This window comes from Rhodamnia argentea, chromosome 4 (genome assembly GCF_020921035.1).
Source record: "Rhodamnia argentea isolate NSW1041297 chromosome 4, ASM2092103v1, whole genome shotgun sequence".
Lineage (NCBI taxonomy): Eukaryota > Viridiplantae > Streptophyta > Magnoliopsida > Myrtales > Myrtaceae > Rhodamnia > Rhodamnia argentea.
In genome coordinates, this window is record NC_063153.1 from 1,641,405 (window position 1) to 1,702,352 (window position 60,948).

Here is a 60,948-nt window from a genome sequence, read left to right on the forward strand (position 1 = left end):
GGGTTTCTAATCTGGAGACGCATATACGTCATTTGTCGACTATGGTAGCAGAGTTATCTCAATTGGTGGTTAAGAATAACGCCACGGCGGTAGAAGAGAACATGCAGATTCCGGAGATACGGCGGGCCATGTAGACACAAAATCGAATGATCGCTCTACTGCAAGAGCAAGGTGATGACATGTCAAGAAAGATGGATGAGCTGAAAGAGCTGATTACTCCACTCACTCAAGCAAGAAATGTTCCGCCCCAAGGCGTGAACCCGAGAGTGACCTTCCGCACGAAGTATAATGGCGCTGGGTGCCCTCCGGCACATATTTCATATTATCTCCGCCAAATGGTTGGCCATCATGAAGATGACGAAACGCCGATCCGGAATTTTGGACATAGTCTGGCGGGCCCCGTACTAGTGTGGTTCCAATCGATCGACCTAGACCGGGTCTTGAGCCGGGAGGATATATCAGAGCACTTTATACGGCACTTTGAAGTTGGGATCAGAGAGTACTTTATCAAGGCCAATTTGATGAACATTAGAAAAGGAGAAGACGAGAGTTTTGAGCTCTTTGCTAGAAGATGGAAGAAACATGCTGTGATGGTGCAACCGCCACTGTCAGAAAGGGAAATGTTGGAGTTCGTGCTCAAGTCGCTTCCCGCAGAATATTTTGACCGCATGTATGCATACACGTATTCTTCATTCCAACATATGGTGGAGATTGGTATGAGGATTGAAGGAATTATCCCGAGAGTTAGAAGGGAAAGGCAAAGGCGTCCGGATGAAGAAAACGCCACGCCGGTAAGGCCATGTCCGGAACATAAACCCGATGATGTCCATGAAGACGAGATGATCGGAATGGTAGATACTCCGATTCGTTTTGTTATTGATTTGAATAAGGTGGATAATTGGGAAGCATCCGCTTCGAAAAAACCGTCAACGTCCGAGTCATCACCTTAGGATGAGATCGGACCGGTGAAGATTAAATTGCTGCCTGTGGAAGAATATAACTCGAAGGCGGTTCATTGGGACTATGTAACGGGTGAGATTGACGACATAATGAGATCGGGAAGATGTTATCCACCAAGAGAGGCGGATTCTGAAAAGAAAGTCCCGACTCCGGAAGAAGTTGAGAAATTACAATCGGTCGTGAGAACTAGTGAATATGAGATCGTTGACCAACTGCGGAAGATGCCGGCCCAGATCTCTTTGCTAGATCTCTTTAAGAATTCTGAAAAGCACAAGAATGCCCTCCCGAAAGTGCTGGATGAGGTGCATGTTCCGGAGACCATTAACGAAGTTCAACTAGGGGACTTCGTAGGTGCCATCCTTTTGAAAGACCAGATATCCTTCTCAAATGAAGATTTCCCAAAGGAAGGGCGTGTGCATAATAGAGCCTTTTATATTGCCGTGAGGTGCCACGGGAAAGAGGTTTCTCACGTTCTAATCGACAACGGCTCGGCCTTTAATCTCTGTCCTCCGAGCACTTTAAGAAGCTTGAGGATAAACGAAGATTTTGTGAAGACATCCAAGGCCACTATCCGGTTATTTGATGGAGTCTCCAAGAATGTAGTGGGAGAAATTGAACTAGATATCTCCATTGGACCGGTGACCTTCTCTGCACCGTTTCAAGTGCGGATATCCCTAGCGCCTTCACCTTGCTTCTGGGAAGACCGTGGATTCATGTGTTTGGGGCGGTTCCTTCCTCCTTGCATCAAAAAGTGAAATTCGTGGTCGTGGGTCAGCTGATCACCGCCCATGGCGAAACGGGGCATCGAGCTTCTTTAAAAGGGATGGTCCCATACATCGAACCCTCAAAGGAGGAAGAACTGAGTTATCATACTTTTTGATATCGTATACGTCATGCATGTATCACCGGATACAAAGATAGCTACACCGGAGCTTTCAAAACCTGCGACTATGGCGGGAAGAGTGCTACTCTCGAACGGTTTTATTCCGGGTGCTGGATTAAGGAAGCATGGTCAAGGAATCCTTAACCCTTTGAATTTGAGCTTGAATGACCATAAGGTAGGTCCGGGCTATAAAGAGACAAGAAAGCGCAACACGGGTCGAGGCCGAGGTCGAAACAATCGTTATGGAGACCAAGGAGGCCGTGGACACCAAGGTGGCCGTTTTGTAGGCACCGACGCATGGAAAGCTAGAGGGAAGATGTTCCTAAACCCCTTATTTGAGGTGCCTCCAAAGGGGGCAAATGGCTGGAAGATGAAGATATCTCGGAAGATGCAGAGCTTGACTTGTTCAACCCGTTCCTAGATAATCGGGTGCACGTGATTATCGAGTGGCTGGAGGATGATTTCCCCACCCCCGAGTAAAAGGCTCTTTCTGAACTTTATCTTTTAATGCATTTTGATTACTGCATTTATTTTCAAAGCTTTTTGCTGTTTTAGCACCCTTTGGGTCGCATATCGCGATCCGAGAAGTGCAATCTTGTATTGCTCTTAGTTGCATCTATTAATGAAAATCATCTCAAGTTTTATTACGGACTTGTGGAACAACGGATTGGTCTAATGATGACAATTGCTTATCTTGTGAAACTTGAGGCCCGATCCGCCATATGATCTTGAAATTAAAAAAAAATGGCTTTTTGAGAACAAGGATGTCTGGAAGATTGTGGACTAGTTCTCTTTCCTTTTTCTTCAAAAATTGAATTCAAAAATGTTTTCATGTTAAATAAGATCATGCATTCTTTAATTTTGTTGTCTTTGAGTACTAACCTTTCATGATACATTTCGGGCATGTCATCCCACCCATGCATAACAGGTTAATATGTGACTCGGATCAGCTCGACGATTATGCATATGAAATTGATATAGAAGAGGCCGATGTGAGCGATATCAAAAGGGAATGGGATTGTTTTGAAGAGTCCAAGCCTCCCATCTCCGAAGAACCCATCACTATCAATCTAGGAGACTCTACTTGCGCCAAAGAAGTGAAAGTGGGAGGACACTTATCTGCAGCAGATGTTTTAAGAATGGCGGCGTTACTCAAGGAATATCAATATATTTTTGCCTGGTCATATGTTGACATGCCGGGTTTAGACCGTGAAATAGTGGAACATGCTATGCCTACAGATCCCGCTTGCACACCCGTTAACCAGCCATCTAGAAGGATGAACCCCGAATTAGCAGATAAGATAAAAGAGGAGGTGATGAAGCTCCTCAAAGTTGGATTTATTGAGGCTGTCCCATATGCTGATTGGGTCGCCAACATCGTACCGATTAATAAGAAGGATGGAAGAATCAGAATATGTGTGGATTATCGGGACTTGAACAAAACCCGGTCAAAAGACGATTTTCCTCTACCGCACATTGATGTGCTTGTCGATAGCACTGTGGGCTTTGAATTATTCTCCTTCATGGATGGATTCTCGGGATACAACCAGATCATGTTGAAAGAAGAAGATAAGATTAAGACCTCATTCACTACACAATTGGGGATCTTTTGTTATAAGGTCATGCCCTTCTGACCGAAAAACGCAGGGGCAACATATCAGAGGGTTATGGTAACCCTTTTTTATGACATGATACATAAAGAGATGGAGGTCTATGTGGATGACATGATTGCCAAATCCAGACCTGGAGAAGATCATGTTCAAGGTCTGAGAAAATTATTTGATCGATTGAGGAAATATAAGCTCAAGCCGAACCCCGCGAAATGCGTATTTGGCGCAAGATCCGGAAAACCGCTTGGATTTGTCGTAAGCGGTCGTGGAATCGAAATCGACCCCTCCAAGATCAAAGCCATATGAGAAATAGGGACTCCCTCCACTGTTAAGGAGGTGAGGGGTCTGCTTGGAAGATTAAATTATATATCCAGATTCATATCGCGGTTGACAGAAACGGCAAAACCCTTTTTCAAGCTTCTGAAAAAAGGCGCAAAAGTGAAATGGGATTCAGAGTGTCAACAAGCGTTTGAGAAGATCAAGGAATACTTGGTACAACCCCCGGTCTTGGTACCTCCTATCATTAAGGTTCCTTTAACTCTATATCCGACAGTTCATGATGAGTCATTGGGAGCTTTATTAGCTCAAACTAACCCCAAGGATCGAAAGGAACGGGCTATCTATTATCTGAGCAAAAAGTCCACAACATCCGAAGCCAAGTATTCATCGGTGGAAAGGACTTGCGTGGCATTGGTTTAGGTCCTCCATAGATTGAGGCGGTATACCTTGCACTATCATATCCAATTGGTCACCGAGAATGACCCCATCAAGTACCTCTTGGAGAAACCAGCTTTATTGGGAAAGATGGCCAAATGGCAAGTGCTTCTTTCGGAATTTGACATTAGAACATCTCCTCAAAAATCTGTCAAAGGGAGAGCAATTGCTAATATGCTAGCCGAGAACCCTCCTAAAGATGTTTCGGAACGGAACAAGGGAGGTCAAATTTTGAACATATCTGAAGATAAATGGACAATGTACTTCGATGGCGCAGTGAATCTCACTGGATCAGGTGCACGGGCAGTTTTAATATCCCTTGAAGATCAACATTATCCAGTTTCAGCAAAGTTGGTATTCCCATGCACCAACAACATTTCTGAATATGAGGCCTGCATATTGGGATTACAATTGGCCATCTCATTAAAGGTGAAGAAGCTATTGGTATATGGAGATTCTATGCTAATCATCTTACAAACTCAAGGAGAGTGGAAGACAAAAGATCCCAAACTTATTCCTTATCATAAATACCTGGAAGAGCTGATCCAACATTTTGAGGAGATCACTTTCGAGTATCTACCAAGAACTCGGAATCACTTTGCTGATGCTTTGGCCACATTATCAGCCATGTTACAAGTACAAGATGGCCTTGAAATAGAGCCCTTAAGGATTGACATCCTGGAGCAACCTGCATACCGCATGATCATCGAAGAAAAACCCGATGAAGAACCATGGTATCATGATATCAAGAATTATCTCTTGAAGGGCGAGTTCCCGCAAAATAGTCAATCAGAAGATAAGAAATATATCAGCAAGATAGCTTCTAAATTTTTCCTCAACAGACAGATCCTATACAAGAGATCCTTTGATTCAGTCCTACCGAGGTGCGTAAACGTAAAAGAAGCAAATCTCATTATGAAGGAGATTCATGAAGGAGAATGTGGGCCGCATATGAATGGTTACTTCCTCGCTAAGAAGATCATGAAACTCGGATATTCTTGGATGACTATCGAGTCCGATCGTAATCAGCATGTTAGATCCCGTCATCAATCCCAAGTATACGGCGACAAGATAAATGCGCCTCCAAATGAGCTACATCAAATGTTAGAGCCGTGGCCATTCTCTATGTGGGGAATTGATATGATTGGCCCTATCAATCCGAAGGCCTCCAACGGACATCGCTTTATTCTGGTGGCTATTGACTACTTCACCAAGTGGATTGAAGCCAGCTCATATGCCAACGTTATCGCAAACGGCGTGGCTAAATTCATCAAGCGTGATGTCATATCAAGATACGGAGTGCCAAGAGCCATCATTACCGACAATGGCTCCAATTTGAACAACACGGTAGTCGATCACCTATTGGAACAATTTAAGGTACGACACCTTAATTCCTCACCTTACCGCCCACAAATGAATGGAGTCGTGGAAGTGGCAAACAAGAACATCAAGAAGATATTGGCCAAAACCGCTGAGAAATATCGAGACCGGCACGAAAGATTGCCATATGCTCTTATGGCCTATCGAACTTCGATTCATACTTCGACTAGGGCAACTCCCTACTCTTTGGTATACGGTATGGAAGCAGTCCTACCGGTAGAGGTGGAAATCCCTTCTTTAAGGATCTTGTCTCGGGTGAAACTCTCGGAAGATGAGTGGAACCGGCAAAGACATGAACAGTTAAATTTGATTGATGAAATCGATTGAAGGCTATCTGCCATGGTCAAAGTTGCCGGAAGAAAGTAGCCAGAGCTTTTAACAAGAAGGTCGGGCCCGGAAATTTTGAAACGGGGATGCTGGTTGTGAAGAAAATGCTCCCAAATGCTCAACACCTAGGAGGCAAATTCATGCCAAATTATGAAGGCCCCTACGTGATTCGGAAGGTCTTATCCGGGAGAGCTCTTATACTTGTAAACGTTGATGGAGAGGAATTGGCAAGTCCAAGAAATGCGAGACCTGTGAAAAGATATTACCCTTGAAATGAAATCAAGCTTCAAAGCAATTGATGAGCAGATCTGAGTCACATAAAAATTTTGCATTCGCATGACAATTGCATACATGCATTTGCATACGTTTGTATTTTGCAGGTGGATCGAGAGTCACAAAGAATCCTGCAGAGCAATGAATCAAACAAGGAAGCCATTTTGGGATTTAAAACTTTGAACATCTTTAATCGATTGTTTCCTTTTGTTTATGCAGGAAACAAGAATCAACGTTCGAAGGAGATGAGAAGAAGTCGCTTCGGGATTTAAAACTTTGAAACATTTTTAATCGATTGTTTCCTTTTGTTTTTGCGGGAAACAGGGATCAATGTCCGAAAGAGATAGAAGAAAGTAGCTTCGGGATTTAAAATTTTGGATATCCTTAATCGATTGTTTCCTTTTGTTTGTGTAGGGAACAAGAATCGATGTCCAAAGGAGATGAGAAGAAGTCGCTTCGGGATTTGAAATTTTGAACATCTTTAATCGATTGATTCCTTTTGTTTATGCGGGAAACGGGAGTCAACATCCGAAGGAGACAGGAGGAAGTCGCTTCGGGATTTGAAATTTTGAACGTCTTTGAACCGATTGTTTCCTTTTATTTTTACAGGAGACAGAAGTTAACATTTGAAGAAAATAGGTTTGAGGTTCTCCTCCTTTATGAAGTATTTTTCGTACATAGTCGTGCTTAAAAAGTGAAAATTTTGGATTTGCAAAGCCACAAGGCGCTTTTAAAGAAACATTCCTTTAAAGTTTCATAAACATCTTTTGAATACATCTTTTGATGAAAACTTTTGCAAATGATGAATTTTGATGAAATGCCCCGAGTTTTTATTAAAGGGTATATTTTGAAAGCTTTTCAAAAGAATGATCCTTCATGTGAAAAGAGGCAAGCATTATCCTTAAACACGTCCCCGATACACTTGAGCGATGAGTGAGAGTGATAGAGCGAAAGAGCTTAATCTCGGGACGTAGGGATCATTCGCGGTGATTACATGGATTGAAATGATGAAAGGCATTTCCATTTCAAAATTATCCATACACATTTATATCCTTTGATAATCATTCTCGAGCCGAAGGGAGAATTTTTTGAATATAGCCCTATCAAGAACCACACCACGTTGGGGCATATTTGGAGGTTCATTGGATGATTCCTTGGAGAAAAGATCGGGTAATACTTTATTGTGCTAACCTGCATCAATCTTTTTGTGATAGCTTCGGGTGATTTACGGCGGAGACTCGAAACACCTCAAAGTGAAGAAAAACACTTATTTCTATATCCCCAAACACTTTACCTTTGAAGAGCCAATTTGAGCCTTTAAGTATTCATTTCTAAACCCTTGTTGGTGATCACCTCCCTACACTAGGGCAAAGCAAAAGGAATTACCCGCAATAAGTCAAAATGCATGATTTGAAAAATTCTTGATACGGGTCTCAAAAAGAGCCGGTCAATGCAAAAAATGACAAGAAGCAAAAGTGCTAGAAAAAGCAAAGCGCCTGGTAAAAGCAAGGCCAAAGCCCTTGAAAAAGCGTCCCGAAAAGGGCAAAGTTTAAAAAATTCAGATGAAAAGAGGAAAATCCTCAAAACAAGCTAAAGAAAGCCGATCATGAAAAATTCCTCAAAAGCAAATGAATGCTGGTAAAATATCAAGGTGATCACCTAAGTTCACCCCTCTTTTGAAAAAATGGCCTTTCTCAAAAAGCCCACCTTAAACCAAGTTACAACCTGTCACCCAAAGCCTTTCTGATCTAAGAAGTGTCTCAGGTTGATGCAAGAGATCACACGAGAAGCTACCGCTTAAAAGGTTAAGTACAATCCTGTCTTATCATGACTTTAAGGTTCTTGACTTGTAGACCCGAAGAAGCAATTTTTGATCAAGGTTCATTTCTAAGCCTCAAAATGAATATCCTTTGATAAGCTTTTGACCTGGCCTGAATTACGGTCCCTTTTGAAATGCCTTCTCCGATTAATCAGATTGTATGCATCTCGAATGATCCCAAAACCTCGAGGTTAGGTTTCCTGTGAGCGGATTTGAATTTTAAGAAAAGCCTTCCCAAAATGGTGAGAAGCCCCCTTAGATGAAGGAAAATCCTTTTGAAGAACTTTTAAAAACAACCTTTTTGTAGAACACTCGGGATGTGTCATTCAAAATCCATCCCCAGTGGAGATCCGAACTTGTGATTGGACGCATTTCCTTCACAATTATACTTTGAAAATTTGTCCGGAATTCTTAAGTTTCTCCCCGTAATTCAAAATTGTCATTCTAATGATGTTTGATTGAACTGTCCGTGGGTTCCTTGGTGATCCCAAATCCTCGGAAAAGTTACATTTTAAAGATTTGATTAACTTGGATTTTCTGCGGGTCTTACGGCGTCCCTAGGTCCTCGGACCCTCTCCTTTGAAATTTGAAAATAGGGTTTGAGCTTACGTAAGTACACTAGTAAACCTAGGTCCTCGGATGGCACCCTCTCCTTTGAAAATTTGAAATAGGGTTTGATCTTCTATAGGTACACTAGCGAACCTAGGTCCTCGGATGGCACCCTCTCCTTTGAAATTTGAAAATAGGGTTTGAGCTTCTGTAGGTATACTAACGAACCTAGGTCCTCGGATGGCACCCTCTCCTTTGAAATTTGAAAATAGGGTTTGAGCTTCTATAGGTACACTAGTAAACCTAGGTCCTCATATGGCACCCTCTCCTTTGAAATTTGAAAATAGGGTTTGAGCTTCTGTAGGTACACTAGTAAACCTAGGTCCTCAGATGGCACCCTCTCCTTTGAAATTTGAAAATAGGGTTTGAGCTTCTGTAGGTACACTAGTAAACCTAGGTCCTCGGATGGCACCCTCTCCTTTGAAAATTTGAAAATAGGGTTTGAGCTTCTGTAGGTACACTAGTAAACCTAGGTTCTCGGATGGCACCCTCTCCTTTGAAAATTTGAAAATAGGGTTTGAGCTTTCGTAGGTACACTAGTAAACCTAGGTCCTCGGATGGCACCCTCCTTTTTAAACAGGAGAATCCCCAGTGGATAGCCAACCCATTTTCATCGGCGAGTCTCTTCCTAGAGGATAGCCAATCTCATTTTAATAGGTGAAACCCCTTTGTTACAAGGGTGAACCTCCCTTCCAGACAGTGAGTCCCTTCCTAGAGGATAGCCGATCTGAATTTTAGATGGTGAGTCCATTCCTAGAGGATAGCCAATCTCATTTTAAATAGGTGAAACCCCTTTGTTACAAGGGTGAACCTCCCTTCCAGACAGTGAGTCCCTTCCTAGAGGATAGTTGATCTGCATTTTAGATGGTGAGTCCCTTCCTAGAGGATAGCTAATCTCATTTTAAACAGGTGAAACCCTTTTGTTACAAGGGTGAACCTCCCTTCCGCACGGTGAGTCCCTTCCTAGAGGATAACCGATATGCATTTTAGATGGTGAGTCCATTCCTAGAGGATAGCCAATCTCATTTTTAAATAGGTGAAACCCCTTTGTTACAAGAGTGAACCTCCCTTCCGGACGGTAAGTCCCTTCCTAGAGGATAACCGATATGCATTTTAGATGGTGAGTTCCTTCCTAGAGGATAGCCAATCTCATTTTAAATAGATGAAACCCCTTTGTTACAAGGGTGAACCTCTCTTCTAAATCTTTAAACCACAACTCGACACCAGACAGATCTCGACTATCACAAAACCTCGCGAATCATTCAAAGGTAATTCCATGCAATCATTTTCTCAATCTCGGATCAACAAATCTCAGAACACGGATAGGTGAGCTATAGGTAAGTCTCTCTCTCTCCTCATTTGCTTTTCACAAAAAATGGGCATGAACCGAAATAATTCCCCACGGAGTCAAAGCTTTAACGGCGAAGGTAAGGCAATTGAATGTCAAGACTAGTTTTTTAGATTTCTCCCTAGCATAGTCGATTAAGAACTCAGGTGTTACCTTGTCTTTGAAAGCAACCTCTAACCGAGATTACTTTCAAAGAGGGGCAATTGTTGACACCCGATTTTTAATCAATTTTTCTTTAGTTTTATTTTTCAAAATTCACCAAAAATTCACAAAAAATTAAAAAATTAAAAAATCAACATTGGAAGCCTTGGCCAAGCTTAAGGAACCAATTTTGAACAAAAAATAATTTTTTATATTTTTCACATTTTTTTAATATTTTCGGAAAATAGGAAAATATTAGAAAATTCATAAAAAATACTTTTCGAGGTCATAAAAATACACAAAAATGTCCAATATGTTTCATTTAATTCCCTTTTTATATTGACCTCAAGAAAAATCTAAAATTGAGTTCAATTTTAGGTGTTTCTTCACAACACCTAGAATTGAATTTGCGCAAAAAATACCAATTGAGTCTTTTTATTTGCAATTTTTGCACATTCAGAGTCTAGACAGTCAATTGCAGTCCCTTTGAACTTCAATTTGATCAATTACACCCTCAATTGCACGAATTACGCGAATTAGACAAGAATCCCCAAAAGTTTTGCAATTTAGTCCCTAGAATTTTTAATTTCTGAAATTACTTTTATTCTAGGGACTTTCTCTGCAAAATTGGACTACCCCTAGGGTTTTAACACATTCTGAATCGATTGGCATGGGTCTCATAGTCCAATTTGGTCGAATTGACATCCAATTGAGCTTTTCCCCAAATTGGCAATTTTGGAAAATTTGGGGCTTTTGTGCAAATTGATAAGAAATTTTGGGAAAAATCACATTTTTAGATAATATCCAGGCCCCTAAGTCCAATTTTGAGGTTTAATTGAAAAAATTCCCCATCAATTGTGGTTATTTTGAAAATTGTACCAAGAACACTGTCCGAACCGGTTCAGACCGGTCCAAACAATGTCATCTTCTTCCTCAAGGCATTTGCGCGCATGAACAGTGCTTGGCTAAGATTCAAAGATCAAATTGACAGGCCAGTTGGTGATAATCGGAGCAATTAACTTAGGCGTTTTGTTCCCAGTGTCAATATGCATCGATTGAGCCCAACATCAAGATCAATGGCCGTCGGAGAAGCTCCGGCGAGCTAGTCAAACTCACGGTTGCTTGGAAAAGTCAACGTGTGCAAACCAGAGCTCAATTCGTGTGCATTTTGGTTCGACGGCAGGCCAAACGGACGTGGACGGAGTTCTAACTAACTCCCTCACCGTCCGGCGACCTAAAATCACGTGGGCGCACGTGATTACCTCGCCGACTCAAGCTCCCGTGCGCGCGCCAATTAAAAAAAAAATGAGTATAAAAGGCCCGAGGAAGGTTCCGGATAGAGGGGGGGCTCATTCGTGCTCACGAGATCAAACGGAATAGAGAGAGAGTGAGTTAGGGAGGGAGGAGAGCTCTCGTCGTCCGCCATTGACGAGAGTTTGAGCGAACACTGTAGGTTCTTCGTTCGGTCAATCCAGAGCAGATCAAGACCTCCAATCGAGTCGGGAAGTTCGCCCGAGCCGAGAAGAAGTGATCGCAACCGCCGGATCAGCTCGACACCTTCAAAATCGGTGAGTTGTTCTCCAAAGCTTCATTCCGTGCATCCATGGCATCGCGAGTTCACGAACATGATTAATGCAATTGGCGTGTGCGTTTTGATCTCCGAGTGTCGCCGATCACCTCTGCATATCTGCTCCGCTTTGATTTTGCATAAAACCCGTCAATCGAGTCCGCGAACCTCAACCTCCATGGCCGATTGCTTGCGGAGTTCGTCTAGACAAATCTAGACCAAACCAGGTCAATCGGACCTGCGGGTAAGGTTTCTAAACTCTTATTGAGTGTTTCCTATGGATTAATTAGCTTATTATGCTGGATATGGTGCGATCGAACTCTGCAACTATGTGACCGTGCGAGCTCGAGTAGTGATGTTTCTGTGGGTGGAATTGTGTGATTTTCGATTATGTTGATCTGCGAGGTGATGCGAGTAGATTAGGTTTGGTTTGGTGTCATTCCGGTGAGATCTCGCCATTAGATCTCGCCGGAACGTTCTCGGCCGTTCGTTACGGTGTCGTCGCAGTGAAGAAGACGAAGGTGACGTGGCGAGTCAACCGGTCAACCGGCCTAGGTGTCGTCGAGTGATAGGGCTAGCTTGGATCCGAGTCAGCTCGGCTGTTGGCGAGAGCGAGCCGACTCAGATTTGATCCAACGGCCGAGATAAATCCGTGAATTTGATTCTCAGCCGTTGGATCGTTGTTGTATATTCAATATATAGGTTAGAAAATAAAAATAAAAAAATCAAAACGGTAGCGTCTCGTGTAAGTCGTGCGGTGTCGTTTTAGTCTTAGGGGGAGTGAACGGCCCAGATTGAATCTAGGATTAGATCGTAGCCGTCCGTGCTTTTAATTGATGCGGCGTCGTTCGGAAGACGAGGGTAAAAGCGTCGTCATTTAGGCTTTAAATAGAATGGACGGCCCAGATCGAGTTTTATTTAAATCGTGGCCGTCCGTGTATTTTAGTGAAGCGGTATCGTTTTGTCTAAGGTAGCTCGACGGTTCCGATTAGATCTTGGTTTAGATCGCGACCGTCCGTTCGAATAGCAAATGCGGCGTCGTTTTATGTACAGAACTAGAAACGTTGCCATTTTGGTTGAGACGGTATCGACGGTTGAGATTAATTCCGAGAACGATCTTGGCCGTCCGTTTATTTCTTTTATATTAGAATATTAGAAAACAATTTTGGAAAATCAAAAATAAATTTGATAAATACATATACGGTACCGTATTGGCGCTGAGTAGGTCTACGGACGGTCGGACCGGGTTGACCGGCCGTTGACCGGTTTGACCCGGTCCGGATATATCAATAAAAAATAATAAAAAATAAATAGAAATTTCCAAAAATCCAAAAAAAATTGCAAAAATACTTAGAAAATTCACAAAAATTCCCAGATTTTCCCAAAAAATTTCTAAAAATTTCTAGATCGATTTGGGACTCTTATAGTCTGGATCGAAAATTTTGAGACTTCAAGGGTCGATCTATGTCGATCCGGAAAATTTCCCAACATTTTTTAAAAAATAAATAAATAAATAAAAATTCAAAAAAATTAGAAAAATTAGAAAAATTTCATAAAATCACAAAAAAATGGGAAATGACCACATTCAACTAGCCCGATCTCGATTTTATGATTTTCGGGTCCCGAACCCCAAAAAATGATTATTCTACCTTTCTTGGCATTCCCAAATTTTCCCGAACCATCCCTGGAACCCAAATTTGACATCTCTGTGGGCCGATAGGGCCATTTTTGGATATATCGAGCCTTGATTGATTGATTATATTCTGTGCGATTATATTGATTGCGCGCTTAATTTCTGATTGTGATTGTTAGAATAGTAGAATTCCCATTTGCATGAATACTTAGAACTGTTAGGACCTACCTTACTCGAAAGTCCGTCTGCATTAATTCATAGGTTAAAAAATCACTCGACATCGGTAACCGAAAGGGCGTCGATGAAAATCTCGGCGTAACTAAGTCCCCGGACCCAAAAATCTCTGGTTCTTGTAGAACCGAACGGTTTCTCCCGACCGCTTGGTAGGGTTTTCCGATCATACCCTCCAATAAATTGATCGGTGGCGACTCCAAATTGCATGTACACATTGCACATGCCACCCGACCACACTAAGGTCGATCTTGATATTTGATAAATTTTCTCCGACATCGCGATTCGAGTAATGGATCTTAGGAGAGACCCACGATCCTAAAAAATCCCGCCGACAACCGGGGTCAACAATATAAAAGGATCGGCTCGTTAACCCTACTCACCACCTGAATTTTACATCAAAAATATTTCCGGAGGGTCGCGACAAGGACCTATATTCAGTTGGGGCATGATGATAGCTTACTACTTACACGGCAAGCCCGACATAGATCACAAGCCATATGGGACGCTCGAGTAACCGAGGAATTCAGCGATTGATCTGTCATTTGTAATGGCAATATCAAAGTTGCCATTAATAGTTCATGTCATATTTCACAGATAAATTAGAATGAAGTCCTTAGATGTTAGCGAGGGACGCTCTACGTAGGTGAACTTGATCAGCATATAGTCTCGTATATTCAAGTTTCGGGATTTTACGGAGTTTATATGATGAGATTTATCTAGCTTGATTGGCATTTGATTAATGCATTGGTCGAGAGGTGGAGGCTCGAGACCTACACCTTCCATATGCCGGAAGGTAAATACATGATCACGCTGCAGGATATTTCGGTACTCACTGGGCTTCCCATCGATGGATATGTAGTTACTGGCCCTACTAATATGAATTGGGGCATTTTCTGTGATAATCTACTTGGTGCTCACCCACCCCAGTTGCGTGTCATGCGGGTAAAGGTGACCTGGTTAAGAGAACGCTTTAGTGAGTTTCTGGAGGATGCCGATGAGGTCACCATAGTGCAGCATGCTAGGGCATTCATTCTCCAATTGCTTGGATGATCTATTTTTGCAGACAAATCAAGGGCTAGGGTTAGTTTGCTATTTCTTCCACTACCGGTAAACCTTGATGGCTCTACGCAGTATAGTTGGAGTTCAGTAGCACTTACGTGGATGTATCGGGAGCTATACAGTGCAACCGATCCAAAAGAACAATAAATCAACGGTGCCCTACATGTATTGCAGATTTGGGTGTGGGAGCGCTTTAGATGTATGTCTCCATCGCCGACGAACCCCGATTCTTTACCATATGCACCTCTCGGTAGTTGGTATGTGTTCTATTGCCTTTTTAATTCGTGCGTCATTAATTTTTTTCAATGCGTATAACATATGAAATCTCATGTTTTTTGTTTATACAGCTAGAGTGGAGGCCGACGAACAACGGAGGTCCCCAAACACACTTTGCCACATCTGCGCTACCAACTTGATAGAATTGCATCTACGGATGTAAATAATGATAGCAATCAACGAGTTTAATATAATGTTAGCTTTTAAATTAATTCTTTGTTTAATTTGATATGTTTTATTACGATAACAGATTACTTGAGAGCTTTACAACGAAGACATTCTGGAGACTCTACCATATTATCGCTTAGAGGGACGAGACATTTGGAGGGCTCGTGTCCCACTCATCCGTTATTGGATAGTTGAGTGGTATTATCCAGACCGAGTACTTCGGCAGTTTGGTATGCAGCAGACAATACTTATTCCTCCCCGCAATCATAGAGCCTTGCATAATATTGACTTAAGGCCGCTTGGGAAGGATTGGATAGATAAGCACAGATGGTGGATTGATATGTAGGATAGTCGTGTAAATTATATTGTCCATGGTGGTCCCGCAACGAAGTCACTTCACTATCATTCAAGATATATGGAGTAGTACCGTAGACATATATAGAGGTGTATTTCTATTAGGAGAGCCGCAATGAGTGCAACGGTTCGGACAAACACTTTCAATTTCATTCATTAATTATTTTTTTAGTAAATGAAGTTATTACCATTTGATAACTTTTGTTAATTTTGATATCATTACCAAGGTGATAACATGGAACAAATCTTACATATGATAGATTCCGCTTGTCTATCTCCTCGCTCCTGGGCAGTTAAGGGGAGGATAGTTAAGGCAATGCTATATGCCAATAATAAGGAGATGCGGCTAACATTGACGCCACCACCCCAATCACCAATTACAGCAACACCCGTTGGGCTACACGAGAATGACCCACCCGAGACTGTTTAGCCTACCCGGAGGACCAGTCGAGCTCATCCAGTTGGTGATGTCATCCCCCATCTCTTGGAATATCATACGACAAATTTCACGCCGAGGTTTACTCTAGGGTTCGGCCAGGCAAATTTCACTCTAGGGTTCACCCATTTTGTTGGCCCATTTCACGGGGGATTCACTTTTCAACAGCCGCAGACTCCAGCTACTTCTCCGGCTTCATACAGATCCGATTTTTCTCCTCCTTTCCCATGCCCTCATATAGTAGGATATGTACCGTCCGAGCATGGCATGTTTTCTCACTTTGATGATGCATCTACATCGCAAGATATGCCTTCGTCATCTATACACCCTATTCATCCGGATCCTCATCCTCATCAGTACAATACTAGACTTGCCGAACGACGGAGATAACCCGATTGTGAAACATGAAGTCATATAGGAAGACAACATCATTAGTAGATGTAATTGCGGTTAACGATTGTTATCTATTATGAAAATCCTATATTTTTCATATATCTTACCACTTTTATTTTATGAATATTTTAATTAATTACATAAATACAAAATTATTTATTAATTATATATCTTAATTAATTAATTATTGATAATTATGTTATAAAAATAAGCTTCAAAAGAAAAAAATTATAAATAAAATAAATGTTATAAAAAACATAAAAAAATGCGAAGTTAAAAAAAAATAAAAAAAGGCTTGGCTCGGAGACTGGTCGCCGCGCGAGCCTTGCTCGGTAGTTGGGCTACCGCGCGAGGCTCACTTGGCAGCAAGACTACCCAACCACTACCGTGCAGAAACCGTACGGAACTTGTGCTCTTTAGCGGGGCACATAGATATTTGTAGTGCTCTAAAAGTGTCATAATAGAGCCTAGATAGAAATTCGGATCAATGGTCATTATGATAAGTTGTAGAGTAGTAAAGCTCTGAAATAGGGAATGCGCACTCAATCCTAAACCTATTGTAAGGAAATTAATTGAGTCATAAACTTTTTATTGAATTAATGTAGTCCTAAACTTTTGATGGAATGCTTCCCCGATTTAATTGACATGATAGAGCTATATGGAGAAGACCGAGTATATGAGGAAGGTGAGGGTATCGTAGCCGAGGAAGATGGTGTGGATGAACAACCTGAGTATGTATATTGATCATGAGACTCGAGGGATTAGTGGATGAGGGGCGATGACACGTAAGGGATTAGTGCGTAAGAGGATGTCGGGGTGATAGTTGTTGAGGCTAGTTTAGGTAATGAGGGATCAGCTTAGCATGAGGGTGGTTTGGAAAGGACCCAATTGTATGCATATGTAAAATACATTATTTTTATCCTAGCAAGAAAGGGAAGGAAATGGGTATAATGATGATGTAGTTGATGATCATAAGGAGATGGTAGATGGAGGCTAGCTGTGATGACCCTATATCTCGACCCTCTCAAAGATCCCTTGTGGGGGGTTCGAAGGGGTTAATGGGTTGTCCAACTCGCGGTGATGGATTTTGGACGCGGGCTCTTCCCAAGGCCCATTACCGAAATCGCGACGGTAGGATGGTTTTGTCAAAATGAAGGTCGACCTTTTAATAACGTGAGAGGTCGGACCCATGGTCATGACATGTGCTTAGTGTGCATGCCAATGGAGTTGCCCCTAATTATAAAGTATGATCGAAAACCCTATCGAGCGGTTGGGAGAGTCCGTTCGATTCTATGAAAATCAAATAAATGGATTCATGGACTTAGTTACATCGAGATTGTCATCGATGCCCTTTCGGCTCCTACGTTGAGTGATTTCCTAAACTAAGAATTCATGCGGATGCATCGGTAGGTGAGGCAAGTTCTAACTATCTAAAAGGTGTCATGCAGATGAGAATTTTTTAACCTATCAATCACAATTAGTAAATGAAAGTGTGCAGATCAATGAATCAAAAAATGCGGACAAAACACATCAAATTATCAATCAATTGGCCACATATTATGCCTAGTAGAGCCTTAAAGGCTTAGAGAATGATCCATTTAAGTTTAGGGGTGGTTTTGGAAAAATTTGGGACGAAATGTCCAGATGGGTAAAACAGTCATTTGGGAAGGCTCGGAAATATAAAATCAACAAAATTGGGTTGGGCCAGTTGAATGTGACATTTTCCCATTTTTGTATTTTTAGGAATTTTTTTGAGTTTTTCCTATTTTTTTCTAATTTTTTGGAATTTTTTTATGAATTTTTTATGATTTTTCGATTTTTGTTAAACTTTTATGAATTTTTTTATTAATTTTTGGACTGGGTTGACTCGACCCACGGAGATTGGATGCCCGACTCGGACTTTACAGGTCCCGAGTTGGCCTAAAACAATGCCGCATTTGCAATTTTTTTTATTATATTTTCCAATTTTTATTGAATTTTTGAGAATTTTTAATCTAATTACTAATCCTACGGTTCGGACTTGCCCACGTAGCTAAACCATCACCCTTGGATCCGATTACTAATACTAACGGCTCAGATTAAACAACGACTAATTCATATCCGTCCGATCCGATTACTAAAACTAACGGTCGAGATCGAATAGGGAGACTAACTCTCAGCCGTTTGATTTACATACTAAATCCTACGACCACAATCGCATGGTGACCCTAATTCTCGACCGTCCGATCAAATTTTTATTTTTTATTTCTAAAAATGGTTTATAGTATGAAAATTATTTTTTTTTTTAATTTTGAAAAATTTCCAAATCGCGACATGTGGCCTAATACCAACCGTCCGATCTGGGTTTATTTTTATTCTTAAAAAATATATTCAAAAATTGAGCCTAGCCGATGTGGCTGGCATGTGTCAAACCACATGGCGTCACGTCAGCCCTACGTTGACGTTAACCAAGTCAATAGAGTTGATTGGTCTTCGTCTTCCTCGCGTAGTCGTCGAACGGACGGTTGAGACTTCTCCGATGCTAATCGACGGCCAAACGTGGGCCAAATCAATCCCGTTCGATTCGTCTCAACATCCTCTACAACATATCTGAAATCTAGCCTAAGTTATCAACTGGAACCGCACTAATCCAACTCGAACTAGTGCGGCCATGGCAACTTCAAACTCACAAACTAAAGCATAACTATGCAATTCAATTATAGAATAGCACCACCAGAGGTTCGGAAGACTTACTTGAGGTTCTGATCGACCCGGTGATTGCCAGATTTGGCTGGCCAAGTCATGATGAATTCGCGATCGAGAGGTGGTTTGACTCGAGGAAATTATGCAAGATCAAAGAAAAAATGGTGCGAGACCATGCTCAGTGAAGTTTAAGGAATAAAAAGCCTAAAAAAATTGTAAGAATAATGGCCGGAGTCGAGCTCCGCCACCGATGGACAGAGGAGAAGTTCGAAGCTCAACTCACCTTTTTCGGGGATGTCGAGTTGCCGGAGTTGGTCCCATCACTTCCTGGAGTTGCGATGGAGCTTCCCGAAGTGGTACGAGGCTTTGATTTGGCCTGGATCACTCTAGCTGAAGTTCCATAGCTTGAGGTCAAAGCTTCGGCGATGGCGTCACCGAGAGCTTCTCTCTCCTATCTCTACTTCTCTTTCTAGTCTGTTAAGTCTGTGGAACCGAATGAGCCTCTCTCTTGTCCAAAACACGTGGAATTGGCTATATGCAATTTGAATCCATTTGGCGCGCACGAGAGGTGTCCACCGTCTCTCCTTCGCACGTAATCACATGTGCGAAGAGGTTATAACGTCGCTGGAATAGTTTGGGATTCCATCCAGTCCCGTTAGAGTCTCCATCAAGCGCCAATGAGATGTGAATTGGCTTGGTCTTACTTGAGGTTCACTTTCTCATTTCCACCAAATTGACCAGGCTGCTCAGCCCTATTTCGGCGACCATCGGTTGTGAAATTGGTCTTGATTGACGCGGGGTGAGGCGGTGGACAAAATTCCTCTCCAAGCTCCTTCGATTATGGCCGGGAAGGTTGTCAATTTGGATGCCAAAATTCACTCTGTAAACTATTTAAAATGCATGGGAAATGGTTGGGGAAGAAGAAGTTGGTCGTCGGGATCATTGGGTTGAATTCGGTTGACCCGGCGGACTCGGTAGACCTAAAATATCTAAATTGACCCACGGGATTTCAAAATTTCCAATTTAAAATAAAAAATTGAGCTTAGGGATGTGGATTCCATCTAAAAATGCTAAAGTTGACTAGAATTAGCTCAATTCAATACAAAATCCCCAAATTTGAAATTTGACCCGAAAATGTGAATTAGCTAATTGAAACCACAAATGATTGAATCGGTCCGGACACCTCTACCGGTCGATTCAGGAGGTTAAAAAATATAGGGTAATGGTCCTATTTTCGCATGATCATCCCTAGGATTTGATTAATTTTGATTTAAGTGAAATACAAGGACTAAATTGAAAATATTTGTGCATTGAAATTTTAGTCCAAATTGGCCAACTTGCTAAATTTTTGGGCCAAAAAATGAATGTGAGGGACTTGAGGCAAATGTCACAACTTGCACAAAATAAAAAAGGAAATTTAAATGACTCAAAATGTATTTTTTGGTTCAATTCGGAATTATGTTCAAATGAAGCAGCCCATAGCCCTGAATTGAATTTTTTCAAATTTTAATAGGCCAAAATGAAAAGGAAATTAAAATAAAAATATTGGCTATTTTTGTGTATTTTGTGGCCTCAAAATGCTATTTTTTTCCGATTTTTCAAGTATTTTCCTATTTTCGGAAAGTATTAAAAAATGCGAAAAATATGAAAAATTATTTTTGGTTCCAAAATGGTTCCTTAGGCTTGGTCAAGGTTCCCAAAATTGATTTTGTAATTTTTTCAATTTGTGCAAGTTGACAACAAGAGGACAGGGCGACACATTGTGATAAAATTGATTCCGATAGGGCTATGTACATGAGAAATTGAGATCGGACGAGTACAAGGAGTGCACTAGAGACCACATGTTAGCACCACGGCTAAGACATGGCACGCGATGGCCACATGGAGGGCCACGTGGCCGAACGTGGCCAAGCGGTAGGCTACGTGTCCCATGGCCGACACATGGTGGCTATGCACGCCGCGAGTGACACGTGTATGACACATGTCATCACACGGCTCATCGGCCGATACTTGCCCAAGCAGAATGTCTTCACTTAGCTTCCCCTATATAAACCTCTAACGTCCGTTCATTTCAAGATACAATCGTCAGAATGCCATTACTCTGCCCTCGTATACCTTTGCCATCCACGTTTGCCGCCATATCGTCTGATTCTTGTCCCCGCCCCCTCACCACCGTATGCCCTTGTCTCGTTGCTAATTGCCTAGCCATCCATCTATCGTCTTCGGATATCAGAGTTTCTATTAAAAGGCGAGTGGATTTCTAACTTTTATAGTTTGCTTGGATTGATGTTAGAATTGTATGTGAATTGTATGAAATCTTGATTGCATTCTTGAAATCTCACATGTATACATGATTTCTACATTGAATTTATGAAAAGGCATGATCATGAGAATGATGTGATTCATTCATTTGCATTGGATTTTCTGAACGCCGACGAGGGTAAGATTGCATTGTGTTATGCATTGCATGGCATTTCATGGTGAAACAAGATATTATCCCGTCGTGTTGCGACAATGCCCCATGGAGCCGGATGGAATTCTGGATGCCTTTGATGTTGTTTAATCGGAGATATCTCCGCCCTTATGAGCTTGAGAGGCCTCTGGAGTGTGATGCCGCGTGAGGTTTATCCACGAGGACGGCACACCCGTGTAAGTTTTATCCGTGAAGAGCCAGAGTGTATTACATACAAATTCATGAGTTTACAAGAAATCTCATACATGAATTGCTTTACACGTCTATTCCGGGACTCATGAATTATTGATGTGGTATTCTGATTTCAATGTTTGCATTCTATTGAGTTAGACATTTGTTCGTGGGGAGTTAGCTCACTGTTGTTGCATTGTGATTTTTAGATAGTAAAAATGCCTCGAGTTAACCCCGCTACTCCAACCCTATGTTTTGGAGTCCCCAGGGAATGCATCAGCTCCCGGGAGGACCATGTGGATACGGATCACCCCGACGTTAAGTTCAAGAAACTAGTTAGTACTCTGTCGATTGAAGTAGGACTGATATTTGCCCCGGTTCCGTACCATTTTGTGGCTTTGTATATGGTTGGGAGGATGACGTATTTCCGGGTCCTCTTCTGATGAGTCCCGCTTATGATGTTGGGGATGGATAATCTTTGGATGTAGTAGTGTGTGAGAAATAGGATAGTTTGCTTGTGTACAACGGAGTTGTGGTTGTGAGTCATTGATAATTTTTGGGATGTACATAATAGTTGACTGGCAGTTGTAGTTGTCTTTTGATCCCGCTTCCCAGTTATGAAAATCGTGGTTGTGAACTAAAGTAAACCCATGTAAATATTGTGTGATGAAATAAGGGTTGAATTTTGACTGATGTCCATGATCTTGTTAATGTTTGAATGTTATATATGTTATCTGGTTTGTTCAATCCATGAAAGGCCATACCCTTTGTTTATAAGCATGCTTGCCATTGCCATTGGTGTTTGGGTGTTTTATCTTGGACTTGTGATGTATGGCGGTCTTATTTAGCTCAGCTTCCGCACGTGCCATTGTATAACGAAATATTAAAGCAGAGTGAGGGTTTGGTAAGCCTTAAGGTGTGGCGTGACTGGGACGTCACACTAGCTTAGATGGTCCTCTAGTTATAGTAGATGATTTGGATTTAGGGGTAAGTAATGTGGAAATTGAATCGGAAACTAAAGACACTGAGTTTCTAGTTGATGCAAGGTTTTTTTAGTAATGATGGTGATGATGAGGAACTCATGAAAGCAAGGAAGAAGATTAAAGGGTTCTATAAGATATTCACACAGGATAGACTTACACGGGAACCATCTTGGAAGAACCATCTAATCCCCCCTAATATGAGGCGAACTAATCTAATCCTCAATATCTAACGCGAATAACGATGTTGATCTTTAGGGTGGTTACCTGATAACTATGAAACAAATGGAGACGAGAGTTTGTGGTCTGTGGCCGGGGGAAAAGATGTCACCATAATGGAAAGCAGGTTTACAAGGTGTGGTGCAAATACTGCAGTCCGAGCGTTTATTGTCTCTTTGCTGTTTGATAATAAACGACAATTCAAATATGGAACTCGAAAGTATTTAATGTCTGAGCGTAGAAAGATCAAATTTACAAAGAACGAAAAGAACTTTGTTAGAGCAAAATCGGACAATCAAAATTATCCTTGGAGGATTCTAGAGGTAGTAATTCTAGGGAAAGATCATTTCATGTGAAGACCAAGGAAGGACATACGTGTAGCATTAGTTTCAATATTTCGTGTAGCGTTAGCTTCAATATTAAGAGGGTCATTGATTCTTAGTTGGCAAATCACTATCCTAATACCATCAGAGATTCAATTGGTTTCCACACAATATGGTTCGAACTGATTGTGGAATTTAATCATTCGAAATGATAACGTTTGTCCAACCACTAAAATGTGGGTGGAAATCTTAATTAATTTATCCATATAAAATGCTCAATTGCAAACACATTACCTTTTTTTGTTGCCAAATTACAATCACATCACCTAATATATATACCAATCTTAATACGTGTGGCAATACCGTTGAGATATTGTGTACTTCGATAGCAATTTCATAAAAGTGAAAGTGCCTTCTCCCTTTATAGGCGAGCCTCTTTGCTTGCTGAAGTGGGAACTCTTTATGGGCTATTTAAACAGAATAAAACCCAATGGTCTTTGCAGCAAAGGTCAACTTGAACAGGAGAAGATATGAAGTCGGTAAATTATGATTCCATACTTTTCCACTGCCTTATTTTTATTCAACCAGCATTTTAGCACAAATTTTGCTGGTTATGATTTTTAGTTCGAAATCATATTGTTCAAGTATAATCTGATTGGTAAACTCGTAGGGTTATATGATTTCACTTGCAACATGGTACGATAGATTGACTCATTTTTTTATTTCAAGCTTAGTTAAGTAAGCATCTAGAGTCGTGAAACAAACAACAAGTTACATGACATGCCTCTGAAAACATAAACCACCTATCCATATGATGGAGTAAAACCACCAATCCATAAATAAGACAAGTGGCAAGAAACGAGTATGCATATTTAAACCTGCATGTTCATACACGTCATACCGTTTATTGGATAAAAAAAATTAATGCAAAAAGGCGATTGAGAAACACAAAATAAGGAGAAGGAATCGAGAAGAATGTCTTAGACAAATAAACCCTTTAAATTGACCTGGTTAATGAAGGTGTAGGGAAATTTTCAGTTTAGGAACTTGAAGTCCCTTATTTAAGTCACACTAACAAACTAGCCACACAAGTCGGAGGTTTGTCCTTAATCTAGTTCATGACCCTTGTAGGGTGTTTAATTGACCTCCATATAGTAAGTTTTCTTCGCTTGTAACCACGGCTTATAAAGAAAAAGAAAGAAAGTAAGAAGAACGCTACCGTGCTCTTTCAATATTCAATGTCTTCGAAGAAGATGCATTATTCTTCACGTAATTCTTAAAGTGAGTCCAAAAGCACCTGCTAACGAGATAGACACACAGAGCACACTCCCCGAATAGCTGAACTCTACGGTAAAACTTTTGAGGACACCGAACTTTCCGACATGCCGGCAACCATGTTTGAACCGGTTCTTGTACCGTCCATGATGACTTTTTGACGGTCTTTCTAACTCTTCGTCCACGTTGGTGCTGCGGTGCAGGGATTTGCGGCTGCGGCTGCGGCTGCCAGCATGTGCTGCGTTGTATAATGCAACCCCCCACGAGAGAGGCCTATCTCGTGGTCAGAACTCAGGGCCCCCTTTGACATGCTGTCTCTCTCACATTCGCATTAAATCTGTGGGAGAAAAAACAAAGGAGAATAAGGGTCCACTTGTTTGGGAAAAAAAAAAAAACTCCACCAAAAAGAAACATTATTTTCGAAAAATCATTTTTTAGGAAAACAATTTACATTCCTTTATTTAGTATGTGATCGAAAAAGTTTTATGGTGTTTGAATTTAATCATTTGATAATGATTTCAATCTCCTACCTTTATATGAGGCAAAAAAAGAGATCGAAAAAGGAAAAATACAATAAAAACATACAAAAGTATATTATATAATAAAATATCAAAATATTTGAGATGAGTAATTTCGAAAAGTGTTCTAATCTCTTTAGATTTGAGAATTCACTTTCCTAATATTATGCATGAATGTTTTTCGTTGATTAAATCATTTTCAATTAACCAAATGGGTGAAAATCTGAAAAATCAATTCTCGAAAAAGCACTTTCAGTCAAACAAACAAATGCACCCTAAGACTATGTTTGTTTTTCGAAAAATGAATGATTTGAAAAATATTTTTTTAAGAATGATTACTAGTATCTCTTATAAAAATGAATGAACGAAAAATATTTTCGTCGTCTAAGAAAATATTCGGACATAAATTGTAGTCAATAATAAAAATATTTCCTATTAACTAGTTATTCCAAGCGAAACAGGTAATCATTTAAAAAAATATTTTAGGTTATTCAGTTTTCATGAAACAAATGGTGTCTAACTGAAAATAAATAAACAAATAAGAGAAGTTCACGTGTAAGCTTGTTTGCCAAAGAAAAAGATTGGGATCCTGAATTGACTAAAATGTCCTCGGATTTTAGAAAGATTAACACATGAATCTAGAACTTAAGGTTGTGTATGGTAACGTTTATATCCCCGGGAACATATTTGAAACTGAAATATTTTTTTATGTTTTTGTTCCCGGCTACGATTTTCGAGAACAGAAACACATTTAGCAAATACAAAAAAAATACTTTTTTTTTTATCAAAAGGAAGGATCCGCAACCGGCGGCTAGTGGCGGGTTGGCGGCGGCCGGTGGGAGAGGTGGCGACCGACAAGGGTGGAGGCCGGTGGCAGGGGCCGGTAATCGGCGGCCGCCGTTTCAACTCCTCGACGACAATGGTGGGCGATGGCGGCTTGGACAAGCTCGCCCTCGAGTTGTTTCTAAAAAGTGTTTCAAAACCCGGAAATAAGTTTTTTTTGTTTCTCATTTTTGCTCCAAAAGTTTTGGAACAATTTTTTACCATACATGTTTCTGTTCCCAAAGTGTTCCCAAAACACTTTTGGAATAGAAACACTTTTTCCGAAGTGTTACCATACAAATCCTAATTCTCTCTCCCTCCTCCACTTTTGTCTCAGCCTCCGCTTGCGGGCTTTGCCTCCGTCCCCGGCAGAATCTTAAGGCAAATCTTGATGCGCAGGTGACGGGGGAAATTGTCCAAAAAGTGATAAATGTATTGTGCGGTGATCAATTTAGTTTTAAATTTTTAATGTGCCAATTTAGTCGTAAATTTTTTGACGATTTACCAATTAAGTCCTAAAATTTTCAATTGTGTCAATTTAGTTTTAAAACTTTTGACGATTTGCTAATATAGTTTCCGACCAATTATCCAAATAATATGTTTAGGATTGATTTGGTAAGTTGTCAAAATATTCGGGACGGAATTAGCACAATTGAAATATTTATGACTAAATAAGCCGTTGTACAATAGATTTAGGATTTTTTAAACAATTATCTTCACATGTGAAGGTGCGGGGGTGAATAGGGGTGAGCGGTTCCGGGTTCCTTACGGGTTCCACCTAGAACCTAGAACCTACCCGTCGGAACAAGTTCCTCATTTTTTGAAACCTACCCGTCATACCTTGGAACTTGTAATCTACTCGGTCACGGGTTCTAGAGTTAGTTCCAAGATACTCGAGAACCTATCAATTTCTTTTATTTTATTTTATTTTATTTTTTCATTTTTAGTTAAGCAAAATGAAAGTGAACACTATAACATCTAAGAAAAAGTAGAGGTGAATGGTTTTAGGTTTCGTACATGTTACATTTAGAACCCGAAACCAATCTATTAGAACACATTTATCATTTTTTTGAACTTGAAACCTAAAAATTTGTTTAGCTCCAGATTATACACTTATTATTGGATGCCATAGAACATTGTAGGATCGTGCAAAAACATATATCAATAAAAATATAAAAAATTATTTCAGGATATAGGGTCTAGGTTCCGGGTTCCAGGTAGTGGAACTTGGAACTTACCCATTGGAACATGTTGCTCAATTTTTGGAACCTGGAACCTACCATACATACTTTGGAACCTGGAACCAGATCGGATCTTATAGGTTCCGGTCCTGAGTTCTCGGTTCTACCCTGCAACCATGCTCACCCCTAGGGGTGAAGGACCATTACTTGGTTAAATTTTGGAGGGGTTACCAAAAGAAAAAAAAAAGAAAATTGTGCTAATAACGTACTCGGCGCATCCCGTTGGTATAAGACACTAGAACACTTCCAAATTCTAGTTCTAGAACTAATGGGTTGGCCCAAATCTCGGGTAACATTTGCAATTTGGTCATGTGACACGTTAATGTCGAGGTTTTTTTTTTTTTTTTTTTTGGTCAGATGTTAATGTTGAGTTAGCTAGCTAGAATTTTGATAGGAGATCCCCATAATAGTAAGCATTTGCGATTAGAAGACTAGCGCTCGAGGAATATCAAGTATCTGCGGTGATTTTTTTTTTAATTGGATCGGTAATATCCTTTACTTTCAAATTTTAAAAAAGTTTTGATCTCTGTAATTGTTCGGTCATGAGAAAGGGATCCTGCAATTTCTGAAGTAATTGGCAATCACCTCACAGCTGAATCTTCGAAGCTAGATGGCCTTTCAAAAAAAGGCCGCATTGCCCAGTTTTAAGGTGCTGCAGCTTTAAAGTGTGGTGTAAGTCTGGATCACCGAACATGTACTTTCAATTCGTCATATTCCTGTCCCAAAGGCAACATAGCTACAGCCTACAGCTCAACCACTCCTACACCAAATAGGCTCGAAGCCGGAAATAACCGATAGCAAGGCAAATAAACTCACTTTTTTTCCTCGGTAAGCATTCGATGACGAGATAATATTGCAGAGTTTGACCTGTAAAATTGATTTATCCAAATGTCTCGAACTCTGAACTGAATATTTAAATGGCCATACAATGTTAAAGGCTTTAGCTCAATCTAGCAAATTAGCAATGGTGTTTTCTAGGATTGATATGTTCTTCGGGGTATTGATTTCACCTAGGGGATGTCCTAAACTCAGTGGCCCAATGGAATGCTGGTGGTTTTGCGTTTTCTACTCATGGGACTAGCACCGGACGACAGAATTAAACTTAGGGATAATGAAACGAATGTTCATGAATTTTGACATAATATACAATGTGGTCCATAAATTTTATATTTGTTCAATTTAGTCTAGAAATTTTAGTCCAATGTGCAATATCATTCTGTAACTTTTAACTTGTTCAATATGGTTCCTAAATTTAAATACATGTTCAATTTAATTCCCAGACTATATGAAAATGTTCAATGTTATCTTTCTATTAATTTCAATTTAGGGACAACAGTAAACATTTTTATACATTTAGGGACTAAACTGAACATATACAAAAAAATTCAAGGATCACATTAAACAAATTTAAAGTTTAGGGACCATATTGTGCATTGGGCCAAAATTCAAAGACTATTTTTGCCATTTACCCTTAAGCTTAGTATATGCCCTTACCAAAGTAGGAAAAAACTTACCACATGCAGATATTCTAGAGTTCTTTGATGAACATTGATCAGTCAATCAATTCTGTTACTGGGTATAGTAACAAAAACCAGTATGATATAAGATTACTCATATTTAACCCTCAAGTTAGAAATAAATCTTGGGTTAAACAATTTATTTCGACACTAATCAAGTGAAGAAGCCTCGATCTAACCAACAGATAATCTTGATATCCACAAACCACTAAAAAAACAAAATTCATTATGCGTAACAGATGGTCATTTTACTTCATGTTTCATCATATGATATTCTGATTTAACTGTGTCGGGAAAAGCCTCAGATATCTTAGGGCATAAGCAATTCTCCAACAAGCTACGCAACAAAAGAACAGACTGAAAATTGCAGCCGATTGTTGAGTATTTGACAATTGTGGACGAGGGATATTTAACTTCAAATTTTACAGATTTGGTGAATCAACATGACGATGAATTAATCAATTGAATCTGTGAAGAGCACAATTCAACTTCATGTTATGAAGCAACAAAGGCTGACAAAAAGACATTCTTTCACTTCTCTATCCGAATGTTGCATTCCAGGAGCCATGTGTTAGCTTGTGCTGAGACATTGCCCCGGCATCCCTCTACAGCAACAAATGGCCGACACAAAAAAAGCACGCGGGAAAAAGAAGAAGAAACGCCTAAAGGGTCTGAAATGTGGTGTTAAATCTTTTTAGAAGCAATAAATGAAAAAACTGGGAAACAAAGAGGGGGAATCCGTTGGTTGAAAAGATTGCTCGGCAGAGTTCATGCACCGATTTGTCAGTTCCAAACTGTTGCTAATTGCTTTTCCTTGATGATCACTCCCAAGCCAGCAACTGGAGGATTGAATCAAGCAAAGCAATTCAAGAATGTCAATGAAGAAGGAAGGCTCACACACAATAACGATAAGTGTCGTATGTTTTAGCAGTTTCGCTTTCCCTTGTGATCTTCACAACTTGTCCACGCTTTAGCCCAAAGTATCTAGCAACTGGGTCAGTAACTAAGATACGAGGAAGCTGCCACATGAAAAGCGATATCAGACGACATTATAGTTGGAAACTTTTAATTTCAAATGCTAGTCGACCCAGCCTTCAAGAAGTTCTTGAACAGAAGAAATTGAAAGCAATGCAGCAGAATAAAATTGGCTACTGATTGGAAAAAGGGTGCTTCAAATGTTGGAACATGGATTTCCCAAGGATAAACTGATGAAGAAAGTCTTGAAAAATTTCTAGGTACAACAAATGACTGCAAATCGCAACATAAATGCAAATTCAGATGTAGTAGCACAAAAGCTTATGGCCAAAACATGTGTAGTAGCATAAAAGCTGAACAATCCCGTGAAAACCTTGCCAAAGGTCCTCATTATGAAGGAAAGAGCTCCCAATTGCTAGCTTAACTGCATGATTTCAGGAATTGAGTCACTTTTGCAAAGGGCTATCTGAAAACTTCACTACTTACAGAATCAACTAGCAAAAGCCAATCTTCCCGACCCAAAAAGAGGAAAAGAGGAACACTCTGTTTTTTTTTGGGTCAGAGAGGCACACTCATTTGAAATCACCAAACTCAGATACATTTGTTTACTACATGCAATTGATTATGCATTCTTTCAGCTGCAAAACCAAGGTTGAATCATGCTTGCCCATTGAGAAACTTAAACTACAAAAGAACATTATCCAGGCTAATGAGTTGTGAAGTTGTGGTAGTTGTTTGTTCAGTACATAGTTGTCTTTTTTAGAGTGCATTTTACTTAGGTTTAAGGGCTAATAAAATAAGAAAATGTTCAAGCATATTAAATACCTGAGAATGAGACTCTAAGATTGTTTCAAGTAAATAGCTTCAACCCTATTGCACGTCATCTTTTCTCTCATTAAGTATTTGCAACGATACATTCACCTATTTTGGCTTTCTCAATTACTATTCTTTCTCTCCCATCTTTCATTATGTTGCTGTGAGAATGGCGATTCCACTATCTCAAAGGGTACCAGAGCCGAAGAACTTAGACAAAGATAATTCACCGTGGCAGAGATTGTGACCCAATAAAATGACAGTGAAGGAAAACAGAGAGCTAAAATCTGGCAGACAATTAACATTTGTTGTGATCTATCAAATATCACGATGACAAGCATGTGCAGAAGCTGGAGGCTCCAGAAGGCAACCACAGGCCCTTGGACTTACTGAAAGATAATAGGAAGAAAAGTTTGACAAATTCCTTTCATGAGGCAAGATTCTCTCCACATATAAATAGAGGAGGTGAAGAAATCAAGATTGGAGCTATTGATTTCTGTTGCAAGATACAGGTGGCAGACTATATAGACTGGGAATCAACTGTTGAGACTTATTTCAAGTAAAAATTAATGACTAAAGATAGGAAGGCCAATGCTGTTTCCCCTTCCCAACAATAAGAGTTATTCACAAAGCTTATATACAAAGAACAGAAAAATTACAAGTGACCAGGTTCTTACCTTTATGTCCACTGAAAAGAAAAGGTGGACAAGGCATTTTACAGTCTGTTAGACGTTACTGCCTTTAATGTACTAGAGAAAAGGATAATAGTTGGAGATATCAGCTTTCCAGTTCACGTTAAAGTGAGAAAAATTGCGCATTATATGTTCAATAGAAATAAGATTTCATTGGTTCCAGTTTGACAATCAGTAGAATGCAAATGCTAGTTTTCAGCAAGTCGGAAAAATCATAACCTTGCCACATGTCAGAATAAGCACATCCCACTCTCCCACAGAAACCAATGATGGGTCTGCCGGCATGATAAGAGAACATGAGGGGAAGAAGAAAAAAAGGAAAAGAACTTCTTTCTTCAGTCAACTGCTGCAACTTTTGTTGAGGCAGCACAATTAAGTCAGTTTCTAGAATTAAAAATAATAATGTGAATTAAAACAATATTATCACGCCACTGGGGGAATCACCCAAGTACACTATGTATTCTGATAAGGGCGATAAAAAACAAAATTCTAAGCTCATTTCTGTTATCTAAAAGATCTAATTGACTAACCTGTGTTTCCTTTACCCCATACTTTGCCAGTATTTCCTTTTTTTCCTCACTGCTAAGCACCTTATGCTGAGGAACAAAGGCATGCTCTGTGATATTGACCAGCAACTCTGCTTCCTGAACCATTCCAGCATTCAGATATTAAGGAGAATCACTACAAAAATTTCAACTTGCTTCTAACACAATACTGGGTATTACTTTGACAGAAGTTCATTGTGCATAAATATGACAAATTAATCCACAAGAATGTTTTAATGTGTCAAAAAATTCACCAGAATAGTAGGGAATAGCAGGTCAAAAAGACATGCTATGTTTTTCTGAAGAATTTAATAAAAAACACAATTTCTGGCACAAGAAAAACACAATAACATATCTAGCAAGAACTCCAACAAGCCATCATATCTGGTATTTCAAAATCTCCTACATTTTGCAGAATTCTATAAAAAAAAAGTTTTGAAAAATCACTATAGTGGTACATAAACAATCGAAACAAGACAAATGCAAAAGTAAGGTTGAATGATGCAATAACTCATGTATTAGAATGTAGACTGGAGAGCCTTTCCAGGATATTTCCACACTATTTACTTAGGCATCTTCCTTTTTTCGTTTCAATCGAAAATTGGCTCAAAAGTTCACATGTTTGGTATAGCGGAAATACATGTGTGGATGCAATGCATTGATCGACATTGTACTTTGTCTTGTAATTGAGTCCTTTTTTGGTGTCTTGTGCTTTTTTTTTTTTTTTTTTGGCTTTCTTTTCTATGAGTTGCAGCCCCAAAGAAACGATACATAATTATCACTGCAATACCAATTACAAAAACTCAACGACAATTTACAAGTGACGACATAACAAAAGCTAGTTTTACCTAAGAGACTAACACTTGGCAATAAAACCACTCAAGGATGATAAAGAGAATTATTAAACAAGTCCAGAACAATTTGTCTCACATTTTCTATTCAACATTGCCTAAGACGTTGATGCATTGATCATAGCTTTCTTATTCCTCTCACATGGGTATACTATGTTCGAGTCAAAGTTCAAAAAGATAAATCGAAAGGAACAAACATAGCCAAGGATGTCGTTCTAGGTGACCTACTGATAGTCCATGTTCTATTTATCTATCGGAAGCTGCCTATAAGACCAAAGTCTGACATTATGACAATCTAAAGAAGCAAATTGAAAGCAGCATTGGTGCACTATAATATGAACTAGAAACTGACAGAATGGAACAATGACTTCCTAATGCCATTCAATCGTTTACCTCAAAAACCTCCATCCGGAAGCATGCATTAATTTCGGTTACAGCCGCTTTGGCAGGGGGAGTCAGACCCTTCTGGACAACCAAGATTGCACAGAGGACATTATCTGTTTTCATGCGATTGAGAAAAGCCCTTACCACAGGCACGCCAGACTTTGCTCCCTCAGGAAAAAAGACGTAGATCTAGTCCAGTAATAACCAGCAATAAGAGAAACATTCAAAAGTATCTCAATATTCATAGAGATGCAGAGGCAAGACTCATCTGTTAAGAACACATGCATGTTGCATCAAAGAAGCTGCATAAGAGATTGCTTACGCTATGTCCAATCTCAAATTACAAAACACAATTATCTTTTGTCTTCCAGTAGTTTACTACTTAAAGAATTGATGAAAGAGACCAAATCATTTAATCTGTGAAAGACCAAATAATAGTGGGCAGGCATTGTAAAGTATAAGTGTATCTTGGAATCAAGAGAGACTACTACGCAACCATTTTAACAACAGCCCGTCACTTGACTTTTGACCACAAGAATCGTGTTGATAAAGAATTCTGGCATAAAACAGAGAACCGAAGGAAATTTCACTAGAGATATCAAATTCCCTAAATCAAGTAGCAGAAGGAAGACCTTATGCACTTTTGCGACGAAGTCATTTAGAGAGAAAGTATGGAATATAGCAAGTAGCAAACCCACTCTGCACTCATTTGACAGTTCCAACAAATTTTAGAAACCTGGCATAGCTGACACAATGAAAAAAAAGGTCAATAGCTAAAAGAGTCAACACCATGCTGAACCAGGATCCACCTACTGAACTAAATATCTTACTTTCTTTGTAATGAGAAGAATTAACTGAGGACAATACCCGAAATTTGGAACCAGAAAATAGAAAGGAAAAACCATATACCTGATCGGATGAGTCCTCCTCTCTGTTTTTTAAGATGAGAAGATCCTCCCTCTTCATGTTCTCTCCAAACTTCTGAACAAAATCTTTTCTCGTCATTTCTAGCTCAGATTCCTCAACAGCGTAGCCTCTATCCTTCAGCATTTGTAAAACTGTCATCCGGACTCTAAACAATCTGGTAATCTCTTCATCCGGTAGAGACATGCTTCGTCTTGAATGACTGCAAAAATTTACTTGCCTGTTAGTGGAAAATCCACAACTTCATTAGAAGAAATACCTCAGTGCTGAAGATCACATAAAACAATGAGGAAGAAGATGAAGACTTACTTAACAGTGAAAATACCCACCACAAGAGGCGCAAAGCTTAAGTACATAACTATGGATGCATCAAAATAAAGTTTTAACCCCTCCAAGTACACACCCAGTTGATTGGACAAAATTTCAGGCACGAGCATGAAAAGCAACACCGGTGGATAACACGAGATTAACGTTAAAACAGTTGCCCTCTATCTGTTAAAGACGTTTTTGCTGCCCCAAAGAATTGCCAATAAGTTGCGCGGCGTCTTCTTTCAAGCGATACACACCAAAGACATTAGACCAAACAACACAAACAGAGCATGAACGCGGAGTTGATGACAAGAAAAAACAGTGAAATCGCCCACCATAAGAGGCGCAAAGCCTACAAATTTTTCAAGTACATAAATACAGATGCATCAAAATAAAGTTCCAACACCGTCGGTGGATAACACGAGATAAACGTAAAAACAGTTGCACTGTATATGTTGAAGACGTTTTTGCAGCCACAGAAGATTGCCCATAAATTGCGCGACGTCTTCGTTCAAGCGATACACACCAAGGACATTAGAACAAACGACACAAACAGAGCATGAACGCGATGTTGACGACAGGAACATGGGTTAGAATGGCATCTACCTTGCAAGATAACGGTGGCAGAGAGTTCAGAGTGAGCTTTCAGACCAGACCGTCTTATGGTGCTTTCAAGTCGAGACAACCTAGAAGCCAGAAAAGCTAAGATGGGCACGGGCGCTCGAGGGTTTTAGGGTTTTAGCACTTTTGTTCTTTTTTTTTTTTTTTTCGAAAGCAGTTTTTTAAAAAAAAAATACGGATACATAGTCCTAAAACTCATATTACGAGAGTGCAATTAAATTTTACGACAAAAAAAAAACGGAAAAATGCCAAAAAAGGGCTCCAAGTATACTTATTTTTTCAAAAAATGACTCAAAGTGTAACTTGTCTCAAAAAAGGGCTCAAAGTGGCTTTTTTTAGTTCAAATAAGGGCCTAAATAGGGAGACTTTCGTCTTTTTTACATTTTGTGATTATTTTCCTTTTTTCCTTTTTCTTTCATGTTTCCTTTTCTTCTCTTCCTCGTCGCCGGTGGCCATGGGCTAAGCGGCCGGCCTCACGGTGTTTTTCGGGAGATTTGCCCTATAACCAAAGATGGATAGAGAGAGATTTCACTGACTCTGCTCGCTCCGGTTCTTGCCGTTACTCACTTGGTTTCTTCCGCACGAAGATCCTTTCCCATTGTTGCCCTTTCTCTTCTATTGCAAATAAGATGGCGAAGAAGATGAGGAGGAGAAGGATGAAAACAGCTGACCCAACTCGAAGACGGAGCCCACCTTAATTGAACCGATTGGGACGTCGAGGACCGAACTGTGACATCTTGTATTCCGATTTGTTTTCGAAGCTTTGAATAAATGAAAGGTCTTATTGATGTATTTCGGTTTAATCTCACTTAGAAATGATCCATTTTGAGCAGACCAACCAAATGAGAATGGCTAGCTAGGAAAATCAAGTACGTAGACCTAAGAACTTGACCATGAATTGACTCTTTGGCCATGAAAATTGTCAAGAGAATATTTTGGACCAATATAGGTCGATCCTATAATGATTAATGAACGATTTGGATAACACTCTACGCTTAAATCACGGGTGATTCCATTTGACTTAATATGGATTCCGAACGTCCCTAAATTATTTTTTAACGATCGTGTCCATCGGGACTAGTGATTGACCATCGTAATTGAATGACAACCAAAGTTGCCAAGGCTCGAGAAATTCTTAAACGTGATATTAATCACGGATCGATACGCGTAACTCCTAAAAGCCATCCGTTAGTTTAAGATACGCTGAAATTTCAATTGATCGAGATTGATTGCGAATCGAGCTTCAGAATTTGACCTCGGACTTTCAGGGGTTCCAATAATTAAATTTTGGACGTTTCCTCATCCGGATAACGATTTTTTTTTTGCGGTTCGCCCCAAAGGGTTTAGGAAAATAAAATTTGGATTGGAAATAGGAAAAGACCTATTTACCCTTGGAAAATATCCAATTTTTCACTTTGGCTCAAGGGCATTTCGGTCAATACCCCTAATGGCCGAAAATTTGGACTAGTCTTGGTTGGTGAAATTACCAATTTGCCCTTCTTGACTTTTATACCCCAAAATATCTATGCCAAAATTATCCTAACCTTTTATTAATAAATTTTTTGTCTTCTTCTCCATAAATTGCAAGAACACACACACTCTCTCTACCTCACTCTCTCTCTTGGCCGAAAATTCCCCTTACCCCATCCACCATTGCCAAAATTTCTCAAGCTCTCACCGATTTCGCCTTGAACCGCCTTAAATTTCTCTCGACTTTTTGCTTGGAAAATTTGCTAGACTTTGGGTAAGTTGGTTTCTAATCTTGGATTAGGTATCTAGGTTGCTAATGGACATTAGATTGAGTAATTTTGATGAAAAATTTGTGGGATTTACTCTAGAATATGGCTTGGCCGAAAATGATGAAGGAAGAGAGAGAAAATGTGTTCTTGAGATGAATAGTGATGCATGATTGAGATTGGAGGCCTAGGATTAAATCTAGCTTTATCATCTTTATTTGAATGGCCTATATTGAATCTTGCTTAGGAAGATTGATCGAACGGCCGTGATTGAATCCTGCTTTATGTAGATTAATCGTGTGGTGGAAATTAAATGCACGTTAGAGTATATTAATCGTATGGTCTCGATTAATTACCACGTTACTATAGTTTATTTGTATGGTACGTATTAATTGTACGTTAGTGAAATTTTGATCGTATGGTGATTATTAATTTCTACGTTAGCATAATTAATATCGTGTGGTGTAGATTAATTTTTGTGGTAGCATAAATTAATCGTGTGGCCCAATTGGCCGACGGCTTGAGTGTGATTTAATCGGGTGGTCCCGATTTATTATTTATTCAACGTGAGTGAATCACGTGGTCTCGATCAAATATTTATTCAGTATATTTAAATCGAGTGGTCTTAATTGGGCGATTGAGGAAAATTAGAAAGATCGTGTGGTCCCGATCTTTTATCAGAAAAAAATGGATGTGATTGTGTGGTCTTGATCTGCTAATAAGAAATTTAGCATGATCATGTGGCGAAGATTGATCGATCGGAAGGTTTTATGTATCATATGGTATCGGACGAGCGATCGAGGAATTATTCTTATCATATGGTCTTTATGAGGATTATTTGAGAGGAAGTGTGGAATTTTACCTTGAAGCGTTATGACGTGGGATTCGTATTTTTATAAGACCATATTTTACCTTGAGGCGTTAAATGCGGGGTTGTGCTTATTATTTTATCCCGAGGCATTAAACGTGGGATATTAACCCGATGGGTTATTACGTGGGTTATAGTGACTCGAGGCGTTATTATGCGGGTTCGGACTATATAATGGCCTGAGGAGTTATTATGCGGGTCTGTCCGTTTATATGATAGCCTAATGCATTAAACATGGGCATTGGAGTAACGTGGAATAATTATATTATAGCTTGATGCGTTAAACACGGGCTTTGGATCAACGTGGAATTTTATATGATGGCCTGAAGTGTCGAACTAGGGCTTCGGAGTAACGTGGAATATTTTTATTATAGTCCGAGGCGTGGAACGCCGATATGGGAGTAACGTGGAATTTTTATAAAGGTTTGGCAATTTTTGGAGAAAGAATGAAGTATTCTGGAATTTATTTATTGAGTTATTGATTGAAAGAGGAATTATTGGGAATTGCTCACATAGGACGTGTCGGGAGGCACTAGCGCCCTAACATAGGACTAGAGACTTTCATACCGAGAATTATTCTCACCCCATCGTGTGCTCTCTTTTTCGGACCCTCCGCCTCAACAATGAATGACCCACCCTCGAGATTCGGCATTCCCCGAGATATGGATACGTTAGTGACAGAGTATCCGGTTGGGGAAGATCGGGTATATTATAGGCACGCCACCACCGTTTGGGTGGACACAGGAGAGCTCTATTGGAAGCACCACACGTACGTGTCGTAGATGTCCCGCGACGGGGATATGTCGGTGGATCTGCCGAGTGGTTTCCGTATTCCTTACGATGGTGTTGGGGAATGGGACCCCACTAGTGCTGCACCTTCGGATGACGTAGTGGTGCACCCCGATGTTGGACCTGTAGGTTTGGAGCTAGACCCCAAGGTCATGGTGCCGGTCTCGGATGGGGAAGTCGTAGAACTTTCTGATGCGTAACAGCCACTTGAGGCCGATGAGGACGAGCTAGCAACTATAGATGATATAGTAGCGGATAGTGAGAACGAGACCTAGGGTAGTTGGCCTATTGACTTTTGTTGAGCGTTTTCTTTTGGAAGTATAGTAGGCTTCGACTACGTAATCTTTTTGTTGTAGTGGTCACAGGCTTGTACAGTGGCCTCCAAAGCTTTAGGTTTGGGAAAGTTGTATAGAACATGTGTATATGTATATAAGTTGTTTTTGCCATCCCAAGTTATCGTATTGTTGTTGGTTTTCGTACGGGGATTTGTTTCTGCTTTCGCATGTTTTGTTTTGTTAGCCTTTGGATCATGGAGAACTATACATAAGCGTGGCCAGGTGGGATGTTGACGAGCTCGCAGGATTCGGGTTGTGACACGGACCGACCCTAACACCCGCCGAGTACGACCTCTCCACGCCTTTGTACTTGAATTTGGGCCCACCGTAATCGCTTGGGCTGCTCAAGTTCCTCTCCAGATTGTGAAACACCACCTTCCCCGACACGTTCAGCTTCGGGTTGTCGGCCGTCACTCCTCTATTCATCAAGCCCCCCGATGGCTCTTCCATGGATCTCCGCATCGGGCTCCTCTCCGCCCTGCCCGCCGCCGGATGGTGATCCGTTGACGCCTTCTGATTGTCCGGTCTCGGCTTCGGGAGTCTCATCTTGGGGACATTCATCGCTGCTACGGTATTACCGTTCTTGTGGAGTGAGTTAGGGTGAGGCTAGTTGGAATCTAGCGAGAGGCGGTGGAGGTCCTCGAGCTCGTGATTGGAGGAAGACGAAGAGGACAGTGAGTGACACAAAGAGATGGAGATGGACTCGCCATCATAGGATTCTCCGAGCAGTGAGAGGCTCAGATTTGAGGCATCGGAGGTAGATTTGGAGCTGCGGTGGAGAAAATGCATCACCGATTTGGACATAGATTGGGTGTTCTTCTGAATGGACTCAAGACGCTTAGGGTTTTGATTTTGATACGCCTTCTTGAGGTAGAGGAGCTCCGTCTAGCAGCTGGAGTTCATCTTGATCCTCCGGCTGCGCTCGGAGTTGTTCTCCGAGGCCCGGGAGGCTCACCACACGGGCGTTTCCAGCGATAGCTTCGCGGTAGAGAGCTAGAGCGGGACAATTTTCCCGTTGAAGAAGAGCTCGTCGGGCGGGAGCATAACGACCGGATCTTTGAGGCAGAACTCGAAGTTTCCCCCAAGGGGTGGGGGGGGGGGACCCCCGCGCATCCACCGCGGGACGAGGTGGGGAGGCGATCGCCTTGGGCGAGGGGTCTCCGTTGGGGAAGTCGCGGCTAAAAGAGGTGTGGGGGCTGAGCCATCCGTATGCTAGTGCAAGGGAAACGGGAAAGAAAAAAAAAAGGAAAAAAAGAGAAGGAAAAAAGGAAAAAAAATCTCAAAATGTAAAAAGATGAAAGTGTCCCCATTCGGGCCCTTGTTTGAACCGAAAGAATGCACTTCGGGCCCCTTTTTAAAACAAGTTGTACTTCGGGCCCTTAATTGAGAAAATAAGTGTAGTTGGGGCCCTTTTTTGGCATTTTCCCTAAAAAAACTACAATCAATTTTTAATATTTATTAAATTTATGCAATTAAGTCATTCTGTTAACTCGGTCAATTTATTTAACGAAAATATTAAAAATATTATTTTCTTTTTATTTTCTTATGTGATTACATGGTCGAAATATCAAGAATAAAGCTAAAATGATGTAATTTTAGTCTAAAATTATTTTTTTTTTTCTAAATACAATTAAGTAGAACTTTAAAAGAAAAGAAATATAGAGAAAACGGCAAGAGCCTACGGGACCCTTGCTACTACAAGCCCACCATCACCGAGAAGGACCGATGTTGGTGGGATGGCTAGCTAAGGATCGACAAGGATCATCGAGACCCGGTCGGTGATCAGCAACTCTCGTCGATCGCAAACGAGGGCAGCTATGGCGACTAACCCCAGCTAATGGCAGCCCAAGACCAAATTTAAGCGAGGACCAACGACCCTTGCTTAATTTAGGTAACTGCCTCGACTTTGCCCATGGGTGAGGGCCTGCATGTCGTCATCCGTGGTCGGCAAGGGTCATCGGTAACCCTCCCTGGCCCTTGGCTAGACATCCCCCAACATCTAATATGGGGCAACAATGAGGGCTTGTAGCTCTCCCTTGGTTTCCCTTTCTTTTCTTTTTTTATTTATTTATATATTTAATTTATTGTAAATATAATTCACATGATTTAGATTAAGATCACGTTGTTTTAGTCACATCGGTGCCATGTAGGAGAGAGAAAATAATAAAAATACTATGTCATCATTTTTCATTAGTCAAGTTTGATGGAGCTGGTGGAAGGATTTGATTACACCAATTTGACAATTTTAGAATTTAATTGCATTTTCTGAAGTTTTAAGATTCAATTGCATTTTTTAGTTAAGTTTTGGGACTTCTAACTCACATATCCCTAGACAAGTATCATAGGTTAAAGTGCATTTGTTTTTGCGAAAAAACAAAGTCCAAATAAATTAGTTCAAATTTTTTTCTTAAAGTGATTGTCCACATCGCTTACAAAATAAACAATCAAAAAACATATTCATCATTCATAGAAAAAACAAATTAGAAATAAATTGTTGTCTATTATAAAAGTATTTTTCACAAGCTAATTATTTAAAGGATTAATGCCATGAAAAATGCCAAATTGATATACATGTGATAAATTTACTCTAAACTAATTTTTTCATAAAAAAAAACTCCAAATTGGAATACTTGTGACAAATTCAACGCAAACTAATTTGTTTACTATAAAAAAATTTCAAACTGGTACACATGTGACAAATTTACCATTCGTTAGTTTCCATAAAACTAGATTATATACCACGAAAAACCCCAAATCCATTATTGACCCCTAAATTTACCCTCATTTAACATTCTATCGGTATTCCCATGACATATTCGTCTTGTAGTGATCTGTCATCTATGTTAATAATGCCTAACCATTTTGATGGAGTATCGGGTTGAATGCTGACAAAGTGTAGATTTGGGTTATGGGAATTAGTTTATGATTTCTTTTAGGCTCCATTTATCTGACGAAAAATTAGTGGTTTGAAAAATATTTTCATGAAAAAGATAGCTAGTATAGCCTGAAATAACTAGTTAATAGAAAATGTTATTAATTATGGGCAATAATTTATGTATAAATATTTTTATTAATGACGAAAAGATTTTCTTGTTCTTTCATTTTCATATTTCATCATCGATACAAGTAATATTTTAAGAAAATATTTTTTAATTATTTAGTTTTTTTACTAAACAAATAGAGCCTTGTGCTCCATCGTTATTGAGGCGAATGAGTAACGCGACTTTCTCAGGGCACGACTCTCGTAAAGTTGATAAATTGCAATTTTGTCGAGTGTTTTGCTGACACAAAAAATGAGTGCCAACAAAATAATCAAAGAGCTGCAAATTATCATTTTTCAATTGATGGCAACCGACAGAAGAATAAATGCGGCATGTTCACAGGTGCCTCACTATAAGAATAGTAAATTTTCATATAAACTTCACAGTGATTCCTCATTTGGTAATTTAACAAGTACTGATTTGCAATAAGCTCCAAATGAATATATTAATCAAATAATCGTAAAAAAACAATTTATTTACAATATTTAGATGACATTTATAAGAAGTATCTAATGATTATGACTTCAATACATTATGTTTGACAAAAGTACGGATATTCTTTAATTATTATCGGACAATCACTTATTCTCAAATCTCATGAGGAGCTAATAATTTTCATTTCACATCTCATGGAATTCGTCGTCCAATGCCTTTCTAGGGGTAATTTTTAGTCATGGGTTATATAGGAACCCCTCGTTTAGTTAATACCAAGCAACAAACTCCAATAGATTTTGTTCATCACTATCGATCCCTACATCGCCACCTTCATATTTCATGTTTATTTTTTTGTCCTAAATCGATTCAAGTTCATTCTGATATCTCACCGGTCACCACACTTGTCGCGACCTAAAAAATAAACGGGTTAATTTTCGGGCTAATGGATTATCAGGTTAATTAATTAACTAACCTAACTCGGACTCTCCCAAGTCCATACCAAATCGCAACTTAAGGTTCAAATAATTAACATGCAATGTGTTTTGAATTTGGAGTCGCCACTAACCATTTTCGGTAGGTTGATTAGAAACCTAAATAAAATAGCGGGAGAAAACTATCTTATTTCCGCGAACCGGAGATTTTGAATTCGGGGATTTGGTTACGTCAGATTTCTCTAACGCCCTTTCGGTACCATTTTCATGAAAAATATTTGATTTGGCAATTTTGATGGATTTTACTTGAAATTCAAAGATGCAATTTTTTTTGATTTTTTCTTCTTTTTTATGGGGATGTAAAACATTGAACTTTGTACGATATACACCATGGGTGATTTAGAAAGAAAGAAAACGCAGCCAATCACGAGTATTTACAGAAATAAATTAACATGTAATAATGCTAAAATTTGGAACACGTGGCATGTCTAAAATAAACAAACGAATGTTCACACCAAACGATTACATTTTTGTAGATCGAGATGGAAATGATTACCTTCTATTACACAAAATCTTACTCACATACACGTTATAGTTCCCTTCAAGATCTCGGAGTTGGAAGAACGCGTTTGTCGTCGAAAATGGCAAGCAATGGCGTTGTTGGGTGGCGAGAGGCGAAATGTTGGGACTCGTCGAAGATGATGCTCGACTAAAACTCTTTTCTTCACTCTCGAATTTTCTCTTCTGATTTTGCTCAAGAACTCTCTTTTTCCTCTCTAAAAATTCTTCTCAAAAACTCTCTCCAAACTCTCTCAATTCTCTTCCACTCCCCCTTCAAATTTTCTCTCTAAAACTCCTCTCAAGAGCTCTCTAAATGCTCTATCACAAAAATTCTCCTCCTCAATTCTCAAGAACTCTCCCTCTTTTATAGCCAAATTTCTCCATCCTCTTTTTACCATCTTCCCTTCTCCATCTTCTCTTCTTCACCTTCTTTTCACCACCTTCCCTTCATCATCTTCCCTTCTTCACTTGCCCTTCATCATCTTCCCTTCTTCATCTTCTCTTCATCACCTTCCCTTCATCATCTTCCCTTCTTCATCTTCCCTTCTCCATATCCCCTTCTCTTGGTATTTGCAATACAGTCCCCGAGGTTCTAAGTATTTGCAATATAGTCCTTGAGAAAATATTTCTTTCAAGTCCAAATATTCTTGCTACATTTTTCACCCCATGTCAAGTCCAGATGCCCGTTAAATTAAGCTCAAATGTTCTCACGATTCAATTATATGCCAATGCAATGTATGCTAACAAATAAATATGTGAGATGATTTTTATAATTTTTATGCAAAAAAAAATAGATTAGTCAAAATTTAGGCGTCAGCAATTGCCCCTCTTTGAGTGGAGGCTCGTAGAGGTTCCGCTCAAAGACAAAATTGAACCCTAAATTTTGACAGTGCAAATGATGAATGAACTTTTTGGCGGGAGTTTTAATCCCATTTTTTTATGTAATGAAGTGATGCATGATATGCAAGATCGTAAATAACATATGCCAAAACTTCTCTTTTTTCTTTGTTAGAGAAACCCGCACATGGATCGCATACAAGAATACCTGTTTTACCAAATTTCTCGTAAGCTAATGGTTCTCTTAATTTCCAAGCTTCTTTTTGCGGATGCAAGGATTTTAAGGTATTTGGCCTATCTGTTATCGGAGACTTCTCCCTAATGCAAGACAGCGCAAGATATGTGTGTCGTTTGAGATCACAAGAGCTACGTCGTTGTGAGTCGAAAGGAAAGAGATCAAGTTCACAAGAGCTACGTCGTTGTGAGTTGATTAAATGTTGAAATCGCCAGTGTATATGTCTTCACGATTCGACAAAGGGGAACCAAAATCATAAGAGCTACGTCGTTATGATTTGGTTTGGATCAAAATCATGGGTGCTTATGTCTTCATGATTTGATAAAGGAGCCGAAAATCATAAGAGCTATGTCATTATGAGCCGACTAAAGGTCAAGATCACCGGTGCATACGTCTTCGTGATTCGATACCGAAATCATAAGAGCTACGTCGTTATGATTTGATGAGATGTCAAGATCGCCGGTGCATATGTCTTCACGTCCCGAGATTGAAACCATAAGAGTTACGTCGTTATGATTTGATAAGATGTCAAGATCGCCAGTGCATATGTCTTCACGTCCCGAGATTGAAACCATAAGAGCTACGTCGTTATGATTTGATAAGATGTCAAGATCGCCGGTGCATATGTCTTCACGTCCCGAGATTGAAACCATAAGAGCTAGGTCGTTATGATTTGATAAGATGTTAAGATCGCCAGTGCATATGTCTACACGACTTGATAGGAGAGGCATATTGCCCGAATTGAACAATATTTGATAGGAGCACCATCGAATGGAATCGATAAGTACAAAAGGGGCATATTGCTCGAATTGAATCATAACAACTATCATCGGAGGAGTTGTTAATTTGAAAAGGGGTTCGGAAAACTTACCCGGGTTCTCCAAACGATTAATCAAGGAACGAAACAGATTGCTCGTATCGTACCTGGTAGGCATTTGCCGGCAAAACTTGCTCATTCGATAATCCTTGGGTGAATTTCGAGACCTTGGGAGGGAACTCGAACATTGAGAATGTATTACCTATCATAGAATGTCAGAGGTAACACACACAAACATATTCAACAATGAGTATAATGCAATCACTCATACTATGGTTCATGCATAACCATTCTGTCAAGTTTGCATTACCAATTTTGTCCAGGGAGGTTCTCACATTATGAATACCTCGAATGTGAGCTGAATGGGGGGACTCCGGTCCGAAAGGGCTTCTCTCGACTCTCGAGAAAAGCTATTTATCATGTCTGCAGGATTCAAGAGAAATCACTCAATCTTTCCATCATCGCATTCGATAAGGATCCAAGTAATCTCGCAATTGATACGACCGAGCCGATCCGGGAGGTCTTGATTAGGACCGTAATGAGAGCTAGGTCAAAGGTTTACAAAGGGGACTCCGGTTGAGTCAAGGTTCTTTGAAATGAATTTCTTCATCATTTGCTCCGGATTTACAAGTCAAGAATCCTGCAAAAAATGAGAGAGAAATAATCTTGCTCGAACTTCTTCGAGTGATGCTTAAAATCATTTAACTCTACGTTAACTCAAGTGCCCTAATCGAAGAGACTTTGGAGGGTTATAACGTAGGCTAGGATTGGGGACCGAGGAACGAAAAGGCTCGTTTTGGCTCGGAAATTAAATGAGAAGGGGCTTGACGTTGGTGATCATCGCCGACTAGTCACCGATCTTGGTCTTCGGAAATGTCTTGGAAAGAATACCATCATTGAATGAGGGATGGTAGTTTTCTACTGAAAATTGCACTTTACAAACCGATTTCTTGGGGAGTCTTCTTCACAACAAGTGTCTCGTCAAGGATTTGCAAGAGACACAATGCAAACATGTACATGGAATTTACAACTTAACATGCAAAAATGTACATTCAAAATTCAGAAGTACTTTACAAATGAATGTGCATTGGCCTTACTTTTGGTAGGCACTTTGCTTTTCCTATGCTTGAAATTTTCATATGAGATCGGCCTTTGCTTTTCTTACTCCCGACTCTCATTTTTCCTTTTTTCTTCTTTTTTTCGAGAAAAGATTTCTTTTCCTTTTTCTTTGAGAGCCCTTCGACATCTCTTTATTTTGCTTTTTTTTATTTTTTTTTTTTTTTTTTTTTAGAGCGGGCCCTTCTCCTTAAATTTGAGTTTGCCTCTCCTTTTTTTACAATCCCATGACTTTGAACCGGGAATTACAACAAGCATAATGATCATTCGGGAATTCTCTGTTGACTCGATCATCTCCAATTCTAATCCTTGGGAAAATGCTATCTTCGCCTTTGGAATGAGCAAATGATCACCAACGGGGTTTAAGAAATGAATTTGCGAGGCTCAAGTGGGCTATGCAAAGAATGAAGTGTATAGGATAGAGAAGTGAATGATCTTCATCATCCTAAGGCACTTGAATTAAAATTCGAGTATAAATGCAAAGAAACACCCATGAGATTAATGTTAGTCCGAGCAAGAAAATTTCTAACCATTTACCTCGTGTTCTTTGTTAGAATTAACTCGTCTGGACCCCGATGTAGGGTGGTTCTTGACAGGGGTAAATAAATGAAACCACCGCTCAAAAGGGGTAATCAATGGATAACTTTGTAGTGTTTAGGATAGAGAAATGAACGCCTCCGTTACTTCGGTTATCGTACCTTTTGCGAGAAAACTCTTTACCTCGGGGAATGCGGAATTTGGCCACCGTTCATCTCGCTTGAAAAAATGGGACGTGTTTGGAAAAAGATTGCCTTTCATCATCCTGTCTGCCCCATTCCATACATTCGATGTATCTTATGCGGTTCATGTTCCTTATTCAGAGTTGGTAAATTAAACATGAGGAACAGTCATGCGCAAACTATGCAATGTATAAGTGTTTTTGAGCATGTAAAATGCAGCAACTTTTTATCTTGGTGGACAGAATTCGCAAGCACATAAGAAACTTCTTAGGGCGTGGATCGTGAGTTGCCCCTGCTCATGCAAATAAGTTGCAAAACTTCATTATCCGGTTCGAGACATGAGATTGTCAAAGGCTCCGAGGAATTTCTCATTTCATTAATTTTAGGGAGAAGGGATACTTCCCTATCCGGAAAGGCAATGACCCTCGTAAAAATCAAAAGGGAAAGCATCAATGTACGTTCTCATGTTCTAAACGAGTTGAAACGATACCGCTTTACCCTTGTACGTATTCCTTGTAAATTTTGAATTTGAAAAGATCGATTCATCTGGATCGGATTGTATGTTTGTGATGTTATCTCTCCGGTTTTGTAACCATTTGGGCTGAGCTTCAATCGGCATTGAACTGCGAAGTAAAAAGATTTTTATTAATCTTTGTACATTGACGCCAAATCCTAGGATCAAACCCGAGACGCCTCGGACCACTATCATTCCCCCGACCACTAAGCTGTGGTGTTGGTGATTTTCAACTTGTCATTGACATTCATCAGGATCCGATTGTACCCGGAGAAACCGTCCATGAATGAGAACAATTCAAACCCCTGCATCAGAATACGCCCATCCTTCTTTATGACTGGGACTATATTGGCAACCAATCGGAATATTCTGTAGTCTCAAGGAATCCGACGTCAAGCACCTTCATGACTTCCTCTTTGATCTTCTAGACCAATTCTAGTCTGGCCCTCCTTGACTTTTGCACCACCGGCTTAGCCGAAAGATCTGTCGGCAAACAATGTTCGACAATGGAACGGTCAAGACCGGGCATATCCGCATAGGACCAGGCGAAAATGTCCTGGTAATCCTTCGGGAGCTTAGTCAAGCGCTCGGTCATCTCTTTGGAAAGGTTTGCCCCGATCTTAACATCTTTAGGGTTTTCCGCATCGCCTAGGTCGACCGAGACGGTTTGTTCACCGGTCAAGGGCTTGATCTCCTCATGTCGTTCGAAATCCCGACGAATTTCCTCATAATCTGGACTAGACTCATCTAGGTAGTATACTTCTGAATCCACTAAGTTCCCCTCCCCTTGAAACATAAAGTAACAAAATCAAAAGGACAAACGGGGCTTAATTGCGGTATGATTTTTTTGAAGAACTTTTTTTTATTTTTATTTTTTCAAAACCGTGGGACATGAATTCTTGAAGAAGCCCAACCCTCGGTTCTTACCATGATGACAAACTTGTTGGTCGTTGGTTATCGTCATCGGGTTGGTTTGGGATACTTCAACAAGATTCGAAAAATGGTGCAATTTTATTGATATGAAATTACATCTTCTAGGAAAGAAAATCCAAGAGTGCAAGACATAATAGAAATCCAAATGCAATCCAAAATCTAAAGGAAACAGAAAATGTCCCACGTAGGGGATTGCATAAACATAAAGATGTTACTCCGAATCTAAACCTTCCGGTGGATCATCACATATGGCATTAATGAATGATTTGGAAGGTTTAGGCGCCAGGTAAGGTTCCTCCTTATGCGCTCCGTCTTCAGATATAGCAGCAATGGTTACATCATCAAAACAACCGGCGATATCGAAGACTCCTTCATCCTTACTAGCACCAACATGTCTGATTCCCAGCCCGAATACAGCATTAACTTTACCGGAATGATCTGGCAAAGGATTATTCCGGACATTTGGCTGTTTGTTGCCTTGGAATGAGAATGCTTTAGAATCCAGGAGATCTTGAATCGGATGCTTGAGTACAAAACAGCCATCGGTGTCATGTCCAAGCTCCCCGCAGTGGTAATCACATTTCTTCGATGGATCATATCTCGGCAAGCTCGTATTCTTGGGTCGTAGAGGCTCGGAAGTCGGTAAACCTCTCTTACGCAGAACCGCAAGTACCTGCGACAAGGTTCCTGGTAGAGGGGTAAACCGCCGAGGAGACCGTTGATTCCCTCTTTGTCGTTGCATGCCGAAATTAGCCTGCTGCTGATTAGGAATCTGTACGGCTGGTGTCCGGGTCGTGGGTTTTTGGCTGTAGGTCATGTTGACCTGTGGGGCCGACTCCTTGTCTTTCCTTACCACAAACCTCTTAGTCGTCATGGCGACATCACCGTACCAACCTTTCTTCATGCCGTTCTCGATTTCTTCAGCCATTGCGATGAGATGGCTGAATGACGTGGCAGCAGATCCCAAAATTCGAGTTCTCATAGCTGGCGGCGGGGTGGAAACAAACAATTTCATGAGTTCCCTTTCGGGAGGGACCGGTTTCAGTTGAGATGCCACGTTCCTCCACCTGGTGGCATATTGCTTGATTGTTTCTTCCTTTTTCATCTCAAGCTGCTCAAGGTCCTCTCCGGTGGTGAGCACGTCCAAGTTAAAGCTGAAATGTTTGATGAAAGCATTAGCTGCCTTCTCCCAATCATCCATCCGGTAGATCTCGTAGTCCGTATACCATCTCATGGCAGCTTCTTTTAAACTAGCCTGGAAGGTCTGAACCATTAAGGGACCGTTGGTCGCATGCTTATTCATTCTTGCCTGGTACATCCGGACGTGCTGAACCGGGTTGGAAGTTCCATCATACTTCTCAAAGTCGGGCATCTTGAACTTCTCCGGCACCGTGACCTTTGAAAAGACAGACAGGTCAATCTGGGGTATGTTGTGAGTCCCCTCAACCTCTCGGATCCTCTGTTCCATTTGGGCCAACAGTTTGACCGTATCACCATTCAACCCGGGGGCCACGGGGTTGGCTTGAGGGATTGGGACTACGGGCGGCGTGCTCGAGTTCACGCCTGTGATGATCACATCCTCTAGCGGCATTGTCGGATATGGAGTAGCTTCTAGGGCTTTACCGACGTTGTCCGTAGGAGGAATTAGAGCAGGAATGGTTAGCGGCGGGCTGGAGGTGGATGATTGAAGTTTGGCGGCAAAGGCGGCCATCATTTCCTCCATCTTTCGGGACATCATCCCTTCAAAGCGCTCGGTCAAGGAGCCAAGTTTCTCATCCAGGGCAGCACTAACGGTGGCGTTGATGTCGGTCATCCTTTTTGCTACTGATCGGGTGATATGTGGAGGATCCACGATAAATTACCTGTATACAGTAACAAACCCAAAATGAGTACAGGGAGCAAGAATAGCGAGCCGGCCCATGGCATCCCTCTAGACTCAAACGAACAAAGTGATTATGACCAAAGGATTGAAACATGTAATTTTCAGTTTATCCGCTTTTACGAAAAAATTCATATTAATTCGCACGTTGATCAAAACATGTCCAAATTTTACGAGCTTGTAGTTGAGAAGATGATGAACAACTTTTATGTTGGCCAATCGGACTAGAAATGCACGGGTCAAATCAGTTTAATGTGTTTTTCCAAAAAATCACATTCAGAAAATTGTTATAACCGCAGGTAGTTGAAAAAACGAAAGGCCATCTTAAATTATGAATTTAATTCTGAAATTTTGTAGGATATTAGTTGAAACATAGGTCTACAACTTTCGTGTTTGGCACTTACTCAAAGCTCGATCGTAGAATTTAGTAAAAATCGCACAACAAGAACAAGCCAAATCAGAAATGAGGACAACTGATAAAATTGTAAAAGCTACGGAAGCAAAGTGCGAAATTGGAAATAAGACAACGATACTCCTAAACCATGGACCAGCTCAAAATAAAAATGAGATAATAGGGTAAAAGAGACAAGACATTACCGTTCATAAGAAGAAAATGTCAATCACAAAGACATGCGCATGAATTGTGAGTTTAAATCTTATTCTATCTATCCAAAAGGCTTTTGCAAAGTGAAATGATGAACGAAACGACATGTCGCAGCCTCGCGCGCAATCATCATGACTAGTCGCAGCCTCGCGTACAATAGTCATGACTAGTCGGGTTCAATCACTTCGGCTTGGTTCGGTCGACAAGGGCAATTCTCATGCATCGTAGCCTCACGTGCATAAGAACGACCCTTGAGCCATTTTTTGAAAAAATTTTCGGGATCCGGATGGGATAACCTTTAGCGAAGCCTTACCGCCAAGGTTAAAGGACCATCTAAATACCATCTTAAAACTATTAGTGTGACTCAGGTCCGGTCACGGGTTGTGTGCGGTGTAGTGCAAAGACGATAAATCATGCACAACAATTAAAAGCAAACACCGCTTTAATGATTCAAAAGTTAAATCACAATTCCAATTCACCAAGCCCGCAAAACAAAGGGTTAGCCAATCACTCCTCCCCTTATAACTCCCAATCTGCAAAAGCATTTAACACCTAAGAATGAGAATTCAACCAAAGTTTGCCAAATCAAGTGATTCCTTTTTCATGAAATTATCTGGCCTAAGTCCTCTTAAATTCCCCGGTGGAGTCGCCAAGTTGTCGCGACCTAAAAAATAAACGGGTTAATTTTCGGGCTAATGGATTATCAGGTTAATTAATTAACTAACCTAACTCGGACTCTCCCAAGTCCATACCAAATCGCAACTTAAGGTTCAAATAATTAACATGCAATGTGTTTTGAATTTGGAGTCGCCACTAACCATTTTCGGTAGGTTGATTAGAAACCTAAATAAAATAGCGGGAGAAAACTATCTTATTTCCGCGAACCGGAGATTTTGAATTCGGGGATTTGGTTACGTCGGATTTCTCTAACGCCCTTTCGGTACCATTTTCATGAAAAATATTTGATTTGGCAATTTTGATGGATTTTACTTGAAATTCAAAGATGCAATTTTTTTGATTTTTTCTTCTTTTTTATGGGGATGTAAAACATTGAACTTTGTACGATATACACCATGGGTGATTTAGAAAGAAAGAAAACGCAGCCAATCACGAGTATTTACAGAAATAAATTAACATGTAATAATGCTAAAATTTGGAACACGTGGCATGTCTAAAATAAACAAACGAATGTTCACACCAAACGATTACATTTTTGTAGATCGAGATGGAAATGATTACCTTCTATTACACAAAATCTTACTCACATACACGTTATAGTTCCCTTCAAGATCTCGGAGTTGGAAGAACGCGGCTGTCGTCGAAAATGGCAAGCAATGGCGTTGTTGGGTGGCGAGAGGCGAAATGTTGGGACTCGTCGAAGATGATGCTCGACTAAAACTCTTTTCTTCACTCTCGAATTTTCTCTTCTGATTTTGCTCAAGAACTCTCTTTTTCCTCTCTAAAAATTCTTCTCAAAAACTCTCTCCAAACTCTCTCAATTCTCTTCCACTCCCCCCTTCAAATTTTCTCTCTAAAACTCCTCTCAAGAGCTCTCTAAATGCTCTATCACAAAAATTCTCCTCCTCAATTCTCAAGAACTCTCCCTCTTTTATAGCCAAATTTCTCCATCCTCTTTTTACCATCTTCCCTTCTCCATCTTCTCTTCTTCACCTTCTTTTCACCACCTTCCCTTCATCATCTTCCCTTCTTCACTTGCCCTTCATCATCTTCCCTTCTTCATCTTCTCTTCATCACCTTCCCTTCATCATCTTCCCTTCTTCATCTTCCCTTCTCCATATCCCCTTCTCTTGGTATTTGCAATACAGTCCCCGAGGTTCTAAGTATTTGCAATATAGTCCTTGAGAAAATATTTCTTTCAAGTCCAAATATTCTTGCTACATTTTTCACCCCATGTCAAGTCCAGATGCCCGTTAAATTAAGCTCAAATGTTCTGCCGGTCCAATTATATGCCAATGCAATGTATGCTAACAAATAAATATGTGAGATGATTTTTATAATTTTTATGCAAAAAAAAATAGATTAGTCAAAATTTAGGCGTCAACAACACTTTAGAAGGGTAATTCATGGAAAAACTGAGACAAGCTCCTATTTCGGCAATATATATAGAAGAGACTTCGATATGCTTTTAGAAACATGCTTCTAAGATTAAGAGCAACCTAAAGTTTCAATTGAAGAGAATTTTTTCAATTGCTGAAGTACTTTCTATTTCACAGAAAGACGAGTATTTTTCATCCTTTTCAGAACTTTTTAAGGTCAAGCGTAGCTTCAAATTTAGTTAGGAGCTTTCAAAAAGTTCTGAGTAAATTAGAAAACGCGACATCAAATTTCATATTTGATTTGACATTTCTTAATTTATAAAAGTAGGATTCTGTTACCGTGGCTAGTAATTTTAATGAAGTGGTTAACTCCCGGAAGTCTACAACACAAAACCATGAAAACGCTTGCCTTTTCAAACTGTAGAAAAAAAAAGAAAAAAAAAGGAGCCGTTGCGACAACAGCGGATTGAAATGGGGAGTAATGTATAATGTGGATGGCTTCGATATGTAGAACGATGGTCGAAACACGAAACGAAGCACTCCTCACGAAAAAAATAAAATATAACGTACGAGTTGGGGCATGTTTCTTTGGCTCAACACGGGATACGATTTAGGATATTTGCTGACCTGGTTCTAATTGGGCGGTTTAAACCGAGTTATGTGCACCGTGAAGCGAATAAGTGGGCAAATGGGCTTGCCAATTGTGAAACTGTCAGAATTAGACAATGCCTTAGTCTTGGTTTCGACCTCAATCTGGATTGACTATGTTAAAATACATAGACTATATTAAAGTTGAGAAGATAAATACACAGACTATAATGCAATGACATATATTAAAGTTATGATTAAACGAAATGCGTGCTAAAACTAGTAAATGGAGTCTTTTCACTCTTACTTGTGCTTCGGTCATCTTTCAAATAGCAGTTTCGTAGAACAAGAAAAGAGAAATATGAAACTGATTAACACAATATCTAGTTATCTATCAACCAAATAATTTTTTTTTTAAGAAAAGGACACCAATTTTGTTCCAAATGAAAAAAGAGAAGGAAAAAACCAAAAAATATAAATGGAGACAATTGATATTAAGAGGTCTTGAATATTTAAAACAGTAAGTCATACAGGCATGCAATAATATGAATTCTCAACACTACAATAGCCCCATGTACGTGCCCGCATCAGGTCTATTCACTAGAAGAGTGAAACCTGATCGCTCATTATCATCAAATGACCATCTCTTACAGATTTGACACTGTCAAATTCGTTCTGTAGTACCATCATTATATTTGGATGTTACCAGAAGAAAGTATCCAAAGTACCTGTTGAAACTTGAAAACGTGAAAACAAAAGAGAAAAAATTGTATTATGATAATAATAGATTACATCAATATTATAGCTCACTAATAGTAAAGAAGACTAAAATCTCCTTACTAACAAATAAGCCCAATATTTAACATTTCAATACTCCTCCTCAAGTTGGTGCATAAACATCAAAGAGCCCCAACTTGTTACACAAAGCAATCACTCTACTACCACACAATGACTTAGTGAAAAGATCAACAAGTTGATCTTCGGTCCGTGTGTATTGAAGTGTTCTTTCCTTATTCTAAATCTATTCTTGCACAAAGTGACAATCTACTTTAATATGCTTCGTGCGCTCATGAAAGATTGGATTTGAAGCAATATATATAGAGGAATGGTGATCACCACACAGAACCGAGGGAGTTAAGGATGGCATGCTGAGTTTGGATAACAACATACTCAAACAAAGCAACTTGCTAGTCACATGAGCCATGGCTCAATATTCCACCCCTGCACTCGATCGAGACACAAGTTGTTCCTTCTTACTTTTCTAACTCACAAGATTGCCTCCTAAAAACACACAATAACTAGAAGTTGATCTCCTATCAATAGGACACCTAGCCCAACCATCATCGGTGTAGCCAATGATACTAAAATGTCCATGATTCTTGAACGGAAGCCCTTTATCGAGTGGTCCCTTCAAGTACTTAATAACACGTAGCACTGTCTCCTAATGTGTAGTGCGAGGAGTACTGATAAACCGACTAATCATGCTAATAGCAAAGGAAATATCGGCTTGGTGACAAGTAAAATAATCGAGCTTACCCACTAGCCTTCGATTCTTACTCGGATCATGAAGTAAGTCACCATGTTCTGCATCAAGCTTCAAATTAGGATCCATTGGAGTATCGTCAAGCTTCGTTCCAAGAAAAACAACCTCACTCAAAATATCCAGAACATATTTCCGCCGCGATAATAAAATACCATCACGTAAGTAGGCCACCTCAATGCCCAAGAAATACCATAGAGAACCCATATCTTTTGTATTGAATTCTGTACGTAAAAACTATTTCAACTTTTGTATATGCACAATCACTACCAATGATGATAATATTGTCCACATATATAACCAGGAGCACATACCCCCCAGGAGAAGTGGAGTTAAACATAGAATGGTCTATGGTACAATGTCGGAAGCCGAACCGAATAAGCGCATCATTGAATGGCTAAACCAAGCATGAGGAGACTGTTTTAACCCATATAATGCCTTGCGCAAGCGTCAAACACTAGTAGACTCCCCCTGAGTAACAAACCCCCGAGGTTGCTCCATATATACCTCATCTGTCAAGTCACCATGAAGAAAGACATTCTTGACATCAAGTTGATGGAGAGTCCAATCATATCATACGTAAAGAGAGATGAAAACACGAATAGAAGGTATTTTTGCAACGGGAGAAAATGTATCATCATAATTAACTCTATAGGTCTAGGTGTAACCTTTGGCAACTAAACGCGCCTTCGGACGTTCAACAGACCCACCCAGTTGAAACTTCACCGTGAAATCCCAATGGCACCCCAGAGCCTTTTTACCATTTGGTAATGATGCAAGCTGCCATGTTCCATTATCCTATAGCGCTTGCATTTCATCCTCCATAGCCTGCCGCCAACTCAAATGGGTAAGAGCCTTTGCAACAGTACTTAGCAAGGACATAGCAGATAAAGAAGCAACAAATGAGGAATACATAGGAGAAAGACAATCGTAGGATAAAAGCTGAGAAAGAGGTGATGAATATGTGTACGACAAGACAAAACACAGTAGAGAGCACGTCGGAAATTGGGTCGACCAACACAAGAACACATACCTTTACACAATGCAATGGAAATATCAATAGTAGAATCAAGCTCGGAAGAAACTAGTGGATCAAAGGTCGGGACATGAATTAGTGGAGAAGCATGTATGTCCAATGCCTTGTACTTCCTCACGTTGAGCAGATTGGTGTCGTTGATAGGTTCGGTCGAAAAACTGAAAATCGGGCGATTGCCCGGGCACCCCCATCAAGGGAATAAGCAGCAATGGAGCCATGGCCGAGGACAAAGTATCTTCAAGGGGAGTTATTGGTTGGTCAGCAAAGGAGTAAAATGACCGCTCCTAGAAAAAGGTCACATCTGCTGAGACATACAATTGCCGACTAGCCGGACTACAACACTTATACCGTTTTTGAGTTCGAGAGTATCCAAGAAACACACACTTGTCCACCCGTTGATGGAGCTTATCATGACTAGGACCAAGACAATGCACAAAATAGACACACCCAAACACACGAAGTGGTATAGAAAAAAGCGGACTAGTAGGATAGAGAGTAGAAAAAAGTATGCCCCCACGAAGCACAGAAGATATAAGACAATTTATGACATAGCATGCTGTAAGAATAACATGGCCTCAAAATTTTTTAGGAAGGTTCATATGAAAAAGTAGACAATGAGCAACATCTAAGAGACAACGATTTTTTTGTTCCACCACCCCATTCTACTGGGGGTATAAGGAGAAGATGTCTGATGCGGAATCCTATGAGATGTAAGAAATGATTGAAAACAAGATGAAATAGCTATATATTCTTTGGCATTATCAGAATGCAAACATTTAACAAAAATATGATACTGATTGAAAATCTCAAAGTAAAACATATGGAAACAGGAAAAAACTTGAGATCGATCTTTTATTAAATATAATCACGTTATGCGGGAATAGTCATCCACAAATGTAACAAAATACTTGTAGCCGGACATATCTTTGGCACGACACGGTCCCCAAACATTAGAATGGACCAACTCAAAAGGATTTGGCACACGAAAGATACCCGATAATGTTTGCCAAATTGACAAGCATCACAATGGATAGGATTCACGGACCTTGAAACGGGAGAGAAATGATGAAGTATGTCGGGCAGTTGATGACCCATACGACAATGCATTCGAAAAAAGTTCCAGGCGGTGCTCTGTCGAACAACAGCAGCAATGAGATCTTTGTTCATGTAGTACAGTCCATTGGACTCATACTGCCCACCAATCATTCATCCGATCCTCGGATCCCGAAAGACATAATGAGTAGAGGTAAATGTTACGTAACAATTCAAATCTTTAGTAAGGGAACTAACGGAAAGTAAGTTATATGGGAAAGCTAGTAAATGGTAAACAAATGACAATGAAAGAGAGGGACCCAAGGTTACGTCCCCTTGACCGGTGATATGAGATTATGAAACGTCGGCAAGTGTAACGTAACTGGGAGACATAGAGGTTATACCAAACAATAAGTTAGAGTTACCAGTTATATGATTGGTGGCACCTGAGTGCGTGGCCTAGGAAGTGGGCATGTAGAGAGTAAAAAAGACAAACTACCCGAAATAAATCTATGCCAATGTAACAGTAGGAGTGGAGGAATTCACCACCCGATTGGGACGTATTAAGGACTCATACTCGGTGCGAAACATCATAATGGTGCTAGGCAGCTCTCATGACTAATTAGGAACCTTTTACATTAGAGACTCAACAACATTGATATAAGTAGCATGTGGACGAAGCTTGGGATGTAGGGTATAGCAATAAGCCTTAGTATAGCCAGCTCATTGACAATGGTGACAATAATGAGAACTTCTAGTACTCCTACCGCCATCACGGCCATGACCAGGAGAGAAACCAAGTCCGCCACGGCCACGAGGACCACACCCTCGGCCTCCATGGCTACCAAATGACTTAGAAACCATAGAACTTGCTATAGGTATGTAAGTGATTGTAGATGATGAATTAGGCATGCATCGAAGGACCCAATAAAAGACCTCGTCAAGCGATGGAAGAGTATCCTGAAAAGCAATCTGCTGGTAGAGAGAAGAATGAATAGGACCAAGGCCCTAGAGAAATAACATAACTCTCATATCCTGGCGACGCTTGGCTAACTCTTTAATGTCATTAGTAGTAGGCAAATAAGTGTCCAATCTTTCACAAAGAATGGTGAACTAGGAATAGTAATGGGATATAGATATGTCTCCCGCACGTATATCAAGTAGTTCCTCCCGGACATCATAAACACGGGTTATGTTATCTCGACCCAAAAACATAAGAGCACACTTGACCCAAATAGCTTTAGCTGATATATACCGCATAAATTAAGGACTAATCTTGGAATCCATGTATTCCACAAGAACGTTTGAATGGTAGCATCTCTAGAATGCCAATCATACAACTTCGTTTTATCCAAAGTTGGAAGTAAAGTCAAATAACTCACCTGTTTGGTGGCAAAAAAATATGTCTTGCTTGCCATAGACTAAGAAGGATAATTGGTCCTAATGTCTCGACCTCCAGAGACCAAGAAGGATAATTGATCCCATCTAGCTTGACAAAACTCAACTTCAAATTAGTAAGACTGGTAACCCTACTCGAGTTTCCAGCCATAACTCAAAAATAAACAGCGAACTTCACAAATATTAATAACCTAGCGTTCCCTTCAACCATCAACAATTAAGTTCACTAGTATTAATACATGCACTTCTCGGAATCACCGCATAATAATGAGTTCTTGTAAATAGAATCCTAGGTATCAACATCATTGAAGGCCATCGATAAGCTACGGAGGACCATCGTGAAGGAGATCCACAGAGAAACTTCACGGCCGAGCGCAGGTAAGGGATGGATGACGTCGGTTTTTTTCTTTTGGGCTTGCCAACCGAGACGTCATAGGGATGACGGGTTGTCGGTCAGATTCGAGGATTCCGATAAGATTCGCAGTGGCTGGCGGTCGGTGGTGAAGAGTGACTATTTTAGGTTTAGGTTTTAAGCGGGCTCTAATATCATGAAAACGTGAAAACGAAAGAGAGAAAATTGTATTATAATAATAATGGATTGCATCGATATTATAGCTCACTAATAATGAATAAGACTAAAATACTTTTACAAACAAATAAGCCCAATACTTAACGTTTCAACAAAAATGTCCTTTGGCTAGGCTTACACAGTTCCTAGAAGGCGGGAGATGAGAAACTGCTTTGTCTTTTTATGAAGCAAGAGATGAACTCCCCTCCTCTTATTCACAATCTCCTCAATCCCGATACAATCTAAGTAAATTTAGAATCCAAAATACCAATTCAAGCTACAAAATGATTGTAGTCGGACAAATATGGCACATGTTCCTCAACGCATTGTGGGTTCCTTTATATTCACTATTTCATATACCCACAGTATCTATTCAGATGGAATTGACTTTTAAGTCGAACAAATCAAAGTCACTCTGACAAAAGCCCTTACCCGACGAATTATTTGGTGAAGATTCAAGGATATATGCAGCAAGTATTTAAGTCAAGCAACTCGAAGCCTAGTCGTCATCCGAAACCGAGGCACTTTTGCTAGCCTGTATAAATGAAAACTTAAACGTGAATATCATCAAAGACAGCAGCCTTGATTTTAACTAGAAGGAAGAAACCAAACACACCATCAGAGCTGGAGCTTCCCTAGCACCGGCACCACGGTTTGGTTTCGCAATATTTGTAGCATTTCCTAAAATACAAACACATCCACCGTCAGTAACTCCATATAATAATGATGAAAGCAATTTAGTTATAACACGAGTTCTATATTAACTCGATTCCAACGCAATGGTTAACCCTGGAGTGACTTCTGCTTGAGCTTTTGAATTTTTAACTTTAATTTTTTTTTTTTTTGCTCTTCTTCCTCTCTTTTTCTCCTTTTTCTTAGTCTAGCATTTGTCTTTTCATTTTTTTCTCTACTTCTTCTTGGCATGACCTTTCTTTGTTGCTGGAGCTGGCTTTGATATCTTCGCGGCATCAATGGTATTCGGCCTCCTTTCTTTTTTGACACCTCTGCTTCAAAGTCTACTAATTTCCTCTTTTTAGTATTTTTTATAATAGGAAAATATCCAAAAAAAATAAAGAAAAAAGGATTCATGGCCAAAAAATATGCAAAAATAGTCAATATTTTTATTTTTATTTTATTTTCATTTTTTCCATTTAAAATTTGGAAAATTCAATTTGGGGTCACAAGAATCTTTATTAAGTATAACCCCAAATTAACCCAAAAATTACATTTTGAGTCCTTCTATTTTCTCTTTTCACTTTTTATAAGTCATGACATTTGCCTCTAATGCCTCACATTGCATTTTAGTCCAATTGTTTGCGAAATTGAACAATTTTAGCGAAAATGACTTAATTGCACTTTTTATTTTCAATTTAGTCCCCGATTTCCACTCTAAGTGCAATTAGTCATTTTTCGTAGATATTTAGATGAATCTAAAACCACTCGCCTATGTTTTTCATCATTTTAAACCTATTGGTGGGGGTCTAATTGGTTCGATTTGGCCGTTTGGGGTCTAGATTATTAAAACATCACTTTTGGGTCAAATTAGAAAATTGAGAATTTTGCACAAATCTAAACCAATTTTGCCCAATTTTGTCAAATTTCAAATCAAATCCATTTCATAGAATCCAATTTTGAGATTTAATATGATAAATTTTGAGATTTGGCGAGTCAAGTTGAGGAAAATTAGACAACCAGGTCTGCTGGGTCGGGGCAAGTTTTGAACCAACAACCCGGTTGACCTTCTTCTTCCTCAAATGGCTTTCGTGCGCAAGTACATCGGTTGAGGCCAAAGTTTGATCGCCAAATTGAGGACCTTCCCGGCCATAGTCGGAGGCGCCATAGGTTAGGCATTGAAGCCCTTGAGGTTCCATTACAAATGCACTAGGTCTCAATTTTTTTTATAAAAAAGCTCACTTCAGTGCCAACTCTGATTTGAGCTGATGTGGCTCGCCGAAAATTTGATGTGGCCTATTTATAATATTTGAGCTATCATGGCTCGCCGAAGTTGGCACTGAAGTGAGCGTTTTTTAAAACATTTGGCGCTTAATTAATCGTTTTGAAAGTTTTGACACTAAAGTGATCATTTTTCAAACAATGAGACATTCTACTCTCGGCTCACAATGATGAGCTAGTTTCATATGACTCGAGGAGTCAAAGTATTAGTCGGCTTGGATTGTATGGTGTAGAGAGATCCTTTGCAGTCATCTCATACATGGATTTTCTAGTTTTGGTGTAAGGAGAGGTTACACTCTCCGGACAACCAATTATTTCCAGCAGAACATGGTTTGATGAGAAGCCATGTTTTTATTTCATGGTTGGTTAGGTTGTAGGTAGCTTATTTTGGATTTCTCTCTAGTGAA

At 39.9% G+C, this 60,948-nt stretch overlaps 1 protein-coding gene and 1 pseudogene across 4 annotated transcripts; both read right to left on the reverse strand.

Annotated features, from left to right (window-relative positions):
• Nucleotides 1-28,834: 28,834 nt before the first annotated feature.
• On the reverse strand, nt 28,835-34,656 carry LOC115753850 (DNA-directed RNA polymerases II and IV subunit 5A-like). 4 transcript variants are annotated; one of them, XM_030692677.2, is made up of 5 exons: nt 34,505-34,656; nt 33,575-33,809; nt 32,675-32,854; nt 31,416-31,529; nt 28,835-29,424 (listed from the first exon to the last, which is right to left on the reverse strand). In XM_030692677.2, exons 2-5 carry the CDS (start codon nt 33,773-33,775, stop codon nt 29,299-29,301), a joined length of 621 nt encoding a protein of 206 aa, XP_030548537.1. In that variant the 5' UTR covers nt 33,776-33,809; nt 34,505-34,656; the 3' UTR covers nt 28,835-29,298. The 4 variants fall into 4 exon arrangements, with proteins under 4 accessions (XP_030548537.1, XP_030548538.1, XP_030548540.1 ...); XM_030692678.2 differs by having other exon boundaries at nt 33,575-33,855; XM_030692680.2 differs by having other exon boundaries at nt 33,575-33,791; nt 34,505-34,647.
• Nucleotides 34,657-35,134: 478 nt separating this feature from the next.
• LOC125314625 lies at nt 35,135-39,360 on the reverse strand (annotated as a pseudogene).
• Nucleotides 39,361-60,948: the final 21,588 nt, after the last annotated feature.

What these genes read in the sequence shown, in the direction of transcription:
- LOC115753850 (XM_030692677.2), bottom strand. Translation starts at nt 33,775, where the DNA reads ATGTCTCTACCGGATGAAGAGATTACCAGATTGTTTAGAGTCCGGATG. An exon ending in AGGAGGACTCATCCGATCAG is followed by an intron (nt 32,855 to 33,574) that starts GTATATGGTTTT and finishes TTACTGGACTAG; the next exon opens with ATCTACGTCTTTTTTCCTGA. An exon ending in TCCGGATGGAGGTTTTTGAG is followed by an intron (nt 31,530 to 32,674) that starts GTAAACGATTGA and finishes GGAATGGTTCAG; the next exon opens with GAAGCAGAGTTGCTGGTCAA.